This window comes from Gossypium hirsutum, chromosome A13, assembly GCF_007990345.1.
Source record: "Gossypium hirsutum isolate 1008001.06 chromosome A13, Gossypium_hirsutum_v2.1, whole genome shotgun sequence".
Classification (NCBI taxonomy): domain Eukaryota; kingdom Viridiplantae; phylum Streptophyta; class Magnoliopsida; order Malvales; family Malvaceae; genus Gossypium; species Gossypium hirsutum.
Genome location: NC_053436.1, coordinates 85,172,915 through 85,245,003, shown reverse-complemented (window position 1 = coordinate 85,245,003; position 72,089 = coordinate 85,172,915). Strand labels below are relative to the sequence as shown.

Sequence of the window (72,089 nt, the reverse complement as noted above, 5' to 3'; positions counted from 1 at the left end):
CTGTTAGTGTTCCTCCACAATCAGTTGTTGATAAAGACAGTAACCTTGTTCCCAATCCTGAATTCTTGTTTCATAAACAACAGGATAAGTTGTTAGCCTCTTGGCTGCTAACTACCATTGGTGATGAGATCTTGGTTCATCTCACTGCTGCTCGATCTAGTTTTGATGTTTGGAATACTGTTGTCTGTGTTTTGCCTCAAAATCTGCTTTGACAGTCTCCACCCGACGACACTCTTTGTATTCCCAGAAAAAAGGCCAATTAACTGTGAAAGAATACTTGGCAAAGATCAAAGGCTTGTGTGATAATCTGACCGCTGCAGGAAATACTGTTTCTGAACAAGAGCAGATTAGTGTTATTCTTGCTGGTCTGCCTGTGGAGTTTGAGTCGATTAGGATTGTGGCTTCTGCAATGCGGGTTCCTCTTGATCTTCTTACAGAAATGCTCGCTCATTGTGAAGCTCGCCAACAAGAATTAGTTTCCAACGTGACCTTTCAGGCTAACTTTGTTCAGCAACGTGGTAGCACTGATGACACCATCAGTAAAAGTGATAGAAGGTCTCGATCGCCTTACAGAGGTAATGGAAGATTTTCTCGAGGTAGAGGTCGAGGAAGAAATTGATTACTTACAAAATGCACTTTGAAAAACAAGTTCCAAATAATAGAGAAAGTGCTAAATTTTTCCACCCTTTTACATACACAAACCTTATAACCGAATAAGTGCTAAAATTCTCCACCCTTTTACATACACAAACCTTTCAATATATAAGAGTTCAATACTTGTTATCAATATATAAGAGTTCAATACTTGTTAAACTAAAAGTGAATTACTATCAACCTTTCCATCAAAATTGTAAGATAATCAACATATAAAATATCTTTAATAAATTAAGGATAAGATTTTAAATCTTCAAGATATGTTATTAATTAACAAACAAGATTTTAAATCTGTTGAAGAACAAAGAGAAATGTAAAAACCTATCATGTTAACAAAGCAAAGAAATGGTCCGAAAGTTGTGAAAAAGTATAGTGCAGCAGAAGACGAAAAGGAATCTATGAAGGAAAGAAAACAAAACAAAAAATCTGTACAATAATGGACTGCAAAAGAAGAGAGGCAACAAAATGGTAGCAAATAGAAAGATCAGTGGGGCAAAAAACTAAAGACAAAGTTAAAGCCGAAATTTTTTGTTTCCCTGTATATTGTGAACAAAAAGAAAAAGAAAACTAGACTATGAAGCCATTAGCCATTAGTCAACTTAATCAGAGAAAGAATAAGTACCAAAGAAAGAATAAATACCAGCAGAGAATAAATACCAGCATAAGGTAATAAACTAGTTTAAAACCAGGGAAATAATAAGTGAGAAGGCAATGAAGGTACCAGCCGGAGTTGCAGGTACTTTTTCTACTGATTGAGTTGGAGTTTCATTTACTGTGCTTTGACTATCAGTAGTAGCACTTCCCAAGTTGTTCGAACCTGTCAAAGAACCCCTCGAAGAGAATCATACACCTTTTAATGTTCTGCTTTTGCCAATCATTTTCCTAGAAAACAAAGTGATAATTGTTAACGATGAAGCAGTCAGCAGAGCACCAAAAAATTCATGGGTTTTGAGGAGCAGGAAAAATCAGGAAAATATGAATTTTCAGCTTCCAAAGAAATATACAACAAAACGAGAAAGGGGAAGCAAATATTTGAATATTTGCATAAATTTATATTCTACTCAATTTTCAAAATAACAACCTAAAAATTGATTTTTATAAATAAATTAAAATTAACAAATAACACATCAAACCTAAACAAATAATATATTACGAGCTTTTGTAAAACATGTGTATCCAAATATACTTGGATAATTAACTGCTTATCATTGATATCTAATCCAATGCTTGTATCATCAATATACTCAAAGATGCAGAGTATTTACAGGGCTCGGGAAGGTTTTGCTCCTGATCTTCAAATAATAACCCAATACTTGCTTCTATGGCTTTTTTTTACATAAAAACATCAGTCAGTGTTTTAGATAGACGAATGGTAGGCATCGTAGTTCATGCATCATTCATTATTAACATGGTAAAATGTAGCAAACATGATTGATACCAATGATATAGCAATAGCACGTAGTCTGTTAAATGAGCATGTACCAGGATTACTGTAATTGAACCTCATCCTATTTAAATGTGTGTTGATGGTTGAGTAATTCTATCTATTTGATCAACAATGGGATAAATTGCACTTTAACATAGATCTGGATGTGTTGTGTGTTTTCAAGCAACAATGATAGGTTTGGATCGAGTTTAAACTAAACTATGTTCAACCATCAAACTAGAGAACTGAAGTTACCTTAATAAACGGCTGGTCCTTACTAGGAAAAGAGTTAATAAAGCTATCTTTAAGTAGTAAAGAAACCTAGAAGTTAATCAAACACATAAAAAAGTTGATAAGAATGATTCAGAAAGAAACCGAGGAACAACATAAATTATATGAGCCAAACTGCCAACCCTATCATGGTTTGATTATACACTAGTAATTGTATGAGATCTCAGATTTGCACAAAGTGACTCGAGGTACTGTCGTATGACTGTCAAAAATTGTGTTGCAGCTTCAGCCTAGTAAAACAATTAGAACAATAACTATTAGAACAAAATTTAAAAATGAATCAACTTAACCATTAATTAATCTAAACTAAGTAGAAAGATCTTTTGTTAAAATCTTGACACCTTCCTAGTAAAACAATGGGTCATGGAAACAGATACATTAAGCATTTTTTATAGTGATCGGTAAACACCTACATTTCATTACACCTATATGTAGGATGTTTGTTAGCAATTGAATCTTCATATAACAGTCTGGAATCTATTGACCTTAGTTCCGTTACAAGCTCTTTATGTCGAGGAAGTGTAGTCAAGTAACACGATTTCACCTGAATAACATATGTAAATCTTAAAAATAACTCTTAAAAATAACTTGCATATTTACGGTCATTATCTGCAGATAAAAATAACTTCATTTTCATTTTCATTAAAATAAACTCAGTACTGAATGAAGCTTATATGTTGAATAAGACTCTATTCTTGGCTTCCAACAGTATATAATTTCACAATTGTTATAACCCAAAATGTCTTCAAATATAAAAATGAACATACATAGATGTTAATATAATATGAATGTCATCTTCATCTAAGTGCTCTGTTTCTTTTGGGCAATTCATCCTGCTCTACTACATTAAAAATATCAATTACACTAAATCTTTGCACTTCAAAACATCGTTCTTGTTCAAATTAAAACTAAAATTATTAAGTTACAATATGATGATCACACTGCGGATATTCATCATCTTCTATAGGGGTTTCAACGCTTAGATTGAACAAATCTCTTGGCTTTATTCCTATAACATAGAGCCATCCTTCACTCCTTCCATCCTCGACATAAAATACTTATTTCGCTTGAGAAGCCAGTATGTATGGATCGTCCGAATCATGATTCCCTGTATGGATAAGCTCAGAAAATTTCACCATAATAAAACCATTTGCATCATTCTTCAAACTCCTAGGAGATTTAATATTCACCCAATCACATCTAAGCATGATAACCCAAAACCTTTCATAATAGTTTAGCTCGATAATTTCAATGCAATTGCCATAATAGTTTCTCCCGTCAACAAAAACCATTACGCCACTATTTTTAGTTTTACGATGTTGCTCAAGTTTTTTAGTATAGACCCTAAAACCATTAATTATAAGCCCATCATATGTGGAAACCACCTTATGTGGTCCTCGAGCAAGAGCAATTACATCAGCATCAACTTGTTCAACTTCCATCTTTGGAATCTAACCATATACTAGGAAATCAATGAACACTTATTCTATGATCAAATTTCTAAAATGTTCCTTCATTACATAAATAATACGATAAATTATTTTAATAGTGACAATTTACCTGTTTCGCAAGCCATCTTGGGAACTTTTCAACCAACCATTTGTCCTCTGTGCATTTACTAATTTGAATGCCACCATAAACAGCTCGCTCAGACTCCGAAAATTCACTATAATATATTTAATATTTTGCGAAAAATGTTGTCAAAATGTATACAAATTATGTGATAACTTTATTTGTCTATTGGTTAAGAAAAAGAATCGAATGACAAGATGTTCCTTGGCAAACTCACTGACGGTATGGTGATAACTTATCGCTATGCAATAGAACATAGCGGTTTACTTGTGCAAGAGATCACATGTCCAATATCTTCGTGTTCATGGTGCCAATTGGACGTCCTCTAAAAGAGAAAATGTACCTTTTTTGAATATTCTCATCATTCCTTAGAGGATGAGAAAATATAGTCTCCACATCAGAAAAATAACGGGAGCAAAATGTAAGACATTCTGAAACTATGTACCCTTCAGCAATGGAACCTTCGGGATAAGCTCTATTTCGCACCGAAGCTTTCAAACCCATAAGATACCTACATCACATACATTTATTTTTACATACTTATTATATTCTATATTAAAATAATAAAAATAAAATATTGTGAAATATTATTCATATATTTCATATACCTTTCGATCAAGTACATCCACCTGTATTGAACAGGTCCACCAAGCTTAGCCTCTATTGGCAAATGAATAATCAAATGAATCATGATTGTGAAGAAACTTGGAGGGAATATTTTCTACATTTCACAAAGTGTTAATACGACTTGTATTTGAAGTTGATCAACTTCTTGTGGGTCAAGACTTTTTACACATAATCTCTTGAAGAAATCTAATAGATTTGTAATAACACTTAGCACCTTCTTTTCTACAACTCCTCTTAAGCTTATAGGAAGTAAATCTTGCATGAGAATGTGACCGTCATGACTTTTAAGGTTGCTCAACTTGTGCTCTTTCAAATTCACGCATCAAGATATGTTTGATGCATAACTATCGGGTACCTTCAAGTTTTTCACAATGGAAAGAAAAATATCTCTTTCCTTTGATGCAAGAGTGTAACGCGCTTGTGGTAGGTACTCTTTCCCGTTTCTCATTTTGGATGAAGATAACTTTGAATGCCCATATCTTGTAGGTCCTTGCGTGCATTGATATTATCTTTACCATCGCATGAGAGATTAAGAAGGGTGCCAATGACATTGTCACATACGTTCTTCTCGATGTGCATGACATCCAAGTTATGTCGAAGTAGATTGTAACGCAAATAAGGTAAGTTGAAAAATATGTTCATCTTCTTCCATAAAGTCTCGTCTTGATTTATGAGATTTGCTTCATCTCCCTCTACCACTAATGCTTCAAAGTTGTTAAACAAATCACACCCCTCGTCTACATCAAGTCCTACCGACCCTTCATCTAGTTCTACTCTATCCCTTTTTCGAGCTTTTCATAAATGAAATTGACACCTTCAACTTCCCTTAAGATATCTTCCTCAGATCGTGGTATAGGAGCTACCCCATACTCTATAGTGCCATCGAATTCACGACTCTATTTTCGAAATGGGTGTTCAGCTGATAACCATCAATGATGACCCATTTAACAGAACTTTTGACCATACCGTAGCCATCGAGATTCAATTTTTTCAGCACATACTGGGCAAGCAACCCGACCTTTTGTACTCCACCTTGAAAGATTAGCATAAGCTGGGAAATCATTGATTTTCAGAAGAAGACAAGCCTGTAAAGTGAAAGATTCGGAAGCTGATGAATCAAAAGCATCAACTCCTGTCTACAATTGCTTCAACTCTTTAATTAAAGGCTGCATGTAGACATCAATGTCGTTGACAGGTCTTTTTTCACCAGGGATAACCATTGAGAGTATCATTGATGATTGTTTCATGCATGCCCAAGGTTCCAAATTATAAGGAATAAAAAGCATGGGCCATGTTCTGTGACTTGTACTCATTGTTCGGAATGGATTGAATTCATCACTAGCCAAACCTAGCCTAACATTGCGAGGATCAGATGCAAAATCAAGAAACCTCTTATCAAACGCATCCCAGGCAGAACCATCGGCTGGATGTCTCAATATACCATCTTTGGTTCTTCTTTCTTTATGCCATCTTATGGATTGTGATGTCGTGGAGGATTGAAATAATATTTGAAGTTTAGGAATCAAAGGAAAGTACCGTAATACCTTGGCAGGCTTAGGACGGTGACAACTACCATCAACTTGTTCATCTGCATCGAACTCATTAGAAGATTGCCACTTTGAGCTTTTACAGACATCATAACTGATATTTTTACTAGCATCGACCCAATATAACATACAATCATTCGAGCATGCATCAATCTTCACATACCCTAGATTTAGTACAGAAATCTTTTTCTTCACTTCATAGTATGTAGTCAGAATTGTATTTCCATCTGGAAATGCCTCATTTAAAAACTCCAATAAGCATGTCAAAGATTTTTTTGACCATCCAAAAAGTGTTTTGAAGTGGTAAAGTTGAAGTATGAATGAGACGCATGAGAACTTGACACAATCGGGATAGAGCGGAATATCACAATCATCTAGAAGAGTAGTTGCTCTCTCTATAGTCCTTTCGGCCTCATTAACATCATACTCTCGACCATTACTCTGAAACTCGCTTGAAACTCCATCAAAACTGTCATTAAGAGTTGGGATGTTGATACCTAGAGTATCCGTTATGAGATCTCTTAAATCGGCTTCGTTGTCTTGTGACAACGTACAAACTGATAGAGAAGTTCTCACTGTTTGGTCGGTTTGCACCGATGTTCTTTCAATGGATTCTCCATGAAAAATCCAATACTTTTATTCTTTTATTATACCATGAATACGAAGATGCTCACCCACAATATGTGGTTCGTGCAATATCCTATTATTGCAATGATGGCACGGACAATATATTTTTCTGTTAAAAATTGATTTTTCAATTGCAAATGATAGAAATCTTTCTATTCCAGCTAGGTGATTGGTGCCAAATCTTGGAGCATCCATCCAACTTTTATCAACCATCTGTTAAAGTAATTAATATTAAAATAGAGTATCTATTAATACCTAATCCTAAGGTTCATGCGTAAAAAGAGATGAGCTTTCTAGTGAACTAACAACAACCAAAACTACCTAATCCAGAAATAAAATAACAAATTTAAATATTAAAATAAATAAAATTTATCTTTATGACAATTAAATAATATTAAAATTTATGATAGATAATATCTAAATTCCTAAATAAAATAGTCCAAACTACAAAGATAGAAAAATTTAGAAAACCAAAAAAAACAAAAGAAAAAGAAAAGGTTAACTAACCTTCTGGTTATATCAAACTGGTAAATCCAATATCACATATATCTCAATTATAGTAAAAAGGTATATGCCATTATTCATGCTTCGGGATCTTTAATTTAGCCTAAAAAGTTCACAAAAATGATACCATTAACAAAAATCAGCTCAAAAAAGCTTCATATGAGGCAAGCTCAATTCCAATTAAGAAGGGCAACTAGACGTTTTTTAAAAGAACAATTATTTTCAAAAAAAAAATTGACTTTTTTTTCCCTTGAGAAAATGAATCTTTCTTTTTTATTTTTCTTCAAAAAATGGTAGGATAGCAGAAACATGAAGCAGACATATTACAGTTTGAGGTATCCAATCTCCAAAGTAAATGTAGAACATTAAAAAAAATTGCTTTTGAAACCACATTGATTTAAAAACCTGCCTTCATGTACCTCCATGCTTGCCTCATAAGCCAAACTGGTAGTCTTTCAACATCTTGCCTTCGAACAGCATTGAGCAACAGGGGTTCTGCTAAAGCTTTTGGTTCTACTACAACCCTTAAATGCGAATTTCACAAATAAAACTATTAAATCAGCCATTTTCAGCAAAACATAGATAGGGCTCTATAATGGGGTCAGGCCAGATAAGAGAGATTAGTTAAAGAAAAGAATGGTGGAGAATCAATGGTGTGAATGATTCAGCTAACTGAAATATGCTATGCTTGCATATAAGGGGATGAAAATGTATGAAAACTATATATCATGCTAAAATCAGATAGAACAAAAGTAATTTCAATCAGATTGTTACTGTTTATAAATTTCAATCAATCATCAACACAAACATGCCACAATAGAACTAAACTTTTTTCGCTTAATCAAAGTGCATCAGTTAATAATGCTATAGAAAGCAAAACATACAACAAGAGCAAACAGTCCCAAGCAAGAACAAAACCGACCACAAACAGATTACAACAATCTAATCCACAAAAACCCAACTGAGCCCCATTTGAAAATAGACCTCAAAACAAAAGAAAAAAAACTTGCGCAAAAATGATGTTTATTGCAATCAATCAACACAAACATGCCAAAGTAGAACTAAATGATATTTATAATTTTTAATTTACATTTGTCTATTGCATTTTGATAATAGTTGTTATTAGCCACCACATTCAGAAAATACTATCAATGAAAACCAATGGGCAAAAAAAGTTAACAAAGGTGCAACGTAAAAAACAAATCTTGGTCAACAAAACAGCAGTTAATGCATTTATTTCGTAGTCGTAATGTTTTAGATATGAGCTAGTATCATGTAACCCCTGCAATTTAATTCAAATGATTGAAGACATAAACAATTAAACTAAAACAAGATTAATAGACAAAAAAAATGAAGCTTTAACTCAAATCATTACTAGTCCAAAATTAATGCTACCTTGTTATCTTTATCAGAGAAATTTTTCAAGCAATATTGGATTACACGATGACCATTCAAGTCCTTCGACAATGCAACAGCTCCAGTGCTTAGAGCTGACATAAACAACGAGATCTATTGTTGAGTAGTAAGTTTCTCCAACAATTTTTGTACAGCACGAGCCCTTTCACCGAATGAAAATATATTTGTATTTTATTTATTGAACACAGAACAACTTCTTAACCAGAAACAAAACAAAAAACAAAACCGAATCAACCATACATACCCATGAAGATTGAGAAAAATCTCAACAAGTCGAAACCGATTCACCAGGTTCTACCACTGTAGGGTCGCGAATTTCATGGAATCTGTAAGGCAGGCTTTCAAAGAAGGTACCGTGACAAACCAATAGCTGATGCAGGTGGTGGACGGCAAATGCAATTGGTTTTTCTTTGGTCAACAGAATTTGGAGTGAGAATAAGGGGTTTTTTGTGGGTAAGAATCAAGGTAAACTGACCACTAATCCCATGCCATGTCACTCAATATTTTCTACTAATTATTTATTATTCAAAAATATTTTACTTTCTTTAATTAAACTATTTATTATTTAATATTATCATAATAATAAATTTAGTATTCAAACTTTGAAAATTTTTAATAATTTAGCTTTCATTTTTTTAGTTAAATTTGATTCTTAATTTTTTAAAAAGAGTAAATTTATTTTTATAACCTAAAATGTTAACTAAAACAATAAATTGTTAATAATATTAGCCTGATAACCCACTAATACTTTATACTAACATGGTATCATTTATTATATATATCATATTAGTAAATAATTTAAAATTTTTATTTATTAAATAAAAAATTAAAATTCAACAAATTATACAAATAGTTCGTAAAAAGTAAAAACATGAATAACATGGATTAACATGCATATTACCATGTTTAAATTTTTACATTTTAATTAGTTTTTTATTAAAATAATAATGATTTAACTTTTTTTTAAAAGGATAATAATTAAATTTCACTCTTTTTAAAAGATTAAGAATTAGATTTAATTAAAATAAAAAAATAAAAGCCAAATCGATAAAAAAAATTAAACATTAAGAACTAAAATTTTCATTATGACTTTAATATTTAACTCTTAATATTCAAGTAAATACACAGAAATATGAGGATCCCATAAATATTATGAATTTTTTGTTAGAACTATCTATAATCCCTCCCTAACCTATAGATACAAGGATAATGCACTTCAGCGCATTTAAATCCACGTCCTCCTACATTGGCAACAATACTTATACCGATTAAGCTAATACTCAATTGGCAAATTCAATTTCTTAAAATAAAAGTAAAGTAATAAATTACAAATGTACGAAGGATATAATCCTTAGAGCATATTTGGTTTTATATATTTATCTCTATAATTATAAAAAGGAAATATTCCCCCAAGGAATTTGGGCATGTTCTTCATATCCAATGTTTTGAGAAAATGCAATGTGTCAAGCTTGGCATTATTGCTTCAAAGAGAAAGCATTTATCAAAAGCTCAGAATTTACCTAACAATTCGATCCTTTTTACAAAATTCCACTATTGCATTAACATTTCATCCAAAAAGAATAACAAAGATATTCTTTTCTTGCCCTAATTTTTTTTACCTTTTTAACCAAATAAACAGATCAATAATAACAATAATATATATATATTTCCTCAAAATAAATACTATACATTAGATGGCTAACATCTATCAACACGATTATTTTACAAAATAACAAATTCTTTGTAGCCTATAAACAAATTATAATAAGATTCACGAATTTAATATCTATAATCTTTAATATTTTTATTTAGATATTTCAATCAAAACATTTTTTTAGTGTCAATCATTTATGAATATATTTGTTACATAAATTAAATTGCCAATTTAAGTGATGCCTTAGACATATTATTGGACAAAGCTAATTCTTAAACCCTAAATCATAAACACTAAACCTTAAACCCTAAACCCTAAATAATAAACCATAAAACCATAAAATCCTAAACCCCTTAGGCATGCATATACCAACCCTTATACAAAGAGTTGGCCAAAGTGTATGTTCGCAAGTCTATCCCAACACTTAGGAAAGTGTCAGCCCAAAAGTGTAGGCATAGTGTTGGACAAAGCCGACTCTTATTTAAGCATTACCTTAAGCATGCATATCCCAACCCTTATACAAAAAGTTGACCAAAGCGTATGTCGGCAAGTCTGTCCCAACACTTAGGAAAATATTGTCTTAGGACTAGACAAAGCCAACTCTTATTTAAGCATTGCCTTAGATATGTATACCTCAACCTTTATACAAAGAGTTGGCTAGAGCGTATGTTGACAAGTCTATCCCAACACTTAGAAAAGTGTCACCCCAAAATTTTCGTCTTAGGAGTAGACAAAAGCCAACTCTTATTTAAGCGTTGTTTTAGGCATACATATCTCAAACCTTACGCAAAGAGTTGTCCAAAGTGTATGTTGGCAACTCTATCCCAATGTGTCGTCTTAGGACTACACAAAAGCCAACTCTTATACAAGCGTTGCCTTAGGAATACATATCCCAACTCTTATACAAAGAGTTGGCCAAAGCGTATGTTCGCAACTCTATCCCAACACTTAGGAAAGTGTCGCCCTAAAAGTGTCGTCTTAGGACTAGACAAAGCCAACTCTTATTTAAGTATTTCCTTAGTCATGCATATCCCTACCCTTATACAAAGAGTTGGCCAAAGCGTATGTTGGCCAGTCTATCCCAACACTTAGAAAAGTGTCGCCCCATAAGTGTCGTCTTAGGACTAGACAAAGCCAACTCTTATTTAAGTGTTGCCTTAGTCATGCATATCCCAACCTTTATACAAAGAGTTGGCCAAAGCGTATGTTGGCCAGTCTATCCCAACACTTAGGAAAGTGTCGCCCCATAAGTGTCGTCTTAGCACTGTTTTGTTGTAGTGCTAGTTCGAGCAGCTGTAAAATTCAATCTTCAGCAATCAATCCATGATTCACATGGGTGGCAGAGGCGATTCTAGGGTTGGGGGTGGCATGGGCCCCGACCCCACTAAAATGAAAAATTTTCATTTATGCCCTTTAATTTTTTTAAAAATTTTAAATTAGTAAAGGTAAAATTACACTTTCCCCCCCTAAAATTATAAAAATTTGATTTAATCCTTTAAAAATTATAAATATTCATTCGGCCCCCCTAAAAAATTATTTTGGCTTCGTCCTTGATGGGTGGTCGATTTAATTGATGTAGATTCAAACAGTGGGAGGGAGGACTTAGTTAATACCTTATTTTTGCATGATGGAGCCGAATTTTATCAATTCCCCTATCACGTACAAACCAAGCTAATTGTCTAGTCTGGAAAGGGGATAACACCATTTCTTATTCTATGAAGAGTGGCTATAGGCTCCTTTGTGGTGGGGATTTACATAATCATAGCCATGACTCAAACAACCAAGTTTCTCCTAATAAAAAGCTATTTTCAGTGTATTTGGCAAAGCTTAATGCCACCAAAGATCAAAATTAGAAGTTGGAGATGCTCAACATAACTTATACATTAAACACGTCTTAAATACCATGTTGTGCCCGAGATGTTCTTCTGCTGCAGAAACAACAATTCATGTTATTCATGATCGTGTGTTGAATAAATATGTATAGAGGAGCTTGGGTATTTCGTGGCCTGAATAGTGCAACGAGATGGATTTTAAAAATTGGTTAGCTTACCTTCTTGACTCTCGTAATGCAACTGGCTGCAATTTAATTCTTATCATAATTTGGGCATTGTGGCACAATAGAAACATATTCTACCATGCAGGTTTTATCCAAACAAATAATGATGTGGTTACTTTTATCATGGCTTTTTTCAAAGAGATGGTAGGCTAGAATGTATGAAAAATTCCTATAGTTATTGTTAAGTTATGGAAAGAATAAAAGAGAGCTGGAAAAGAAGGCAAAACCAAAAAAAATTTAAAACTAAATAGCCCACCTTTCATTAAGATTTCGGTGCATAATATACAAAAGACTATTGTTGTTGCAGTGGTTAATCATATCCTAAAACTTCAACAAGTATCACATTAAAAGATTGTATCACCTAACCAAATACAAACTGACACATTATGTGTGTCATGCTTGACTACTTATAACTGCTCTATCAAGCTAAAACATCAAAAAGATTGGCATACACTCTTAGAATATCTAAGAAAAATCTCAGTCATCTAACACTCCTCATTAAGATTTTTCTTGAAGACTCCAAGCTTTGTTCTTAGAAACTCAAATCTAGGCCTTGAGACAACCTTAGTCAGAACATCTGCAACTTGATGTTCAGACTAATTTCACCAAGTCTTTCAGCTTCTTTGATTGCATGAAATTTCTTATTAATATGCTTAGTTTTTCCATACTGGACTGGATTTTTGTGATAGCTATAGTAGATTTATTATCCACCCAAATTGCAATAGCTTCATTAGTATTTTGTTCCAAGTCAGCTAAGATCTTTCTAAGCCAAATAGCTTGATTAATTACTACTGCAGCAGAGACATACTCAACTTCAGCTGAGGATTGAGCCACCACATCTTGCTTCTTTGAATTCCATGCACAGGCACCACTTCCAAAAGAAAAAATATAACCCGAAGTGTTTTTGCAATCATCCACACTTCTAGCCCAACCACTGTTAGAATAACCTTCAAGCTTGCAACTATCATTCTTCGAATACCATATGCCATAGTTAAATGTAACTTTAATGTATCTCATAACCCTTTTAGCTGCACCATAATGAGTCTGACTGAGGGCTTGCATGAATCTAGACAATAAGCTTGCAACATACATTATATATGGCCTAGTAGTAGACAAATATAATAAATTGCCTATCAAACTTCTGTAATCGGAAGCATCAACCTTTTTGGAATTATTTGATTTAGACAACTTCTCATTCAAAACCAGTGAAGTAGCGACTGGTTTGCAATTTTCCATTTTGAACTTTTTCAAAACTTCCAGAGCGTACTTTCTTTAAGAAATAAAAATACCAGCATCAGATTGGTGAATTTCCATCCCAAGAAAATACTTCATATAACCCAAATTAGACATTTCAAACATATTTTTCATTCTTTGTTTGAACTGCTATATAGACACTTTATTATCTCCTATAACAAGCATGTCGTCAACATACAATGAAACAACGAGTTTTTTCTCATCACTAAGCTTTTTAACATACAATGTAGCTTTGCTTTCGCTCCTTATAAACCCTTACTGCAACAAATATGAGTCAATTTTGCTATACCAGGCTCTAGGAGCCTGGTTCAGTCCATAAAGAGCTTTGTGAAGCTTATACACCTTGCCTTCATTTTTTGAACCTTGAAAACCTTCTTAGAAAAAGAAATCAATTTTTAATTGAGATAGAACCTAATTAGAAAAAGGAAGAAATAGGAAGAGACCAAAAGAGAAAATTGCCCAAATTTTGAAATTAGTCTTCTACATGGAGTATACCACCGTCTTCTTCCTTCTCTTAAACCTCTAATAATTCAAAAGGTTTTCAAAACCCAAAATTGGAGAGTTCTTTGAAAAATATTCATTTCTTCATATTTTTTAACCTCCCAAACACCAAAATAACCCAAATTCAAACGAAAATCGTGTTTTCTTTCCCAAATTCGTCATTGTTTTTCTTGAGTTCAAATCCTGAATTAGAGCTGTAGATCATCATTTTCAATGAATTAAAGTAATATTATAACTTTTAGGGTTAAACAAAGGGTGTTGTTAATTCAATTTGAGTTTTAAACGATTGTATGTATATTTATTTAGATTTGAGGTTTTTAAAGTAAGCTTGAATCAAAAGTGGAAAATCTCGTAATATTGAGTAAACCTATTTTTTCAAAGTGATTTTTGATTCATTCTAGCCTAATTAAAAGGTATTTCACTTCAATTTGATAGTTCATAATCGAATTGTTAAGAATCAAACATTTTCCCCTTGTACCTGTTTTTGAAAGCTTGAATATTTTGAAAATTTTAAAACCAAGGATTTAGGCGAAATTAATGTTTTATATGAAATTATATGATATTTAGGATGTTTTAAATCGAAATTGAAGATTAGAAACAAGATTAGAATTTCGAAACTTCAATTTTGGCGAAACTAGCTAGTTTTTGGTAGTGAGAAAGGAGAGGTTTGAATTGTGTTTTCCATGTTGTTTGGTTGTGCTCAAGGTTGTTTTTGATGAGTTTAGATTGTGTTCTTTTATGCATGTCAAGTTTCAGATCAATCGAGCAAGTCTAAAGGTAAGGAAAAACTTGTTTGAGCTTTCGGCTAGTAAACAGAAGCGTGAACGATGAGTGTTTAGAGTCATTGCTAGTATGCGTGATTCATAGCATTAATCAGGAGCTTAGGAATAACCTAAACCTCTATATTAAGTTCTGATTGTAAGCCTTCTATATAGTTTTTTTCCTTATTGTGAAATTTTTCCTAATGTATGTTGAGTTGTGGAATGTGAGGCTGTTACGATAGGTAATGTATGTGAATATTTGGATGTGATAAACTGATTTTAATGCACACGTGTGTGGTCTAATATATGATGGCTCAATGAACATTATTATGAAAATTAAAGTGCAATTAAATGTGAATCTTATAAGCATGCATTGTGTATAAGTTTGTGATGTAAATTGATGAATATGAACAAAGATGATGTGCATTAAAATAGCAATTAAAAATGTACAATTATGGATATTTTAGCCTTATGATCTCTTGAAACCATTAGATATAGTTGGCATGCTATAGGATTGTGAGTACTCATCTTTTTGTTTGTGATTTGGGAATTGAAGCCCGAGACAGATTAGAGAGATAAGGGAATGTTGAGCTAAGTTTCATTCATCAAGACATGGTGGTGTGTTGGAGAGTGTTTAGCGTTATGCTACACTTATGGGACATGTTAGATTCTTTAAGTCATTGGTGTAATAGAGATCCATTTATCCAATGTGTGGTGATAGAGTTCACTTTTATGTTTCATAATCTCAAGTTTCCAAATTATCATCAATTGATTTATATATGAAATATGTTGTGTGTAAATGCATGTGAATAAAACATGCTAATTCAATACCAAAAACTAACATGCTCATAATATCATGTTTTGCCAATTCAAAGCATATAAGTTTCACAATTTCAAAACACTTAATTGGTCACTTTCAATTATGCACTAATTTATCTAAAACCACATATCTATCATAACTCTTAATGCATTCATATGGTACTCAATGTACCAATCCACAATAAGGCATACCCTAAAAAACTTGCTACTTTTTATGCTAAGTTTCAACAAGCCATTCAACAAGCTAGTATAAACCTTATCACCAAAGAGTATTAGTACATATACATACATCACCATATTTACCAAAATAAGCCAACTCACATGGCTATACAAAAACAAAATACTTAACTTTTACAAGCCAATACAAATGGCCAAATTCATAATAACATATACCAAAATGACCCAAAGTCCCTATACATGCCATATGACCAAAACTTAATTTCAAAAGTACCAAGTGATAGTTGGATAGTGTGTTGAAGTCTCCAACAATCCCTAAATTCGAGCTAGCTTTAAAATTACTATAAAACACGGCAAATAAACAAAGTAAGCTATATAGCTTAGTAAGCTCGTATGAATTAATAAGCAAACTCACCATTTATTCACAATCAAATAATATAAATATAATATGCTACAAAACATTCAAATCAAAATGTTAACTTATATGCAATCACAACTATAACCATGAACTTATAACTTTCATAAATTTGATGCTCACATAGTTTTCGTACATACCTGTACTGTTACGTATCTATTCTCACCGTTTCATATCTTCGATTTACCCATTGAACCATTTGGAATATAAGTCGGATACTTCGAAGTCTCACACCCTAAGTGCTAATATCATGGCCCGAAGAAAACTCAGTGAATCTCACACCCGAAGTGCCAATATCATGGCCCGAAGCCAACCCAATAAATCTTGCATCCTAAGTGCCAATATCATGGCCCGAAGCCAACTCAATGTAACCCCTAATGATATGTCATTTGTATCCTACTCTATTCCTAAGGTTCAACAGAGATTTTCAATGCCAAATATTTGTAGAATGTGTCTGCAAGGTCTTAATTCACAATTTAGTCAATATTAAGGTATTTAAAATACAATTAAAAAAATCTTATTACATACAAACTTACCTCGAATGCAAAAACGGCGAAACGAATCGATTAATCCAAACCTTATTCTTTCCCTGATCTAAGTCTATATTTCACTTTTCTTGATCTATATAATATCAAATTTAGCTTATTTAATAATCTCTCTATTCAATTTTGTCCAAAATACATTTTAAAGCCACTTTACACATTTGCCTCTAATATTTCACATTTTTACAATTTAGTCATTTCATAAAATTACAAATTCATGCAATTCAACCAAAACCCATGCTAGTCGAATTTCAATTAGGTCCCTAGTAACCCATATTTTTAAATTTATTTCACAATTTAACCATAAAAATTACACATTTCACAAATTAATCCCTAATTGGACTTTTCACTAAAAATCACTTAGCAAATGTATTTATCTAACAATAACCATGCATTTTCTAACATTTAACATCAAAATACACATAGATTCATTAATGGAAAAACCCTAAACCTTTAACAATTTTGCAAAATAGTCCCTGCGCTAGCTAGACTAAGCTACAACGATCTCAAAAACATAGAAATCATTAAAAACGGGACGAAATTCACTCACCAATTAAGCAATGTAATGGCTGAACCCTAAAACACTCCCATGGATTCTTCAACTTTCAATTTTTGGTGGAATATTTAGAGAAGAGAGATGATAGCTTTGGTTATTTTATTATTTTACTTATTATTTCACTAATTTACCTTTTTAACCTTGTTATTAAACCATTAAAATTACTTAAACCATGTACATAAATGTCCACTCATGATGTTAGTGGTTTAATTACATCATAAGGACATCCACTTTTTAATTTCATAGCCATTTAATACTTCTAGCTAGTAGAACACCACTTTTGCACTTTACGCAATTTAGTCATTTTTATCAAATTAAGCATTCAAACAATAAAATTTCTTAACGAAATTTTCACACAATCATACTATCATGCTGTAAACATTAAAATAATAATAAAATAATTTTGACTTCGGATTTATGGTCCAAAAACTACTATTCTGATTTGACTAAAAACGGGCTGTTACATTTGCATATCCATGGGATGGGATGTTGTGAAGAAGGAAGTAACCTACTCTGAATCAGTGGTTAAGCCACTATGTAAATAGTTCTGATTCTGCCGCTGTGACGCATTATGATCCAGCAGCTAAGCTGTGTTACTGTAAACGTGTCAAATAGACACTTCGCGATGTGTAAGGATGGATGGGCATTGAATGTCCTTAATGGTGTATTGGGATGATCGAAGATGGTGTGTAGCGAATAGGGTTTAGGAATATCTGCATCGAAATCTGATCAGCGGTATATATATATGAAATTGCATATATATAAATATTTGTATACAACTGATTTATTCTGAATCTGAATTGTAAATAGTCCTGTACCGTACAGATCTCTGAATATAACTACTTTATAAATGAATATTAACTGAATAATTTAACTTTGGTTACGCGCTGAGTTCACAACTCATTTTGTTTTGGTTGGATTTCAAGTGATCCCCAATCTTGAACAAGTCAACGCAGCGGATGCTCGATCAAACTTCTACCTTTCTTTAAGTAGTGTGTAGGATTTCGGTAACTAAATTAGGATGTATCTGGAAGAATATATATTTATTTCGTTTTATGATAAATGAGTTATAGAGTATGGTTTAACTTTATTATGTTGTTGTGTGATAATTGATAACTGATGATGTAACTCCCGAAATTTGGGCTGGACGTCCAAGCCGGGTTTAGGGTGTTACATTTGAACTCCAAACTAATCATTGCATATAATACACGTTTACAATCGATAAGAAGACATAAGAGCAATCATATATTTTAATCAAAATTAAAACTAAACTAATCAATTCTATAAAAAAATATATACCTCCACGTAGAAAGCCCAATAATTAAGTTCGAGAAGGAATTGATAAATTCATAGAGATGCAAATAGAGAATTATATAAATTTAACTTCTTAATAGAAATCGAATCAAATTTCCAAAAGAAAATTATTAGACTTACTTAGATAATTGTGGCTGAGAAATAGAGACTATGAGCATTCTTTGCAATGAAGAGAAAATGGTCGTCCCCAAACAAATCTCGAGTAGCCACACACGATTTTTGAACCAAACAGTTAAATTTCAATGCTTGGAGCCCAACAAAATTTTGACACAAACTAAGAACCTAGTACTCATTAATAAAATTATGTTGATAATGTATTATAAAACAAAGAGAAATATAGAATGAACAAAAGAGAAGAATACAAAAATAAAAAGATTTCACTTGGGACATCTAAAAAAACCTATACATGCCCTCTATTTATAGAGCTTCAACCACCATAAGTTACAAAATTCAAATAAATATAATTAAGCTACCTTATAAATTTTTAAGGGTTACAAGAATTTCAAGAAAATGAATTTTTGGGGTTATGGGAGTTCTATGAAGATCCAATTTAAAACCATTTTTATTTTTTTAGTTTTCCAAAGTATTTATTGGAGTGAGTCTAGTAACTAGTTTTTTCATGTTCTGTAGGCCTAAACACAAGTTTTAAACCTGCTCTATACTTAAAACGAGGATCAAACTCTTGACTAGTAATTAAGGTAAGAAATTCTCTTATAATAAATATATCCTTATATGAAAGAAAAAGTTCAAATTTGATTTTAAAACACTAATAGGATAAACTTGGGAAACATAATGAATACATCTTTATATGAGAAAAAAAAATCAAATTTTACTTCAAAAACCTAAAAGGGGTAAACTTGAGATTTCAAGTGTTTAAAGCCCAATCCTGAACTTTGGATAAAAAATCTAGACAAAAAAATAAAGATTAATACAGTAAGATTTAATCGATTCAATATATTGTTATAACAAAATTGACATTAGTTTGTAAATGAACTAAATAACTGTAGAGTTGATAACTACAAGCAGTCGAATCTTTTTATTGAGCTCCTCTTATGCACAATCTACACCATTTGTATTAAACCCTTCAACAAATGTGCTTCCTAAAATATTACCATATAATTCTGTGTTTCTTAAAATATTACTATATAATTCTAGTTGTTGATTAACCAAATTATAAAATTAAATTTGAATGACATTGTTAGATAAATATCTCAATTTTTAGAAAGGAGATAATTATAATTATACTCAAATCTAATTAAATTACAAATCTCCAATTTAAGATATTTTGTTTTTGAAATATAATTATATATTATTTTATTAATCTAATTAAATAAATTTAAATATTTTTCAATGAGAGAATTTCATCTACTAAATTATTAACTAAACCAAATAACATTTATTACAAAATGTCAACTAAATTACATAATATTTATTATTCATTATTTATACTTAAATCACTAATCCATAATGAAAATAAATAACCAAACAAATTAAAATATAAAAGTAATTAAATTCTGCATAAGGTTTTCTTTTTATTTAATAATAATTGTATTGTTAAATACCTTTTTTCACTAACATATTACAATAAATAATTTGATTTTATGTTATTTTTCCTACTTGTTTAGAGAATTTTTCCAAAGTAATATTAATAATTTTTATAATAATAAAATTTTAAAATTTAAAATTATATAATTATATAAGTAGAATTTATACTACCAAATATGACATAAGAATTACAATGTAATAACAAGCGACAAGACAAGCCAAACACGCTTAAGGAATTAGAATCTATAATCACAATAAAATGTAATTATTACCCAAGTAATTACATTTAATCCAATACTTTGCAGCTTGAACAGGACAAAACATGAGTATTAGATATCATTCGGAAAATCTTAGATACATAGACACAGGTTTGAATACAAATAACACAGTATTAAATATTAGAAAACTAGTGTCCAGCTAAAGATCATATGAAATTGAAGAGTCATTCTATCTAAATAGTAAGTTACAGAACTGAAGCCATGAATAAAATATCAGACATAAAGAGTGTTGATTACAACAGCTTACCAGAGACCTGATAATTGAAGTTCAAGACTTCCATAATTTCATGGTGCAATCTTCCGCATAGGTAGCTACCAGATTCCTGTGAGGATGATGTGTGATGCCTATTACATCCTTTTCATGGACCTGTCAATGTCATTCACCCCATTAACAACACACACAACCTTAACCAACATACACTTTAATCTTATGTTTCAACATGAACCAAAACTCTACAAACATATCCTATTTTATATGACCAATATATGAAATCCACATGAATTCTAGTTGTATTACTAGGAATTAGGGATGAGTGTCATATACAGGTATGTCTCCGATATGACTAAATTCAATTTTTAGAAAGTTCTTTCATGTATTTGGAGAACCACCCCCTCATACTCATGTTAAAACTATGTTTCGGATAAGAACAATTTAAGAAAAAAGTGAGTCGGAATAACAAAGAATTTTACACAAGGTTGTTTGAGACTACAAGATTAACATGATAGCTCAATTTTTTAAACAGTAGAATAGTAAGATGCATAAAATTTTACCCGGACTCGGGTTGAGAATTAGATAGAAGAAACCAACTGTGTTTAGAATTTTAAAAGAGGAAGAGAAGACTTAAAGAAGTGTAGAATAGGCGAACATTGCCTCAATCGGAGAGCTTACTGTCATTAGATGCTCTAGTTTTCCTGTTTGGTAGCTGAAGCAGTAAATATTCCTGCAGATATTAATACAAATAAAATCAAAAGAAAGTTAAAAAAACGATAAAGAAATTGAGAAAAGTACATAGCTTTTAGAGCCACCGTTAACCAAGTAATTTACATAACATCATCAGCAACAAGGGAGAAATCTTGTTAATCAAGGGGCAGCTAATTATAAATTTCTTATATAAGACACCAAAGCTGGTAACATTATAATCGCTCACAAACTTCACAACTGAGATATTGCTCTCATCAATAAAAAGGGTGCATATTTCATTCGGGAAATGGATAAATTATGTAAATGGATTATTTAAGCGCTATGTTGCTCCATCTTATCATTTTTCTTGAAGTACCCCATGTCCAATCTTTGAATCTAACACATATCGGACATGAGCATGGAGATTTGACCAAACCTACATATACTAGGAAAGACTTAAAAAATTGGACATACCCATGTTGAACACATTCCTGTCTATCATTGTAACAAAAGTTAGCTGCCACCAGAATTACAATACTGATAAACGCATCAAGTTCCTAAGCTAAAACTTTACAACCCTGTTCTCATCATGCAAAATAAGAGGTGCTTGAAGACATTCCCTTCTCTAGGAGGCTTTACAGGTTGATTAGACCCTTAATCTTACAATCTAAATTTATTGCATGGAAGAATATTTTAAAGCATTACCTGTCCTCGCCTACACAGTATATCCATTCACCTTTTGGTGAGACACAGGCAGCAACAAAATCTCCACCCTCCTTTTTACCGGATGAGAAACTTTTCACAACCTGCACCGCAATCATTATGGAAGTAAAGCATGATCATAAGTGTTCATTTCCATTCCACTGGCATAGAACAAAAAAGATGATGCGTTAAAAGAATTTTAGCCAAAGTACAAGCAAACCCAATATTGCCGTTGCTAATCAAGGAAATCACCAATCATTTACCCTCTTTCCATTCACTATCACAGTAAAAGATTTGATTAGTTTAGGCTTAGAAATCTATATTAGAAGGTTCAGAACTACAAATACAGTTTTGCCTTTACTCAAAATTTCCAAACCATAGCTTGACACATTATGACTTAGAACAGCTGATGCTTACTATGTTGTAGAGAAACCTAGAATTCGGTAAAATATTGTGTTGGAAAGGTTGAGTAGGCAAAACTAGTATCAGCAGCGGTGGTAAAGGAAATCATCATATAATAATTTAAAAAAAAAAAAAACTCAATGATTTTAAGTTATTTCCAATGGGGGCGCAATTAAAACTCCAAGAATTGAATTTGCTTTTATGAGAAGAAAGATGGAGCAATCATCAAAGTAATAAATGGAGAAAGAAAAGGCTTAAGTGAATCATATCAATGTAAAATCACATTGACAGGAGTAAATTTCCCTCAGAGCTTACCTGTCCTTGAAGTGTCATGATGTATATTGACGACGTCTTATTGCACACAATAATATGATCTGTATTTTTCGGGAAAAGATGAACTGAATTCACTGAAGCATCACCACCCTACCAATCAAAAAGTATAAAACAAGGGTTTAAAGGTATAAAACAAAGGTTTAAAGGCAAAAAGCAACATAAATTATGTAAAATATAAGCCAATTTTATTGAGAAATAGAATACCCTTAACGTAGGTGGTGGTTTAAATGTTTGTAGGCAGTCTGTTGTTTTTACATCCCACACCTACAAAAGGCAGCATGGCCAGTTAGACACCAAAGTGATGATTAAAAGATTGATATTTCAAAATACATGCATAGAGAATTTACCTTGACAGTGCAGTCACTGGATGCAGTAATAACACGACTTCCATCAGCTGTAAAAATGGCATCATTCACATAAGATGTATGCCCACGAAATTCTTTGAGCAACTTTCCAGATTTCAATCCGTGGATTCTGCACTCCAGAAAAAAGAAATAATGGGTGGAAAGAAGCAACCAGACAATATCATATTTGGCATATAATGTCAACATGTCACAACTATGGATATCAAAAAAAAAAAAATTCAGCAACCAAAACAGTCTGGGCATGAGAATTTCAGAATAAAAAAGAAAAAAAATAGAAACAAATGAAAAGAAACTAATCCCAAGGGAAAACAAAGCTAAATAGTTCTACACTTAACTGCTTGCTTCATATGCAAACATTTTAATTTGACACAAAAGAGTACACAAAAAGGAGAATTAGAACCTTGCAGTACTATCAAAAGATGTACTTAGTAACTGGCTTCCATCACGAGAGAAGACAAGACTTGTCACACCTTGAGAGTGTGCACGTTCAAGACGGCGCAAGCATTGACCTGTCCTTATGCGCCAAACCTGAAAAAAAGTTGCGAATCAGATCTTACCTGCATGACTTCTATAAAATTCCAATTGTAAATCAATGGCACTCAATTTTAGAAAGAATGCTGCAACATTGGCAAATCTGGAATGCCAACAAGAATTCCAACTAGCTTCAATCAAGGTATAGCGTCAAGCATCAATCAGGTTCATGAGATACGCTCACACGATTAAGTCCTACCATAAATATAGACCATATAAAAAGATCCACAAACCAACATTTGACCAGTAAAATAAAAGGGAAATGTTAACAATGCCTAGTGGCACTGGTTAAGATGATATTTAAGAAAAGAAATTAGTAATTAAAGCATTGTTCCCTCTTGAATTTGGTGAAATTTCAAGCAAAAAGTCTTTCTTAAAACAGTAATTTAACCATCTTTAATTAGTGCCTATAGGCATCTGTTAACTGGAACCAAAATGAAAACCACCTGCAAGAAGTTTCCAAATTTTCTTTTTTATATTAAAATGGAAGGTGGTTGGTTCAGTCGATTAAACAGAAAAAGAGAAAAATGTTCAGGTTGGGTTGGTTTATGTAATGGATAGGTAATTGGGTTGGGCTTAGGATTTGGGTTAACTATTTATATATTATATATTTATTACATTTATAAATATATCTAAAACATTTTAAAATAATATTGTGTTTAATATAAGTTGGTTAAGTAGGCTGGTTTGATTATGCATTTCATAATTGATAACACCATAGCCAGCCTTAAAACCAACTTTTTGCCAACCTAACTGACTTGACCAAATATCATCAGCTATGTTGGTTTCAACTTACTTTTGCTGAGCCCTAGTTTTGAGCAAAAAAACACTTTAAAACAAGGAAAACACGAAAAGCAAAGGAAGTAACAATTAAAGATCAGAAAATATTAAAACCATTGAAAGATAAGATTCCTTGGACCCAACGTTGAATGCAAAAACTCAAGCGACCATTAAAATACCAAGTAGAACTGATATTTATCATCTGATAAACTACTAGTTCTTTCAGGCTTCTCACAACATTTTTCATTAGACAACATGAAAAATAATTGACAGATGTAAAACACAGATCGCACAGGATTAGGAATAAACTGTTCATTGTCTAGAGCACAGAAACTAGATCATAAGTTCACACATATGCAACAAAATTACCTTTATCTTTCCATCTTGTGACCCAGACGCAATCATCTCTGAGTCTCTGCTAAAATCAACACAAAGTACAGGATCATCATGCATCATGAAAGTTTCCTGTGATGATATGTCAGTAATGGCACAAATGTTAAAAAAAAATGAATAAACATAAAAGTAACAGAAGGATAAGAAAAGGAGTACAATAATCCATCCTCTTGAACATTGGTGAGGGGCATGCATAACAGCAGTTATGGTTGCTCTTTGTATATTTGCATTCAACTCTGAATCAAAGCATGATTCTAAGAGTCATAGTTAACATCAACAAACACGAGGTTACAGAACCAATCAATTTACAGAACATGGCTTTGCTTAAGACAACCTCATCATGACTTTGCACTGGCTAATAGAGACATGGGGCAATTAGACCAGGACTACATGCGCTAACTGTCTCTCCCAAGACCAATCTAGACTAGGGCTTTCCATAAGAACTATCTGCATCTATAATTTGAACCCATCTTCATAATCTGTTCAGATAAAACTAACTAGTATCTAAACAGTTTTCCAATATGCTTTAACTGTAATAATGATTATGATCCTGGTTTAGCTCAATTAGCAGCTTACTCAAGCTATCCAACCCAAATGACGTGGAACAAAAAAATTCAAGCTAAAAGATGCCTACAGACAAGCGTCCTATAACTTAACTAAATTGTTTATTTTGTCAGCTTATCTTATGTTTGTTTTTTAATTGCCTATAGTTAGTACTGACATTCAATTACATTATTTATTATCATGTGATTAGAATGTCACCTTTTAATTTTTTTAATGTCTAGGTTAGATGATATTCTTTTTTAACCACGGGCTAGGATTAAATGCCCTAATGCACTTTTCCAGCCAAAGTAGTCATAAGAATGATGGTTCCTAATCAATGTGTAATAGTCAACCCAACAACAAAGGTACAACTCTCAGATATAATCCCTTTGTTTCGAAACTATGCTTGATAAATAAGAAATAATTTGCTCTCTAAACTTGATGTAAGTGGTTATCACCTTATAAACTAAGGAGTCTTGGTAAAAGAAAGACAACCTCCAAGACTATATATGAGCTCTATAAAGTGAAGTTAGGTTAAAAATGCACCAAGCACATTCATAAAAATTTCAATAGAGGCACTAAAGACATATCTGGAATCAATCTTTGGCACTTCCTTTTGGTGGTACTTGATCTTAAATCCAAAGACAGACACTTAAGGAAAATCAAGTTTTAGTGGCAATCATTTTGATAAACTTGTTACAAAATCAAAGAATCTTTTTTCTTGTGCAAGAAGGTCTTCTTTGGAGGATTTACAGTGTCAAGAAAAGGACTAAAAGCAAAGCAGGGAAGGGTTAAGCATTAAAGGGTGAAGATCACTAAAATAATCAAAGAAATCAAAGTTTTTATGGTTAGACTTTTCCTAGCAGAGGTGCATACGGAACATTGCTCCTAGAAGTCCCGTCAGTAAAAACTTGAGAAACAACAACTTTGAGTGGCCAAATTCAGCATAGAGACCATTTTGACCAGATTAAGGTGATGATAAAAGACTCATTAGTTTTTACAGAGTCGAAGAAGAAATTAATTTTGCAGCGCGATACATCAAATATTTGAACAAACTACTCTTAGTCAAGATGGGATGCTGGAAAAAATTTTAAATGAGAAGTTATCAAACAGACACTATAGCTATTCTACCAATGGTTTGAAGTTCCATTTAATGTTAAGGGCCATGCTTCATTAACTGCATAGTTTAGCTTACAAAGGGCTTGCCATTTATTGAAGTCAAATTTTGATTATGTACTTGATAAAAAGAAACTGCTCTTTAACCCTACTATAAAAAGTCTTCGGAACTCATTGTAACTCCTACAGCAGCCACAGCATATTTTTATATCATTGCTAGTGATTATACAATCATGAATTCTATTCTTGTTAGAACTTCAATTCTGAATCAATTTTAGCCCATGTTCTGTGTATGTATATATATATGATTTTCTACTTCCGTGATACATCACAATAATATCACGTTACCTACTAATATCAATAGTTCCAATTTCGTCGCTAGTTTATACAGAAAGAGAAGTCTAAAGGTCCAATGTATTTATAATCCAAATAATTTCACAATGCTGCCACAACAAACACAGTGTATTTCAAAATGAATTATCTTCTTTCATCTTTATTTTAGCAGGATAAAGATGAAAGAAAAATTGATTTTGGCAATAAACAGGGATGTGAGAACTGTATACATGCTCCAAACAAAAAATCTCATGTCCAAACAAATTGCATTGAAGTGAAGACAAAGAGATTGTTTGATTTCCAAGCAAGAAATGATACGCATGAGTAACAACAAACACATGAGGCTCCAGATCCGATGCAAATTAGATAACAATGTGAAACGATAGATACATCCAGTGACATACACATTATATACAGAAGAAATAGCATTGCATTTATAATCAATGAATTCAAGTGACTTGTATCATGTCCGGATTAAGCTCATCTGGGCACAAAAATAATCCCCATCAAAAAGCTAATCTCATTTCTTCATTTTACTCTCACACGACATAAAATTTCAGCCAAGAGGAAACAAAATAAGCACACTTTACATAAGCATATATAAGACGCTTTAATGCTAATAGTAGCGGTCAAAATTAATCTTTGTATACTTCTTTAGTTTACACTACAAATGAATAAAACCTATATGCATAATTTAAATTATTATTCAGCATATATCAAGATGCTGCAATACATGATAAAACAAATAGAAGTAATCACGCAATTAATCCTTCCATAAAGTAATAATGAGAAACACTCGGATGAATACCTTTTCTATTGACCAAGAAAAGAAAATGGTATAAACAAACCTCAAAACAATCATAGTATAAACATAAAAAACACAACTGGAAGCAACTCAAAAAAAGTAACCTTTCCAGTATGTACCAATCACAAACACAAACCTAGAAATGAATTTTCTAATGACCAGAAAAAAATACAAACAAAAATCTAACAATTAAAGTATTAACTATCATGAAATTGGAATTGGTTGTTTTCACTTTCAGTGGGTAGTCCTTCCATTTGGTAACACTAATCAAAGAAAACAATAATGATATAAAACAATTTAAAAGAAACAAAGTGCTCACATCTGCCTGGTACTGAAGATCCTTCTTGAGCTTCCCACTTATGTAATCCCAGACCTTTTAACAATAAAAAAGTAAACGCAATAAAGGTTCATTCATATAATTCACACTAACAGAAAAGTTTGCCCTTTTTGAAGATATCAAACCTCAATAAATCCATCAACAGAAGAAGAAACAAGAAACTGCCCATCTGGTGAGAACCGAGCACATTCTGCATGACATTTCTTTCCAAACTGTAGGAAAACAACCAAGGCCAAGAAAAAAAAGGATGATGAGTTAACTATATTAAATAAAGGCAGAAAACAATTAAGGAAAGAATAGTTATAAAATAAAGGCTAACTTTCACATTCCAAGAAGCCTATAGCAAAAAACAATTCACCTTCTTGAATTGAAATGAAGCTCATGTTTAATGGTAATTAAAAGCCATTTTGCAGGTTTCACAGTACAAAATATCAGCAACATATAAATAAACTCAAGTCAAGGCATAACCAAATTATCAACATATACTCTATCTCACTTATGCTCCAACCAAAGCAGTTCTTTTTTTTCTGAAATAACAGAGTAGGATAAAAGACTTTATGAAAGAAAATATATATATGGAAAAAAAAAGTATACAATTAAAATATTATAAAGATTTTAAGCCATTCTTTGACAAGAAGAATATCAAAATCTATATTAGGAAAAGAGAGAAGGAAATAAAGAAAGATTATTAGTTCTTATATTAATTTTTTTGGCACGTCAAAAATTTATATTAATTTAGTCTAACTAGGTAGACTTTACTTCAGACAGTTACCACATCATCTTATTAAGAGACAATTGTTTTCTTAATAGTAAAGTGCTCAAATTGTACACTAAGATTGAAGCTCAAGAAAAGTAGGGTGGTAAAATTGGAGGCTCCAATATACTAAGATGATTAATATGACCTTTATCCCAATAATTTCTACTCTTGCCGGCAGTTTTGAGCCCCAAAAATACTCAAAGATGTTTTGCTACAGTTGAACCCCTTTAAACTTAGAACTCACAAGTTAAATCATCTATTCCTATACCAAAACATAGATGACAAGCAAAATCTTCTCAGGGAGAACAATGATTAAAATTATAGGTGACATGCCTATGATGATTAATATGACATATCAAAATTTTAAAAAAATAGATATGACATTGCAAAAAACCACAAGAGAATACGAAAATCTTTTCCGAATGAAGATTGCCTGATGATCAGCATCACTATAAATTCAGCTGATTGTGAGGCTTTTGAATAAATAAAGAAAATACCAAAATTTTCAGTCTTGGAAACAAAGAAAATACATAAATCAAAGAAAATAAAATAATAAAAACTAAACACTAGAGCAAATTGGGATTCCCACCAAGTGTAAGAGAACATGAAGTTAGATCTACAGAAAACTAATAACCAAAAAAAAAAAAACTGACTTCAAGGAGAGAAACCAAGAAAAGCAAGTAGCATAAAATCTCAAAACACATGATCATTGAACTTACTTTGATTGTATGCGATAAGGTCGTAGGATGCATGTCATCAATGTCTTGTTTCATAGCAGCTGTTCCTCTAAATAAGTCAAACTGTGTTCCTGGAGGAAGCAAACCTGAAAAGGACATAATGAATGATTATCCAACAGTCAAAGTGAAACATAAACCCAAATCCAATACATTAGAAAGAATAACTAGGGTACTAAACTTGTTAGTAAAACCAAAAGATCAACCCCTTTCTTCATTTTACAATTTTCTCCTCTTCAAATTTATCTTTTATTTCTTCTTCTCTTTTCTCCCACAATTCCACTGGTTTTACATTCCATTACTTTCTGGATCTTCATGCCTTTAGGCATCTTCTCTTATTTGTTTTTTATTTCTCCGATCCTATTCCCTTCCACTACCACAAATCGTTCTTTTCCATTTCAAGCCAGCAAAATTTTGGACAAATAAGGTATTCAGTGGCCATGGTTACTTTCTGAATCTTCTGATGTTTGAATAATTTGTACACCTTGCTTTTAGGTGCAAGAATTGCATTCACACTCAAATTAAAAAGGCACACACCTCAAAGGTGTAGCATCCTTCTATCACCCCTCGCATCAATCCTTTAGCATTTCTTGTTGAGTCATACATAAAAGTGCACTTCGTACACGTTTAAAAATCTGGTCAAAAGCACTATATTTATGCTTCTACTAGCATTGCAACTCTTAACTTCATTAAGTTTGGAATGTGAACAAATTTGGCGTTTGGGCCTTTGGGGCATATTTGATTAAAGAAAAATGGCTATTTTGTGCTTGATTGAGTTGCCATTACTAACCCATTTTTCCTTCATGAAATTATGATTTCAAAACCCAAACCCTATGGATGTCCTAATAAAGAACTCAATAGATGTTAAAGTGAAATTATAAGTATCAAACCAACAAGAAACTAATAAATGAAGCATCTTCACATTTAAACAAAAATGTACCTTGATGTTGTTGCCACTTTAGAGCCTGACCAATCAAGGCCATTAAACGTGAAGGTGGCACGACACTCACTTCTGCAGCAATGGCTGAAATTAAAAAGGATAATCATTAATCCAACTTGTAAAGTTTGTTCAAGTATGAAATTTGCATATTAAAAATGAATTAAATTTACAATGTAAATCTGCAAATCTATTAACATTTACACAATACAAGTCCAATGATATGTCCTGTTCATTGACAATGATCCCCTTGCTATACTCAATCTTAACTGTAAAAGGCCTTGGTTTAGTATTGCCTAGACTGAACACGAATGTAGATCCTCAAATGTAATGAAAAGAACTAGAGAAATTTGACAAAAGAAACCCTGATAGAGTTTAAATACTACAGTACATTTTCTGCTTCTTTTATATTTTTACATTATTGAGGAAAATATTACAAAAATGGCATCAGACTAAAATTTCGCCTATAGGAGTACTTGTGTCTTGTATTTTGAAAGCTGAGAACTTCCAAGACTTAAAGTTGCAATGAAAGGAGTATGCTTGCCTCAATAAAACATTAATCATACCTAAAGATATATTCAACAACTAGGTTAATACACAGCAATTACACAATGGATTTATAATAGCAACGCTATCACTGTTGCAATTTGCATGATTTAAACTCCTCTTCCTTGGGTAGCAGAAGCTGTTACAAATTGCCATCTATAGCCTAAATTACTATAAGTTTCGGAGACATACACATATCATTTAAATCACTTTCGGCATTTATCAGAGAAATAATCAATTACTAAAGATGTAAAGAGAAAAAACAACCTTGAGCAATCTGTGCACGACGTTTCTCTTTTGTTGAATCCTGGTAAGCCTGTTACATAACACAGGAGACATAAACCTTACTGGAAACAGGAATGAAAATTGGCTCCACTATAAAACAAGGGAAAAAAAAAGAGAGACAAAGAACAATTTTACTATTTAAATAAAGATGGAAAGGAAATAGGGAAAGCAATACAAGCATGGCAATCCAACTTCCATTTCATGCTACAAGAACAATCAGCATGATGGCAATGATAAGTTCAGACATAAATGTTGAATGAAATTAAAACTGAATCAAGCTCATCACACACTTAAAGAAGCATGAATTCTGAGGAAAAAGGAAGTGAAAGGTGGAATAATTTTTCATTAGTCTGCTTGGACAGCTAGACATACTACAACTGTAGCTTTAAATTCACAAGATTTTAGCCCTATACATCCTGGCAAACATTGGGTTCCAAATAATTATCTTTCTAAAAAATGGCAATCATGGTAATCTTACGCTTTCAAAACTTATTTTGACAGAAAACAACACTGCATGTTTCAGAAATGAGTGGAACATATCATCACAAAAATAACAATGAAACAACACATAAGGACACAAAAGCTAGTTTTTTTACCTCATTTGGATCAAAATAAGTTCTGACAAGGAGATGTTCAAGCCTCAAGTATCTTTCAGGTTGCTCTTGCTTCATAACACCCATTGCCTGGGTTTGCCTCAAAATAGCACGTGCAGTGTCCAACTCTCTTAGTTCAATCATTTCTAATACAATCTGCAGAAGGCAATGCAAAAATGGGAAATATAATATGGAACATAAATATGAAGAAATTGAAAAAGGATGACCACAATGAGTGGTGACCTAATGATTTTAATGTACACCTCAATCATGACAAAGATTCATCTTAAGCTTATGTTCAAGCCACACGAAGAAAAAATATGGCATGTAAGAGGTTGCAATTCGTTTTGTAATTTGTTAAAAGTGCAGACAAGACACCAAGAACCTATTATTATTTTGACATCACATGACACCTATGTTATAGATCAAGTAGCAAAACTCATGAAGAAATAAGTTAAAATGATGGAATGGTGGTCGAATAAAGGAAAATAAGACCATTTTATCTATGGAGCTAGAGATCGGATGACCTTTATTGTTTAAGATATCAAGAGTCAAAATACATGTATGATATAAATTATGCACGTATATATTTGTGTATATATAATACTAATGCATAGATAGTTATGCATATGTATAACCTATATTTGACCTTCAATTCAGTAAACTAAAAGAGCCAATTCTTCGGTCAAACCTGTGTACTATTGCAAGAAACTCCACTATAAGGTAAGGAAATTCATTTGCAAAAATAGAGAAGAACCATAAAACATTAAATACATAGATAGAGTAACCACCTAACCAGTTAAGGACTAATAAGACAAGACATTACAAAATTTAAGGAAACTCCATAACTGATTAAACTATGAAAATCATCTAGACTATAGAAGAAAGTAAATTGCCATAGACCATTAACTTTCGACTTAGAGACCTGACAAGAGGATAGACTAAAACTACTTGAAACATCAAATTCAAACAAAAGAAAGAAGGGAGTGGTCATCATATCAGTTAAGATAATGTCACACTCACAAGGAATCCCCACAAAGCGCAACCGCAGCTCAAGATTCCTTTTTCCACTGAACTAAGGTACAAACTTCAATCGTAGGTAAAAGAAAAAGAATACACATATAACCATGATGAACATAAGCCTTCTTTGGAAGTTTGTACATCCTGAGATGAGTGCTTAGCCTTAGTAAGCAACGCCCTCTCTAATCAAAATGCATTGCAGGCTTGCAGCATCACAAACTCCTTCTAATCATTGATTATCAGTAACCATTCAAATACCTCAACCACACAACACTACAACTTCAACAACATAATTATAGTTGCATTAGACCATTGCTTTTTCCACTTTAGCAGTGTTTTCAAGGGTGCAAGGTGCACTCTAGGCACTTGAACCCTTATTTTGCTCCATGCACAAGGCATAAGAAAAGCACTAACCCAAATTAAGTGTGCAGCATGTATATGTTTCGTTTTTCTGTGACTATATATATTTATATATAGCATAAGGTGTGTAATAAACTCTGAAGTGTGATCTATATCTACAAAAAATGCAATTTTTAATGGTCAATAGACATGATTTTCTTATGTCCATGTCTGTTTTTGAATGCTCGAATACTTAGAAGTATAGAGTTCAATACCATCCCTTTCTTCCTAGTAAAGGTATATCTAATAAAAAAAGTGAAAAACAAAGGAAATTAAAGAGAACTTCAATGAGATGGGCTTTTTCTGTTGTATGCCTATTTCCTTACAAGAAAGCGCACCTAGGCTCACCAAGCATGTGCCCGATTAAATTGGCCTTGCCAAAAAAGGAATGAGATGTTTTCCTTGTCCAATGCTGAGCCATAAGGTGCAAGCACGCCTAGGTGCATGCCTAGACAACACTACACTTGAGTACTACTTATATTTTACATCCCAAGAAGCTACTTTATGAAGCAATAAAATTGATAGATGGCAGGTAGACTGTTACTTTACAACTTGCATTTGAGTTCTTAAAATGTTGTTGTAACTTATAGAGGAAAAAGGCAACTAAGTAGTAACTCAGATCCCACACATACAGCCGAAAGACTCTTGAAGGTTGTGAGCATAAGAGAGCTTAGGGGTGTAATATCTTCATTCAGTGAGTTAATTTAGATAGGGTTGGGTGCATTATGGGTAGACAAGAACTGAAAAAGAAAAAGAAAAAAACTTACAAAGAAAAACAACCAATCCAATTCTAACGTAATTGTTCTATAGAGAAAACAAAATCATGCAGTTATATTTTAAAAAAACACCGACATTTTTTTTCTCATTAATTGGAGGAAGTAAAAAGCATCTAGCGAAAGAATCATCAAAAATCACCCTAAATTTCATTCATATAAAGAATTAGAAAGCAATGTGTATGAAAAACTAGTTTCCAGAGTAATGGAAGATAAGAGTCCAAACCTGCTCATATAAGTCCTCCAGTTTATTCCTTGGGAGCTTAAGTTGAGCCACTTGGGGCAAAATGGCATCCCATCTTCCACTGTTAATATCAGCAACAAACGTCTCGATGCTATCTACAGTATTCAGAGAAACCTGACACTCGTTCTGTAGCGTTTGAAACGTTTGATGCAGGGAATTTTCTTTGCAAAATTGGAGCACAATCTTAATAACGCTGAACCAAAAGAAGAAGAAAAAAAATTGTAATAACCAAAACAAAACAGAAGTTAGAAATTGATGTCAGTATCTTGAGCATTACCCAAAACCAGAAAACAAGAAAACAGCAAAAGCATAGAAGGGAAACGTACTCTCGTGCTTCGATTTCTAGAGTCATGGTGGGAGCCCGAGTGAAAGGATTGAAACAATTTGATGAAATTTGAACTCCTTGTTTTGTTCACATATTTGTAATAATTTGGACCCGTGGCTTGCAGAGTTAGGGTTGTCTGAGGCTTTCGGGTTTAATACATTTAGGTCCAAGTTTATAGTTTTGAACTATCTAAACCCAAATAAAAAGCCCAACTCTTAGCTTATTGCCCTAATGGAGAATTAGAAAGATACCCTTTTCTCTGCTATTTCTACCTTCTTCTTCACCATTGTCGCAGCTATTTTGAGCTCTATCCCGTTTTTCTACTCTCTTTATCTTCTTTCACCATTGTAGTAGCAATTTTTAAGCCCGGAATAGAGTTGATTATTTGAAGAAGTACCATGAAGAAGAAGACCAGTAAAGACAAGGCTAATGCTGTTTGTGTTGCCGAAGCTGCTCAAATGAGTGAATATCAATGGAACTTTTTTTTCTACTGATTTGTCTTCAAATGATATGCAATTAACTCTGTTGCAATGGGTTTGCTTTGTGTGCCGTTGGTTTCAGCGGAGAATTTAGTTGCAACAAAACAAGGGAAGAAAAAGGATAAATTAAGCAAGAAGAAAAGAAAAAGCAAAGAGAAAATCAATCCTAGCGTTGGAATTGTTGATAAGCCTGTTGACGGGAATGAAGTTCATCTTCAAGGTGAGACTTTATTTTTAAAATATATATATTTAAATGGTGAGAGGAAGATCAAAGACTCCATGGCTGATACTTCTTAAAGCAAGATTAAAAGTTGCCACTTGTAAATAATTGATTTTTTTTTGTTTGTTTATAATTTCGTCCACTCACATTGCAGACTACATGGCCGATACATTCTGAAAGAAAGACTAAAAGTTGTGAATAAGTGATGGGTTTGCTTGGTTTATTTAAAATTTCGTGAACTATAATATTGTATTTGCTGATTCCATGGTTGATACTACTGGATGGAAGACTAATGTAGTAAATAAGTGGTTGGTTTTGTTGGGTTTATTTAAAATTTCATCAACTCTGACATTGCAATTGCAGACTCCATGGTTTGATATATTCTGAAAGCAAGACTAAAAAGTTGTAAATGAGTGATTGGTTTTGTTTGGTTTATTTAAAATTTCATAAACTCTATTGTTTGAATTGCGCTTTGATGTTATATAATCATTTTTGGGTTTTTTTTCTTGTAGAAAAATTTAGAAAAGACAGAAAAAAGAAATCAAAGGGGCAATTGTTGGAAACGAGTAAAGGAGCTAATCAGGATGAAGTTTATGAAATACCTTCGGGAGATGACGACTGCTCAAAAGGCATGAAAAGTATGAAACTGGTGACTTTCCCTTAAATATTTTAAGCTTTTGGTATTATAGTAGAGAGAAACTTCTGCAGCAATATTGTTTTCCGTCACATTGAGGCATATATTTTTTTTTTAATTTTGCTCTAAAACTTATTAGTTTAAGTCTTTATTTCCACTTTTGTTTAGGATTTGCGTCACCGTACTTGGTATAGAAATTGTCGAACTTGTAGCTAAAATCAGTTTCTTTTTTTTTTTTAATATGAATTAGCATGCCTTTTCTTTTCTGGGTTTTAGTTTTATTGTTTATGTTAAGGTTGTTGGTTGATAGACAAGTTTTTCATTCTATAGACAGTTGATGGACAAGTTTTCTTAAACTGCAGAATGGCTTACAGACTACCACCGAAGTAGGCCTGGCTTGAAGGTACTGCAACAAAGGATTGACGAGTTTATAATTGAGCACGAGGCAAAACTTGAACAGGTATTTTTCTTCTTGGAACCCGTATTGAATCATAAGACCACTGGTTTTGTTAAGGAGTTCACCTTAGTTTTAGACAACAAAAATGCACTTCAAACTCTTTATAAGGCATATTTGATCAGGTATGATCTTGGTGTGCCAAGGTGCCTCTTTATAAGGCAGTAGATGAAAGGTACATAAATAAAAGGCTGTATAATTGAGATTATCTTAATTTTAATTTTTTTTCCCATTAACTGTACCTGTAATAGTAATAATAGAACTATAGGGAGACAGCATCGAACTCTACCTCTTGATGTTTGAATAGCCAACAATAAACATGAGACTTTTAGAGAATCACGCATATAGGCTAACAAAAGAAAGGAAATTTTGCTTGTTTTATTGGATTGTTGTAAGTATACATCTTTAGCTTATTCTGTATGCACTGGTACGTGCATAGGTACCCAAGCATATTTTAGCGTCTTGCCTCATGAATAAGGGCTTTAATGCCTGTATTGCTCACCACACCCTTGACAAATAAATGCTCTTCTCTCCCCTGCCCCTTTTTCCTAAACGAAGTTGCAGTTGCTTGTTATTTATTATTTTGGTCCTTGTGGTAATATAGGAAAGAAAAGAAAAAGAAGCTCGTCTTACAGAAGGGGGATGGATACTTGTTGAACATCATAAAGGAAGGAAAAAGACCACAGACACTGAAAGTGGAACTACAGTAGGCTCTGTTTCCCAGGCTGCTGTGGAGGAGAAATTAGCTAAGAAGAAGAGCAAAGAGGTCTTTGATTTCTACCGCTTTCAAAAAAGAGAAGCCCAGAGGAGTGGTATGAATATATTTGATGTTATCTATCTTTTTTATTTTACCAAGATGTCACCATTGAGTTTATTGTGACTTTTTTTTTTTGGGGGGGGGAGAGGGGGTTCTTAAGCTGTGATTAATAATGTTGCAGGATATTGATGTTAGGATTACTGCTTCTTGTTGCACTTATTTTTACAGTTTTCTTTTCAGCTTAATGAATTCACAATATTATCGTTGGTCAAATATTATTTGTGCCAGGGAACCATATCTGTGTTGAACACATACTCGTATCTAACACTCATATCTGAATTAGAATAACATAGCTGGCAAGAGAACATTGATGGGTACTTGCAAGCAGCCAAGCACTAGTAGGGCTCTAATCAAGCGACAGTGAGAAAGGAGAATCACTAATCAAGTCGTTAACTTTGCTTTAGCAATCTCCCATCTATTAAACAAGTTAATGCAGCTCAGAATAGAGTTGAGATTGTCAGTTATTTTTTCCCATTATTCTTTGATATACTAATAATCATTGTTCACATGTGTAGGACCTATTTATTAATTTGAAAGTAATACTCTCTTGATAGTGATTAAATTTATATTTATATTGGATAGAACTGGGGAGGATCCGAAACCACAAATGACCTTTTCTTTATTGCTATGCTTCCAGCAATCTCTATGATGCAAGAATGTTCTTGTTACATATGCATGTTTGGTAGCATGTAGAAGTGATTTTTTTTTTTAAATATGAGGGTGACATGAATGATTTACATAAATTTTCCGTTGCAGAACTTATGATACTCCAGAGCAAATTTGAGCAGGATAAAAAGCGGATTCAACAGTTGAGAGCTGCTCGGAAGTTTCGACCTTATTAAGTGTAACCAAACCCTTTAAAAGAACCAAGAGGTGAACCTAATCTCTGTTAATGGTTTCATTATTGCTGTATTTGAGAAGATGAAATCCTGACTACATGTAATTCTTTACCAATTTTGTGCAATTTGTGGTTTTAGAGTACACTGGAAAACGGGCTAGGATTGTAATGGGAATATGAAGTTTATTAATGAATTCCAGGATGTCTTAAACAAATTTATTATATATCTCACTTTTTATGCATATGTTTGACCATAATAACAAGTGTATGTTTCAAAATTGCAATTTTACATCTTGCATTGAAAGTTTACAGTGGTTGAAAATGACCCGCATTAGATTTCAAAAAGAACCAACAGCAACAACTTTAAAAACTTATTTTAAAAAAAAAGGATATTTGTGAAATAGTAAGAAAAGTAATATTATATATAATTTTAAAATATTTTTCAACTTAATAATTTTCAAAAAGATTATGATCTTAAAAACAATGTCAAAATCAACCTAAACCAACAAATGGATATATTCATATTGAAATGAAATTGAGCATTAGTTTGATTAGGTTTATTTTGGACTTAATTTTTTAATAATTCATTATTTCTTTATTTATTTTCATTTATTTTTTGAATTTTTTTATGTGGTATTGTCATGTCAACAATCATTGTTAATAGGGTATTGTCATGTTAGCATCGTGATGATTAATTCTAATTGAATAAATGTTAACAATCATATCAGGTTAGGATTTAACTGTCAATTACTAAATATAACAGTGAAAAGGCTGAATTTTGTGAATTGAAGGACTCAAATTGATGTAAAAGATTCAGAGATATTTCAAGGGCTTGTTCTATTAAATATTGGTAAATTTACTTTTTTTTTACTCTTAAACTATAAAAAGTTCGTCTTAATCTCTTTTTTTTCCTGCTCCATCGAACTATTATGATGTCAATTTGGTCAAAATTAAATGGAAAGTTAACAATGTTGTTAATTTGTTGACGTGGATGTCACATTGACGTGATATTATTTTATTTTATATGTCACACCAATAATTAATTAAGAAGTTAAAAAATTTAAAAATAAAAATTATAAAGAATTTAAAAACTCATAAAATTATAAAAATATTTAAATAATTATAATAATTTATAAAAATATATTTTTTAATAAAATAGTTGAAAAAGTTCGATATATAATTCTAACTATTTCTTTTATAGAAAATATAAGGGGTAAGTGGCTTAGTTGATGGTATTAGTATCATGTTCTCTTTCTCGTATGATCTAACCATCCTGGACAACTTCGTCTATCTCTTTCCTTACATTTTTCATCAAATCTATCCTTCAATGCTTTCTTTCATTTCTCAATCTTTGATATTTTAATACTTATCAAGTTACTCTCGAGATAACCTCATTTATGTCCCGAAATAGAGTGGTCTCTGCTTTGAGACAAGAATACATCAAAACTAAATTAGTTTTACATTGTTTCAAGTCTCGAGACAATAACTCTTCGCCTCGAGACATCCAAACATCGAAGTTAAAATAAAAGAACAGGAAGGTTGGTCTCAAGACACTAATGTCTCGACACATATTGACATCGAAGTTAAAATTTTCAAAAATAAAATAAGACCTGTCTCGAGACACTACATTGAAATTTGACAATTGAGTTGGATTTGAATCTTAACTCTAAGTTTAACCCTGCATAACCCCGTAATATGATGAACTGAATCCTAAACATTACGAATGCATATGTGTGAGCATGATTGATGTTTAAATTGAATTGATTGATAATTATGAACTAAATTTTGTGTTTATGAAATAAGATAGCTTGAGTTGTTTTGGCAATGTAAGGCCCTAAAAATAGGTCTAGTAGTTTTGGGTAAGTTTACTTGGTTCCGAGTGAAATAAAAGTTAATCGGGTTTATTAGTAAATTTTTTTATTATAAGTTAGTTAGCTTAATTTCATTTAAAAATCAAAAAATAATTTTCCGAAAAATAAAAATATTTTAGAAAAATAAATAATCTTTGGGTAAACTAAATATTTTGGGTCAAATTAGAATTGAAAAATAAATTAAAATGGGGAGTTTAATTGAGAGAATTTAAAATATTAATTACATAGGACCATTTTTCAAAATAAGAGAAATATTTGAGTGGTTCTATGTCAAATTATTCATATTTTTGGAATTTTGGACGGAGAGGATTATTTAGTAAAACAAGGGAATTGTGGGAGTGGCTTGATGGCAATTTCCCCAAATTTTGGAAATCAGGTGGTGGTTCTTCGGTTCAAAAATGTTGCAACCTCCTCACTTCACACACAATTCTCACCCAATTTCTAAGCATTTTCTCTCATTTTTTTTTATTTACAAAGTCCACATATCAAATATTAGATCTCATCTTTATTCTTTCAAAATTCTCCAGAAAATATTTCTAAAGTTGGGAAAACAACTCATTCTAGTTCTTCAAAGATCTTGATCCAATCTTCAATATTGGTGATTCTAGATCGATTGAAGGTATTTTCTCAACTCTAAATTCATTCTAAGGTTATTTTTAATCATTATTTATTATTTAAATTGATTAAAATTGTTTTTCAAATCTTGATCTTTTAGCTTTTGAACATGAGATTCATTAATGGTGAATTCATGGTTTTGAGTTAAAATCCAAGTTTAAATGGATATTTAAGCTCAAATCATGTTTATTAAGAGATTTTTTATCATAAATAAAAGATCGAACTCGTTTGGTTGATCAATTTTGACAAATTTCTTTTTTTAACTAAGAAAATGAGTTGATTTTCTGGAAAATTATGAAACAGTTTGTTTGGTGAAATTGATATTTAAGTTTTGTATTGATAGATTAGGAATGATGTTTAGAAATGATTTTTGGTGCAGAGAAGGTCACTTGGAGGCTGAAATTTGTGTTTCGACTAGATCGTGAGTTTTCAGTAAGGTAGATTAGAGAGGCGTTTCAGATCTATGTAGTTTATGATTTTTCAATTTTCTTGTTGTTAATGATAAACTGTAACATGTATTTTACCTCTGTTTAAGATCCACATCAAGGAGGGGCCACTGTTAATCAGAATTAAGGTCCAAATAGCTACTTGATACACTTTGGCTTGAGAAGCAAAATGTGAATATGAGTGGTTTTTAAAGGCATTTTCTAAACATGCCTATTTACATTTTGAGTTGAGGTTTGAATTGTGTTTCTAGTGATTCAATTGTATCTCAAATGGTTTAGATTTCAAAATTGATTTTAATTTTATGGAAACATATTTGTAAATGATTTATGGAAAAAGTGAATAGAGTGTTTGATATGGTTGATTTAAATTGTATTGATTAATAATTGGAGCATGGATTACTGTATATTACAGCACTTGATGATGATTTTATAGTTGGTTTAGATCTATAGATAAAGACACTTATTGAGTTTATCTATGTTTATATTAAAATTGCTAAGTGACATGCTTTATATTAAATTTTTACATCCTGAATTAAGTGTTTAAATATCAGTGTTTATGCCCGGTGTGTTTGGTTATATTGGCAACATTGCATTGTGGATCCATTGGATATATATGGCATGCCATAGGATTTGTGAGCACTCACCACTACATGTGTTATTTGTAAGCATATGACTTTAGGAGTGTTGACTTTGCTGGAGTGAGTAAGGGAGTGTTGAGTTTTTTTTTTCTCTACTCAATTATTGGCAATTTCGAGGCGACATAAGGGATTGTTGGAAATTTTCAAATATTTATAGTATTCCAATAACTATAAATGCATGGGTGTAATTAATCACAAAGTTATATTATTTAATTTTTTGAAAAAGAATTATACTATTTAAATAATATTATTTGAATAGTTATAATTAAATGAATAGTTATGTGTTTATTTTAAAGACATTATTATTCAGAAAGACATCTATGATGAAAGATGTCTCTATGAAGAGACATGAAAATTCCTATAAACAGGAATGAGATTTCATTTGGAAATCATACCAACAAATTATAATATTCTTTCTTTCCTTCCTTCATTTTCTAATATTATTAGATTATTCTATAAAGTATTACTGCAAAAATCCTTTATAGAAATTGAGTTTCTTGTCATACATTACTCAGTGTGTAGTGGGCTATTCTCGTCAGTGCAAAACACAAATAGTCATTGGCTTCATTGTATCCTCGAGGTTAATTTTCTTGAAACTCGTTTGCACACCGAAGATAGGTGAGGGCGAATATAACCTTAAAGATAGTGGTTTAATACACACCTTGGAGCCTTGTCCTGTTTATTCTTCTGTTCGAGTTCCGTTCGTGTGTTCGAGATTTTCCTTATCGGAGATTTGTACTAACAATTTTAAGGTTAAAATTCATGATGACTACCACAACTCATGAAAGTGGAATATTAAGGGAGTTGGCTTCCAATTTTTGTCAAACTTGATTGGTTTGATGGAGGAAATTTTCGATGATGGCAGAAAAAGATGCACTTTTTATTATCAACTTTGAAGATTGTTTATGTTTTGGATACTCCAAGACCTGACGAGACTAAAAATGAATCTGTTGCTGCAACCCGAGAAAGACAAAAATGGGACAATGCTGATTACATGTGCATGGGCCACATATTGAATGGTTTTTCTGATAGTTTGTTCGACACCTACCAAAATGAGGTCACCGCTAAAGAATTATGGGACAAATTGGAGACAAGATACATGACTGAAGATGTTACAAGTAAGAAATTTCTTGTCAGTCATTTCAATCATTATCAAATGGTTGATGGTCGTTCTGTTATGGAACAATTCCATGATATTGAAAAGATGCTGAATCAATTCAAGAAATATGATATGAAAATGGATGAAATGATTGTTGTATCCTTCATAATAGACAAACTTCCTCCATATTGGAAAGACTTTAAAAGAAGTTTAAAACATAAGAAAGAGGAAATATCTCTTAAGGCTTTGAAAAATCATCTTTGTATTGAAGAAGAATATCGAAAGCAAGATCAGAATCTAAATTCTGAAAATGCCAAAGTGCATGTTACGGAGGAAGTATAGACTACTAAACCATTCAAGAGAAAGTTCAAATAGACTGATAGAGCACCTAAGTTCAAAAAGAAACAAAAGGGTCTATGCTATCATTGTGGTAAGCCGGGACATTTCAAGAATGAATATCGATTTTTAAAGAAGAAATCATCTTCTAAGGCTGATAATAATGAAAAGTTCGTTCAATGATATCTGAAATTAATATGGCACAAGATGATAATACATGGTGGATTGATACTGGAGCAACCAAACATGTGTGCAAAGACAAAAGCATGTTCACAAAGTTCACATAATGTGAAAATGACAATTTCTTGTACATGAGAAATTCTTCCACCGCAGCAATCAAAGGCAAAGGGTCTGTTGAACTACAATTCACTTCTGGAAAGGTTTTAACCTTAAATGATGTATATTATGTACCAGAAATTAGAAAGAATTTAGTGTCTAGAAGTCTGTTAAATAAGCTTGGTTTCAAACTTGTTTTTGAGACAGATAAGTTTATTTTGTCTAAGGGGGGAATTTTTGTAGGGAAAGGGTATATGTATGAGAGTAGGTTCAAACTAAATATTATTAATAAGAATAAAAATACTATTTCTACTTATATGGTTGAATCTTTTTGTTTATGGCATTATAGATTAGGTCATTTGAATTATAGGAAATTGAATGACATGTATAAGTTAGATTTAATTCTTGTTTTTAATAATAATATTGAAAAATGCAATACATGTATGTTGACTAAAATTACAAGAAACCCTTTCCCTAAGGTTAAAAGAAAAACAAAATTGCTTAATTTGATACATAGTGATTTATGTGACAGGCATAATACTCCTATATTAGGTGGAAAGAAATATTTTGTTACTTTTATTGATGATTGTTCTAGATATTTTTATGTATATTTATTGCATTCAAAAAATGAAGCGCTTAATAAATTTAAAGTTTATAAATCTGAAGTTGAACTTCAGTGTGAATCATTTATCAAGTGCTTAAGATTAGATAGAGGTGGAGAATACTATAATCCAAGTTATTTTGAATCCACTGAGATTGTCCATCAAGTTTCATCCCCTTACACACCACAACAAAATGGTGTAGCTAAAAGGAAAAATAGAGTCTTGATTGAAATGGTAAATTCAATATTATCATAGTCAGGTCTTGGATAAGGTTTTTGGGGAGAAGCTGTTCTAACATCTTGTCATATATTGAATAGAGTTCCTAATGAGGAAACTAAAATAACCCCTTATGAATAATGGAACAAAAGGAAACCAAACCTTAATTATTTAAAGGTTTGGGGTTGTAGAGCTATTGTCAAAGTTCCAACACCTAAACGTAAAAAGTTAGGTGAAAGAGGAATTGAATGCATATTTATAGGATATGCACATAATAGCAAGGCATATAGGTTCATGGTAATTGAACCAAATGATTCAATTTTAATTAATATTGTTATTGAATCAAGGGATGCTATTTTTGATGAAAATAGATTTAATTTTATATCAAGACAATTACAGCTACAACAATTGATTCATTCTTCAAATGAGAATGAGATTCCATTGGAACAAATTGATAATAAGGATAAATCTTGTCAAGAATTAAGAAGAAGTAAGAAGATTAAAAAGGTCAAAGATTTTGGATCAGATTTCATTATGTTTCTTGTAGAAGGAAAAGGTGAAAGTATATGCAATAAGATACCTTATTGTTATAATACAGAATCTGATCCTATTACATTTGAAGAGGCAATGAAATCTCAAGACTTTGCTTTTTGGAAAGAAGTAATAAAAGATGAGATGGATTCAATAATGGAAAATCAAACTTGGATCTTAGTTGATCTTTCACTGGGTTCCAAACCAATAGGTTGTAAATGGATCTTCAAAAAAGAAAATGAAGGTCGATGGAACCATTGATAAGTTTAAAGCAAGGTTGGTAGCCAAAGGTTTTACACAAAAATAAGGTATTGATTACTTTGATACCTATGCTTCAGTAGCACGAATTTCTACAATTAGACTCTTAATATCACTTACCTCTATATATAATTTAGTTGTTCACCAAATGGATGTTAAAACTGTATTTTGGTGAATTGGAAGAGGAAGTGTACATGGAACAACCGGAAGGATTTGTTGTTCCAGGATAAGAGCATAAGATATGTAAGCTTGTTAAATATTTATATGGACTTAAACAAGCACCAAAACAATGGCACCAAAAGTGTGACAATGTTGTTTTAGCTAATAGCTATAAAATAAATGAATCCGATAAGTGTATATATAGCAAATTTGAAAATGGAAAATGTGTCATAATTTGCTTATATGTAGATGACATGCTCATTTTTGGCACGGATTTGGAACAAATAGAAAACACAAAAAAAAATTTGTCAAACAACTTTGCTATGAAGGATATGGGTGTAGCAGATGTTATTTTTTGGATTAAAATAACCTGAGATGAAAGCACTATAGCTTTATCATAATCACATTACATAGAAAATGTGCTTAAAAAGTTTGATCTTTTCAACTGTATACCAGCATCTACACCCATGGATCCTCAAATAAAATTAGTATCTAATGCTGGTAGGAAAATTGATCAATTGAAATATGCAAGTCAATTGGTTGTCTTATGTACATAATGACTTGTACAAGACCAGATATTGCATATGCTGTTGGGAAATTGAGTAGGTACACAAGTAATACAAGTAGTTTGCATTGGCAAGTTTTGAATAAAGTACTTAGGTACTTAAAGAAAACTATTAACTATGGTTTGTGTTATAATAGATATCCTCCAGTTTTAGAAAGGTATTTGGATGCTAGTTGGATTACAAGTTTCGAAGATCATGTATCTACTAATGGATGGATTTTCATTCTTGGTGGAGGAGTCATTTCTTGGGGTTCCAAGAAACAAACATGTATTACTGATTCCAACATGGTAGCAGAATTTATTGCATTAGTCGCTACATCTAAAGAAGCAGAATGGTTAAGAAATTTGCTTTATGATGTACCTTTATGGCCTAAGCCAATTTCACCTATTTCTATCCATTGTGACAGTAAGGCTACTCTTGCAAAGGCATATAGCCAAGTATATAATGGAAAGTCTAGGCACATTGGATTAAGACATAGTTATGTATTGACAGATGTTGAAATCATTGTGTGAGATGTGTTCAGTTAATCAAATGAAATAGTTGGTTCAAAGGTTAGTCTACCATACAATTTCGATTAACTTTAACATGTTTTCACTAAGTGAAGGTTCAATCGTAAGATACCTTCATTTATGCAAATTGATTTCCAAGAATATCAAAATCTAAAATATTTTGAAAATGGGGGGAGATTGTTGGAATATTTTCAAATATTTATAGTGTTCCAATAATTAGAAATGAATGAGTGTAATTAATCAAAAAGTTATATTATTTGATTTTTTTGAAAAAAAATTATAACTATTTAAATAATATTATTTGAATAGTTATAATTAAATGAATAATTATGTGTTTATTTTAAAGACATTATTATTCAGAAAGACACATTGATGAAAGATATCTTTATGAAGAGACATGAAAATTCCTATAAATAGGAATGAGATTTCATTTGGAAATCATACCAACAAATTTTAATATTCTTTCTTTCATTCCTTCATTTTCTAAAATTATTAAATATTCTATAAAGTATTACTGCAAAAATCCTTTATAGAAATTGAGTTTCTTGTCATACATTACTCAGTGTGTAGTGGGTTATTCTCGTTAGTGCAAAACGCAAATAGTCATTGGCTTCATTGTATCCTCAAGATTAATTTGCTTGAAACTCGTTTGCACACCGAAGATGGGTGGGGGGAAATATAACATTAAAGATAGTGGTTTGATACACGCCTTGGAGCCTTGTCCTATTAATTCGTCTGTTCGAGTTCCGTTCGTGTGTTTGAGATTTCCTTATCGGAGATTTCTACTAACAGGGGCTGTGTGGCTACACCCCACTCAACTGGATCCAGATAAACATTATATATTCGAATCCAGAGACGGGGTCGGGTGTGGGGTGTTATAGTATATGCATGGGTTTATGTTGTAATTAACTTGCTTACTAATATTCAGTCTAGTGCCTTAAGGCATAAGGTATTATCTCAAGACATAGGGGACATTGTCTCAAGACATGATACCCTTGTCTTGAGACATGAAACTTTAAAGCAAAAATTGGATGCAAGAGAGGCATGTCTACATACATTGCGAGGCATGGTCTCATTGGCTCAACATATTTCCCTACATATTGATAATTTGACTCAAGGTTCGTAACATAGTCCCTCTTTTACCAACCCTAACCCCAAACTTTTGCATATGGGTCCCATTAACATCTCTTACTTGGTTTTTACATTTCGATTGCTCATTAATTGTATGTCAAGCTTGCTTGATTTTAGCTTAATTTGATGTAATGCTTCACTATTGTCTGAGTTACTTCGGCAACAAAATGCAGTGTCATGCACCTAGATTCATTAACTGGGTTGGATGTAGGGTGTTATAGGTCGGAGAAAAGTTTCGGATGAGGACAATGTTATGTTGACGACACCATTGGATGTTGATGAATTTAAGGTAAAAATTTGTTTGATGCATTCATACAAGTTGCCAAGTCTTTATAGACTCAATTTGGCTTTTGGAATATTAGTGGAGGAGATGTGATAGCAATTTGTCAAAGCTGGTTGAGTAGGGGTGCTTTCCCAAGTACTCTCACATACTCTTATAATGCTAAATCCAAAAGTAAGCCTTCCTATGTCTCTTAAAGATTTGCGCCCAATTTCTTTATACAATGTTATTTATAAGATAACGTCAAAAGCCTTGGTGAATAGGCACATGTTTCTAAGAATCAGTCTGCATTTGGTTCAGGTAGGTTTATTATGAGTACTGTGGTAGTGACTTTTGAATTAATTTATAAAATGAAAGGATTTTCGAGTGAAATTTCTATGAAAATTAATATTAGCTGATGCTTTTTAAAGGCGATTATGCTTGCTTTGGGTTTTAATCCTACTTGGACGAATTTTATTATGCTTTGCGTTACAAATATTACCTACTTGTGGGATGAAATGGAACTGATTTCTTTGACAAAGTGATACATTGTTACCATATGTATTTCTTTTATGCGCGGAAGGACTTGTATTGTTACTGCAGGTAAGGTTTATGGTGGTTGTCCAACAATATCTATTTTTCGTACGCAGATGATTCCAAAGAGGTAGAATTTAGAAGCACAAACAGTATTCTCACGACTAATGAGTTGGTGGTTAATTTTAATAAGTTCAGCATTTTCTTTAGCCCAAGTGCTGGTCCAAAAAGTCTGACGAATGTTCTTGGGGTCTATAATGCGCTTAATCACTCGTCATATTTGGGGCTGCCTTCTTTAATTCACTGTAGTAAGAAAATGATCGTTTTTTTTTTGTGAGAGAAATTGTGGCGATGAATTTTTTCCACGTTAATAATTAGTGTTTATATATTTATACCCTATCCGTTTTAATTTGATGTGCTTTAGTTAATTTCTCATGTACTTTTTATATATATACATTTTTTTCTTCTACTGTAGATGACTTTTTTTATAATAATTTGATTTTAACTCTATTTACTAAAATATAAAAAACATTTAAATAGACCAATTTAGGAAAAAAAGATTAAATTACGTATTTACATTAGACTTGTCCATGGGCATGTTTGGCTTGAGTTCAGTTTAAATAATAAAAAATATTTTTAAATTTAAATTTAATCATAAATATATATTAATATAAATATTTAATATTTTTGTTAATTTTTAAACAATAAAACTAATCAACAGGCATAATTGACCTTGAAACGAGTTTGAACTTGTTTTTTAGAATCGGACAATAGTTGGATCATACTCATGAACAACTCTAATCCACACTCCACATGTTAACATAGATCAATTTAATATTTGTATTCAAGTAGCTCGAAAGAAAAAGTTAAAAGTAAATTTATTTTATTAAAATTTAATTTATATTTAAATGATTTATGTTAATACACTTGTATATTAGAAAATTGTTTTTTTTTTTCAAAACCAATAAATTTTATTAATTAATTATATCATAAAGTGGTGAAGATTTTGGATAAGAATGTAGGGCCATCGTTAATAAATTTTAAACTAGATGTGTATTTGAATTACGATTGAGTGATAACAACATATTTTTATCTATCTCATGATTGTTTTTTAGTTGTTTTTTTTTGTCTATCAGTATATATTTTGTTATTAGCCTGATTTAAATAATTAAAACATGATAGAACCTATTTAATTTGATTTAGTAATCCTCAGTTATTTCCAATCATATTCGTTGATGCAACTGTAAATGGTTGTTGATGTTTTGAAAATGAAGGGATGAAGGTGTCATTGCCTCTACCATAAAACCAAATATCATAACTGAGATAAATTATATTAAAATCATCTTAAAATATATAACACTCTTCAAGCTCATGTTTGTCAATTGTGGGCTCGCTTCGAATCAAAAAATTTCTCGCAAAAATTATCAATGGAGTAATTTTGTAATTTTTTTAAACGTTTGGGCCAAGTTGTAAATTAGAAAATATGTCTAGAAATTTTTTGAAGTAATATTTTCAGGGAATTTTGTCTCTACAACTTTCTCTTAAATTTAAGTGTGTGAAAAATAATCACTCAAGACTCTATTTATATATGGAGAGTTAAAGAGTTCAACTATAATTAAACTTCATCACTTTAATATTAAATTTAATCTAATATTTATCTTGATAAATATTAAATCTAATTAAATTAATAGAATATTTATCTACAAGATAAACATTAAATTAAATTAAATATTAAGATAATCACTTTAATATTAATTTAATAAAATACTATTAAGATAAGTATTTATTTTAATTTAATATTAAATCTATTAAAATAATATTATTTTTGAATAATTAATCTGAAATTATATTATCTGATAGAGTCTCACTTTCCGATCATCGGAATGCCGCCGTCGCAATCACTGACGCCCCGAGCTGATTCGGTTTCTGTCGGCTCACTCCGGGCTAGTATGTAATATTTGTATATATATAACTGCATACACATTTATAGATAGCATTTTGTGAATTTTCTTTTTCCTTTTTTTTGTTTTTGTTTAGTATTATATCCCAGTAATTAAAATAATAATCATAACAAATAATAAATCAGACCAGCAAACATTATGGAATAATTTACACTAAAAATTATAATATTTAAATTTAAATAGAGGTTAATCCAAAATTATAATATTTATATTTAAATAGAGATTAATCAGACTGTGCATTAAAGCATGAATATATGAATGCATACAGTAAACCATTGAAGAAATTAAAAAAAAAAAATTGAATGCTAAGGAGATGAACTTGAGGATCAATGCACTGCTTACATACTAATATCATCAATCGTAATGCTAAAACTTGGTGGATTGAATTGTTTAAAATAAAAATTACTGATTAGTAGTGTAATTTTAAAATTGATAAAATCCTATTTAATTGAATGGAAAATATCAAATAAATTCAATGCTGATGAATGTATTTATTTTTCATGATAATAGTAAATTGTAGTTCCAAAGTTGGCCAAAATCACCAAATTATCAATAAATGATGCTACATTAATCTATGCAAACAGCATGCTTAATTAATACAAGAAGATAATAACTAAGGTGAATTAAATTGGAGTTTGACTACTCCACTACTACTGGTATAAATATTGAAACGATTCACACTTTCTTGGATCATCATATTGCAGTTTTTGAGATTTCATTCATTGTTATAACTTGTGCATTCAAATGGGTGGTGGCAAAGGTGGAAGTGGCGGTGGCAGCAAAGGTGGTGGCGTAGGCAACGGTGGTGTACTACAGCAAAACTGACTTTTAGCATCATTTTTTTTAGGCCTTTAGCGGCTTTTAAGTGCCGCTAAAACTATTTGCGTCATTTTTATAAGCGTCGTAAAAAACGCCACTATTGCTAACGCCGCTAAAGATCATGACCTTTAGCGGCGCTTTTCTCACAAACGCCACTAAATGTCATGAAATTCAAAAAAAAATATTATAAAATATTATAAAGGTCATGAAAAATATAAAAAATTTAAAATTCATTATCAAAATATTGAGAAGAATAATATCCATGATATAAATATAAAAATTTTCTATTAAAATTCATTATCAAATTAAATTTTCTATTAAAATTTTAACTTTAAAACTAAATACAAAAATTAATGAATTTAAATTTAGAATTTAAAATAATAAATTAATAACACAATTAAAATTCAAAAGTTAAAACTCAAGTTATCTTAAATATTAAAATAAAAATAAAAATTTAGAATCAAAATTAAAATAAATAATAAAAACTAGATTAAATATAAAAATATCAATAAAATAAGATATTATAATGAAGTTACTTAAATGAAATAAGGACTTAAATCATAACCATGTAAAATATAAGATTTGAATATCCATTCCCATGTGAAATATCAATATTGATTATTTAAGCTGGTAATGAATATTCTCTTTTCTAAGTCAAAATTACAATTCATGTTTTTCTTCTTTCAACTCAAATAAAAAAAATGTTGAAAACAAAACAATTAAATAAAAAATAGAATAATTAGTTGACACAAGATTATTATTACATATATGCAAATATGCAAGTAGGCTATTACAAAACTGGGCATAGTTTTTGATCAACTAATTAATTGATCCTACTGCAGGTTCTAACTATAATCTGCTTAACTAACATACAAACATAAGGCACTCTAATACTTTTTTGCACATAAAATATCTAAAACTCACACCTGAATTCGAATTCAGAGCACATACGGTGTCAACTGCATGTTGATCAATATCATTCTTATTCGCTGTTGCAATGCCTCCCATATGCATTTGTAGAGGTAGGAGCCAGCCATTATGTGCCTTCTGCAAATTGTTCTTGGACTGCAATCTAGTGTAGTTGGTTTTTCCTGTTCCATTTGCCACCAGTCAAAACATAAAAGAGCTATATTATGGTAACTCCATCAGCTTACACAGTAAATTATAGCTTGCATGTTTCAAAGGTATGATTCAATCAGTGGGGATTCTGGTAAAATAACAGTCGTTGAGAAGGCAAATTGATGATAAATTAGATAGGAGCAGAGAATATATACTATATTTTATCTGAACAAATGTTCCTTTCTTCAAATATATTGGAATGAATAATGATTAATTTGCATCATCATCGCTAGTGAAAATCCATAAAGAAAAAAAATGATAGTTAGAATGAAGCATGAGTTATTGATGAGAAATTACAATAAAGAGTAGTTTTGGAGTGAATTAGTTTATGTTAGAAATAAATCATATTTTGCTAGATATGGTAATCAGTATATCCCTTTGACACATTTAGATGTTCATATCATGTTGTATTTTAATCGTTTTTCTTATATATCGTATCCAAAATTATCAAATATAATGTTTACTACAATGTTGCAGAGCACTGAACAGTGGAAAAGAAAGAATGAAAGAAATACGTTTTCTACTAATTTTCTTCCTATCAGGCCATGGTGGATGGTTTAGACAAACTGGAGGTTACCTTGTGTCTGTGCATTAGATTTGGCGACCTTGTCTCTCCACCCTTTCTGACGAGCTCTTATTTCCCACATTGCTGTTAATTTCATTTGAGCCGACAGTGCTTCTTCAGCTTTCTCCCTTCTTCGCACGTCTCCATATCCGAATTGCATTTGTCCGCTTCCTTTTGATATTGTGATGCTAACTTCTTAGCCTCGAGTAAAAAAAAAATTATGTAAAAAATTATAACAATTAAGCATTAGTGACATACAATTAAAGATTAAAATAAAATAAAACATATATGTAACAAATAAATTGTTGGTCAGAAAAAGTTGTAAAAAATGAAAAAAGAAATGCAGTCAACTGGCTCACTGTAAACTTAACTGCAGACTTTGAATATGCCATAAAACATAAATAAAACCCAAAATCACCAATATCACCTTGAAATGAAATCATTTTCTAGATGAAGGTAGTGGTTTTTGTTAATGCAAAGGGTTATTACATTTAATGTTACACTCACATCCAAATTACTCTCGGATAAAAAAATTCCACAACATTAATTATCAAGCAATTCCAACCAAAGCAGTTCATCCTGCATACCAAAGCCAGAGTTACTACTTTATCTTATGTAAGTGTTATTTCACAATAATATTAGTCATTTGCAATCAATCTTAAAATTAGAGGTGATCTAAAAGGCATAGAAAATCAAATGTAAAATTTCTTTGTATTAAGTTACTTTGTCCCATATTTCAATAAATACATCCATCCATGACAAAGAAACAGGAAACTGACCTGTAAAGGAAGCATTGCTCAGTCCTGCATTAATTAAAGATAGAACCATAAAATTAGCTTAATTCTGCTGGGCAAATACCCGATTGCCATCTTTAATAAAAATGGAAACTTGGAACTTTGCAGGGCAACTAGCATAGAGAATGCTAATACAAAGCAACAAACATAATAGAAAGAAAGGCTAACAACAGCTTGCCATGCATGTAAGCATTCATAAAATAGGCATGAGTTTCAACTTTCAATAAATAGCTGCATAGCTACCAAGCAAAACCCTATAGCCAAGGATATGGTGTTCTATTAATTAACAACAGAAACAATATTGATAAAAATGCTAAGTGAAAATAGTATGCCTTTGGGGGAAAATTCACACGAAGAATAAATGCTTCCTAGAATTTACAAAGGAGTAATGGGTTATCATAGCATTGCAAAGCTCATCTATTGTAAATTAAAATTAGGCAGTAACTAATTGAAAATTCAATGAATAAAAAAAGAGGGGAAATCATTTGATCGCCATTCTCCAAGTGTAAATAAATTAGGCAGGAAGCGCATAAAGCACTCATTTCAGATTATAGTTTACTACTACAACATGATTTTGAGGTTTGTGAAACTGATCAAATCCAATATATATGAAACGGAAACAAGTAAGGATTGCAATGTCAATAATGGCTCTTATAAACTTACATGCACTTCCACATGTTGCATGGAAGCATAACTGCATGTCCCCTAAATTAACCTTAATAAATCAGCAACCGATCTAACATTAAATGTTGTTTCACTGAATCTATAGACAAATTTAAAAGTCGATCAAGTAAAAACATACACAAAAATGATAACCATGTGACCTTTACCTTTACAAAGCCTCGTGTAAGCCTCAATGATAAATTAAGCAGCACTTGAGAATGTAAGCCACAGAGACATGATAGGGTCAAAAGCAGGGAAAAGAAAAGTGAAAATGCAATGCAAAAGGAAGAAACTCTAAGGACTACCTTTGCTGAGCTGGAGGTAGAAGTAGAAGTAGAGGGTCCAGCACCAGGCATCTGTTAACCTAAACCTTGCTTAATGATTTCCTGGTGTAACTCTGGAGCCTGAGGTAACAGTAAGAATTAAGAAATCAAAGGTAAGAAGGATTGCAAAGAACAAAAAAAGCCGAACAACATAACTGCACAGGCTCTGGAGCAAGAGGGAATTAAAGGAACTAAACTCCATATCTAAGAATATCCTTTTGCAGAAAAGAATCTCAATTATCTGCAATAAATGCATCACCAAATACATATATATGAGAAAATGAAAATAATATTCCATAGTTAACTCATATCAAGAAAAACTATTAATTTGCACTACTAGTTTGCTAAACAGAAACATGTTGCACTACTAATTTGCTTAAACTTAATGAATCATGACTATTAATTCGAGTCTAGAAGAGAAGCATTATGTTTCAACCTTTCATGGGCAAGGCCCAATATCCAATCCAACACTCACTTTTGGGACATTGCCTAGTTGGACAATGCAAATACTAGGATTCCACCGTTGTGGAAATGTCAAGGAATCATGAGTGTATAAAGAGCTTTGAGGTTTGGTACTAAAAGTTAGCAAATGAATTGCCAAAAACTCATGAAAAGAAAAAATTAAGGAAATACATAAAAAAAACATGACATCTGGGACAAGTGGCTTTGGCAAAAAAAGAAAAAAAGAAAAAAAGAAAATGCAAAACAAAGGAACTAATAGCATAACAAGGGACAAAGAATTGATTGACACTACTATCATCTAAAAATTCAAAATGAAAAACAAAAATGTAGAAGTTCGACATTAAAGGACATAAATTCCAATGTTAAAGAAACTGGACCACAGGTTAAACCAGTTGGTTTGATTGTTTCTTATTTTATTTTTTTATGTTTAAACATTAATTTAATGTAAAATAAATAGTTAATATAATTAATAGTCAACAATAATATGCATTTACCTTAATGGCATGGCCTTTAATTTAAGAAAAAGGGAAAAAAATAATTGGCTTTTTACCTGTTCAATAAATAACTAGTTTTTGATCGGTTTGAATATTACCCAATTTTTAGATAATGTAAGGACTGGACAGGCCAACCTTAATTGGTTTTAGTAATACATTACATGTGGTTTAGCTAGTAATATTTTCTCTGCATAATATTTTTACAAGCTGCAATTGTAACATCAAAGACTAAAGCCAAAAGGAGAAATTGAATGTCACTTACCCATTGCAATTCCTTGGTTCAATGTATTTCCTAAATAGAGAATTTTCTTCATGAGATCCTTCAATTTAAGGGAATTTCGTACCTATATAACCAATACAAAAGTTGTATGATAAGAACGAATAAACACTGCCATCATCAACAACATTAATGATATACCTCATTACATGCAAAATTTACAGTATTTAAGCTCCTTTTAAATTCAGAAACCTGCAGGTGGTAAAAAAATGTAAGAACAGAGGATAAACAAGTGATTCAATAAAAGAGAAAGGAGAAACAAGAAGGAGATTAATTATTGAATAATTTTCATCAGCTCCAAAAAGTAATAAACATGAAAAATCAAAAACTTGTTCAGGTTTAGAAGTTTTTACAAAGATGGATCAAATGAAAGATGTTATTGGAGAAGCATCCAGGAGCTAAATGTTTTAGTCAGAGCTTCTTCATAAAAGTGAATGCCAGAAATTGTTATCTTGTATTTGCTACAATGCTATATGATAAATCATTGTTCTCCAGCACTTCAACTATCTTCTTAATGTTGAGTAAGAATAATACAGAGAGAAGATGCTATAGCCCTCCACTGGTTCTTTCCCTGCACGCCACCTTGCCTTCATCATGCACTACTTTCAAACATTTATATGACATACTACCATAAAACCTAACTTTATTAATTACCAACCTCCACTTAAAATCACAATTGGAGGCATTTCCATCCATTAAAAGTGGAGAATGTCTTAGCTCAACTTCAAGGTAGTGAGCTTAGCAATTATTGTTATAAATAGATTCTTCAAAACCTTCCTTTTTTTTTGTATAGCAGGTCAATGACTGCTTAAAAAAGTTGGATCTATTAATAAAATAATGCTATAAGGGAAACTATCAAGAATATATTCCTCACCACTCCTTTAATGAAGATGACGATATAATTGGAAAATATGGAAACCAGAAGTTTGCTCAATATCTAATCCAAACAACATTTTTCCGAGCAGTGCTCGTTGCGAGGAAAGCGTCTTCCAGTAATTTTTCCCATCTTCCAACAAGTCTTTATTGCCTAGTCTTTTATTGAACATTTCAAAAGAATAATTAACGGTGGCTACAAGCACTAAAATGTTAGAAGGATCAAATTATAATTGCAAACATGGCATGTTTGTAGCACACAAAAGTAAAAGATGATAGAACATGCGAAGCCAGTCAATATCTAGGTTTGGCAAAACCCGGCAAGTCCAATGTTTCAAATATATCATTATCTCTACCGTGGCAAGTGTTTAAAGTCTTACTTGAACTTGCAAACTAAAACTCTATTCAATTTGGGGAATTTGAGATGCCGGATGAGAAACACTTCACATCTGTACAGCGGTGTGAAAACTTCCAGATCTTAAAATAATAACAAAATGTTATGCAACAACTTAAAAAAGCCTCGACTTATTGCTCTTTAATCTTTCTTTATTGGGACCCTAATGCACCTTGGCATCGGAAACTAGTTCACAAGGCAAATATGACTGGTCATAGCTCATGCCTAAAGCTTCCCAACTTCTAACCAGCAAGGGGAAAAAAGGAACTTTCAAGTGCAGAAAACTTTAGCTAACATTGGAAATCTAGCACTATCACACTTTGTTGCTCTGACTATTCATTTTTTCTAGAAGTATCCGTGTTTGATGCATATCCAGACATGAGCATGAGGATATAATCCTCCAAGAATCCTCAAAATACATAGAAAAAACTTTAAAAAAATAAAAAAATTCTAAAACATAAAACATAAAACCTAACTTACTGTGCATAGAATACTGGATGAAGTTCTGCAAGAAGTTCCTTCTTCCCACAAGGAATTACTCCGCAACTGCAGACAAAGTTTTCAACTTCCTTTTCCCTTTATCTTCCTCACCCGTGTAATACCTATTGCCCCATTCAAGTACAACGGAGCCAGAGTAATCGTGGGCACCTTTGATAAGAGCTTGGAGACGTTGCTGTTAGAGAGTTTCTTTATTGAAAAAGGCAACAGAGGGGTGAGATTGGGGGTGTTTTTTGGATACTGATTTTAGGGGAGAAAATTAGGGGTTTTAGCAGTGTCGGGCATGAGAAAAAGAAAATACTTCAGAAAGGAAAACGAAGTTAAAAGAATTATGTTTTTTTGCGGCGTTTTTTAATTCCCTAAATCTCCAATTAAAACGATACCGTTTACATTAAATTATTTTGTTTTTTGCGGCGTTTTTTTTTTAAATCTCTAATTAAATTTTACTTAAAACACATCATATTTATAAATACTTAACATAAATTTACTTAAACCTAATGATATTGTTTTAATTTTTTTTATAAATATATACATGTTATTTTCATTTGATATTTATTAATTTTTTAAATATAAACAAGTTAAATATTTTTAATTATTATTATTTTTCTATTAGTCATTGAATTATATGTAAGTTGTGAATTTAGTCATTTTACTTTAATTTTGTTATTTTTAGTCATTGTAATTTTGAAATTTTGAAATTGTAGTATTAATTAAATGGTAGCTATTAAATTCATTAAGTTTTGCTATTTCTAAAATCTAATGTAACAAACATATTACTCACAAAAAGCCAGTTACGGATTTAACAGTTGTCATTTGTGTCAAAATTAAAATTTCAAAATTTGAAAAGTATAAGAACCAAGAATGATCTAATTGGATAACATGAACTCAACATACAACTTTACGCACAATACCAAGACTAATAGCAGAATTTAACCAAACATATATAATTGCTATCATTTGAGTGATCATGACTAAAATTTTAAATTTTGAAAAGTACAAAAGATAAAATTGATCGATTTGAAAAATACAGGGACTAAAACTAATCAAATTAAAATATAAGGAATGAATTTTAAGTTTAAATTTCACTTAAATAAATTAAGTGTAGAGGAATTAATTTGAATTTAATTATTTTTAATATATCAAAAAAAATTTAGATTAAATCTTAAACCATTTAATATATATAAAGTTTATCTATTATCTCTTAAATAATTTAAACTATAATCACAAGTTTAATATATTCAAATTAATATTATCTCTTTTACAATTATATAAGAAATCGTTTAATATTTAATTTAAACCCTGAACCTCTTAACCCCTATCCCATAAATACCAAACCCTGAACCCTTAACCCCAAACCCTTACACCTTAAACTCCAACCTAACCCCTAAACCCTAAATCATAATCCCTAAACTCATAATTCATCATAAACCTTCAAATACTAGTTAACTCCTAAACCTGAAACCCTAAATCATATATCTTAAACCATAGTTAACTCATAAACCTTAAACCCTAAACTATATATCTTAAACCATAAACCTTAAACTATAATGATAATTAATTCAATATTTTAAATTCAATACTATCTCTAGAAAATATCTATAGAAATTTTCTGAAGTAATTTTTTAGGGAATTTTGTCTCTACAACTTTCTCTAGAATTTAAGTGTGTGAAAAATAATGACCCAAGACTCTCTTTATATATGGAGAGTTTAGGGGGTTCAACTATGATTAAACTTCATCACTTTAATATTAAATTTAATCTAATATTTATCTTAATAAATATTAAATCTTTTTAAATTAATAGAATATTTATCTACAAGATAAACATAAATATTAAGATAATCACTTTAATATTAATTTAATAAAATACTATTAAGATAAGTATTTAATTTAATTTAATATTAAATCTATTAAAATAATATTATTTTTGAATAATTAATCTAAAATCAAATTATCTGATAAAGTCTCACTTTCCAATCATCGGAATGCCACCGTCGTAATCGATAACACCCCGAGTTGATTCGGTTTCTGTCGGCTCACTCCAGGCCAGTATGTAATATTTGTATATATATAACTGTATACATATATATAGATAGCATTTTGTGAATTTTCTTTTTCCTTCTTTTTTGTTTTTGTTTAGTACTATATCCCAGTAATTAAAATAATAATCATAACAAATAATAAATCAGACTAGCAAACATTATGGAATAATTTACACTAAAAATTATAATATTTAAATTTAAATAGAGGTTAATCCAAAATTATAATATTTATATTTAAATAGAGATTAATCAGACTGTGCATTAAAGCATGAATATATGAATGCATACAGTAAACCATTGAAGAAATTAAAAAAAAAAATTTGAATGCTAAGGAGATGAACTTGAGGATCAATGCTCTGCTTACATACTAATATCATCAATCGTAATGCTAAAACTTGGTGGATTGAATTGTTTAAAATAAAAATTACTGATTAGTAGTGTAATTTTAAAATTGATAAAATCCTATTTAATTGAATGGAAAATATCAAATAAATTCAATGCTGATGAATGTATTTATTTTTCATGATAATAGTAAATTGTAGTTCCAAAGTTGGCCAAAATCACCAAATTATCAATAAATGATGCTACATTAATCTATGCAAACAGCATGCTTAATTAATACAAGAAGATAATAACTAAGGTGAATTAAATTGGAGTTTGACTACTCCACTACTACTGGTATAAATATTGAAACGATTCACACTTTCTTGGCTCATCATATTGCAGTTTTTGAGATTTCATTCATTGTTATAACTTGTGCATTCAAATGGGTGGTGGCAAAGGTGGAAGTGGCGGTGGCAGTAAAGGTGGTGGCGGAGGCAACGGTGGTGGCTCTGGAAATGTTGGAGGAGGAAGCACATCCAAAGGCGGAGGGGGGGCTTCTGGAACGATGGTAGCTCCGGGGAGTGGAGGTGCGGCCACTATATCGAGGGGCGCATTCGAGAGCAACCCTCAGGGATACTTTGCTGGTCTGCATTCAAGTGAAAAGGGCAATAAATAAATAAGGGATGGTATTGCTGGAAAAGCCTAAGTTCATGTATTATTTACAGTAAAGTAATGCATGACTAATTAAATAAAATTTATGGCAATATCTCTATTATCTCATGACTGTCTTTTGCCCGAAGAAATTCTTTTAAATAGTTAAAACATGGAAATGCAAACAACTAACAAATCCAAACCATGATTACAAGTCTTGCATTCCAAACTTTGCAAAAATCTGAAATATTAAAGCGCTCAGTAGAGTAATATTAGTGTATACAAACAAAAGACTTTAGAAACCAAAACCATTTGTTCAACAGGCATTCGTATGCTACCTTCTTGTTTTTTTTTTTTGGCAAATGCTTGATGATAATGCATTTATAATTTTAAAATGTCCAAAGAATATATATACATTAACCGTTTAAGATCTAATAATTTTGAAAGATTACTTTTATAGAAAAGAAAAAGTAAAAACAATTCCATTAAACAATGAATAATCATATTATAAGTTTTACTAAAAAAAATACGAGAGCACATAGTCATTAGAACAACATGTAAAAGTAAAATCAAATAGCCCTTAAAAAAATTATATAATCGTCACTAAAATCATAAAAAAAATCTGTATAGACCAGAAAAACCTATACCAATGATTAAATGGGATACCCTCACAAATGAAGTCATTGCTATAGATTTATCTCTGTATAATCTTTTAGTAATAGTAGTTATTAGTCAATATATACTTACCTATCTATAGTGACAGCAAATCCAAAAGCCAAAATCAAACGCACACAATTAACAAATCCCAAAGGGCATTCACAAAGAAATTTCATTTAAACTACCATAGAATTTTCCATTAAAAAGGAAATTTATCCATTTTAATGCAACTTTTAGAATGTATTAATTAATAAAGTTGTGTTCTTAATAATATGAAATAAGATTCCAACAATAAACTGAAAATAATTAGTTGACTTACTTGTAATAGTAATTGAAGGCCATTACAGCCTATTATTCTTCTCTTGTTCGTCATTACAATCTTAGATTGAAATTTCATATGAAATCATATAAAAGCTTTAAGATTGTTAGAAAAATAAATAAAAAACATTAAAATAAAAAAATAAAATAAGGTTAGTAAAATTTGATGGCTTTGAGTCGTGCAAAGTATTTTCTTAAATGCCTTCAAAATACAACAAAATCCTTAACATTCCAATCACAATAGTAAAAATGATTAATAGAATAATTCTTTCTATAGATACTAAATAAATGTATCTTTCCATAAGATACCCTTTCATAAGGATGCATCTTTTTATGAGATACCTTTTTATAGGGTTGTGTTGTTAAAAAATATGGAATGACTGAGATGTGCTTAAAGAAGTGCCCACTTCTTGAAGCACTCTCACAGACTAAACAATTTTCATATTTAGGTGATTGACAATTTACCAAATTAAATTTTTGGGTTGTGTTGATATTGTAGATTGTATCTAGACCATCAATTAAGATTGTATCATTTAGGGAAACATATTTGGAGAATCAGATCAGATTGATTTGAGCATATCTAATCCCTTTGTAACAGCTCGGTTTTAGCTAAATTGGAACAGTGATTTTAGAACCACCAATCTGATTTTGAAAAATTATTTTAATATTATTTTTTTGTATTTATAGCATGTTATTTGATGTGTGAAAATTTCATGAGCTAATTTTATCAATTAGTTGGTTAATTTGATAAAAAAATTAAATCGCGTAAAATGCAAAAGTTACATTCTACTTGTTAAAGGTGTTTAATTGCTGTGATTTAATAAATCAAATGTCCTTATAATGTTATTAGTCCATGATTATGTAAGTGGACAATTATGGCCATCCATTATATGTTTTTATATGTTTATAACAAAGGTTATTATGGTAAATTAGTAATTAAGTTATAATTTAATAAAACAAAGCCAAAATTCATTTTCATTCATCTTTTTAGCAATCGAAAATAGAAAAGAAAGAAAAGGTTTGAAGCTTTCTAAGGTTCGGCACACTCCTAGCTTGATTAAGGTACGATTTAGCTCAGTTTTTGATAATTTCTATGTTTTTGTAATTGTTGCAGCTCAAGCTAGCTAGCCTGTACCTTTAAGTTCGAAACTGTTAAAGATTTTGAGAGTTGCCATTGTTGAATCTATATGTTCATTTGTAACACCCCTTACCCGTATCTGATGTCGGGACAGAGTTTGAGGCGTTACCGGACTTGAACGTATCCTATTTCATAAATCCGGACCATAAAATTCATTTAAATTAAAAGCATTCAATCACATGCACGTTTTTAACAATCCACCTTAACATATTACCTAATAATTAATCTCTACTTGTTCAACAAATGTCCGTGCTCAATCATTGTCAACTTAATGCCAATTTACACGTTTATTCCTTACCGATGACCACCACGAATGGTCCTAAGGCATTCTCATGCACATATGTTATACTATTCATTCATAATAAACAATTATAATCACATTATAAGGCATTAACAAATAGTAAGGATAATTAGGCTTATAAGCCAAAACATTATAAGCCACATCCCATGGCTATATATAATGAATCAACATGAGCCAATACATTTGGCCACTCGTGATAATATCTAACATAATAACTAAGTCTTTATACATGCCACTCACTTGTAAAAGCTTAACATATATATATATAAGTCGACACTTCCAAAATGATGACTTGATAGTGTGATGCTGCCTCCGACGATCTCCAACCCCGAGCTAACCAACAACACTAAAGAAATGAAAAGGAGGGACTAAGCTTTACGCTTAGTAAGTTCGCATGAAAATTAATAAGCAGTGTGATAACGTGCTATTTTTAAATTCTTTCTATTTATTCAAAGTCCAGTCAAGCTACTTTCCTGAGTCACGGTTACTAAATTATTCGTATCCGGAGCTAAGGAACTATTTGAGAAACGTTAATTTTTTCTGAAACTAGACTTACATATCTTCTTACCATAAAAATTTTAGAATTTTTGGTCTAGCCAATAAGTACAGTTTATTCCTTAAAGTTACCCCTGTTTCGCTGTTTGACAATTTCGACCCCTCTTCACTATGAATTAATTATCTCATAGTACGAGACTGGGGTGATGCTTCCATCTATTTCCCTTAGGATTACGGGGCATTACCAGTCAGTACAATTCATTTAAGGTTATTAATTAAAATAATTATTTACACTTATCACAAATTTAACAAATTATCAAATAATTCAAATTTATACCAATTAAGCCAAATCCTATTATATACCATTACCAAACCTAATTCTAAATATTTCATCAATACATTGACAATTCAAAATGCACACACATAAAATATCCTAGGTACATGCCATTACCAATAATTAACATAAATCTCCACTTACAGTTTGGGATCGGCCTGGGATGCTGATCCAACGATCTGACGTTCACTTATCCTGCGCACAGAACAAACTGTACGTTGAGTATGAACTCAGTGGTATTTCTATAATCTGAATACTTATTAACATAACATACACTTAAAATCATATAATGATAATAAATATTCAATTATTCATTTTATGGATAAATTCTTTATAACTCATTCAATCTTTATCATCTATTAACCCGATTAGCTTTTCAAAATAAATTCACAAATCATTTAAAACAATAATATTTTCTATTCATATGTCTCACTTACACTTTTGTTCACTATTCAATTTTAGTAAATAATATTCAACTATTACATTTCATTCAGTAACCCGTATAATCCAAGCTCAATATCAGTCAATATTTTTCAATGTCACTCAATTTATCAGTTTCATTTAGTAACATTCAATTCAATTTGGTTCAATTTAAATCACTTTTAGTTTCCAATCAATATACTTTCAAATATTCACATAATTCATAAATCAATTACTTAATTCAAATCACTTTTAATTTCCAATTTGTTCACATTCAATTTCAATAGCCATAAACATTTTTGTATTACTATAATTCAAATCTATTTATTATTAATTGTTATATTTTAATTAGAATACATGGAAAGTAAAATTAGGCAAGCAATTGAAATGATGATATTATAGACTCATTAAGGATTTTAAGCATATAAATTATAACCCATAATAAATTTTTTACAATTTTTAATGATTTTCCAAAGTTAAGACAGAGGAGTCCAAGATCACTCTGATATTGTTTCACAAAAATTCGAATATCTCATCATATGAGATTCTTTTGCTTACACTGTTTCCTTTATCTGAAACTAGACTCAATAAGCTTTAATTTTATTTTTTACTCAACCTCTAACTCAATTTCCACTATTTTTGAAGGACTTTCAAAGCCGGACCGCTGCTATTGTACTAATCTGCTTTAGTGCAACATAATGATAACCATCACAAATTTGTCATAGAAATTATTCTCATAAATATCAGTAATTCATTTGCACTCTTATCACAAGTCCATTTCATTTCACATGGCAAACACATGCTCATGGGTTTCGAGTACATACATGTGCTATCTCTTAGCACAACCACTCATCCAAACATGACAATCATATACATTATACTAGCATCAGCTAAGCATAGATGAGTTTATCATTTCAAGTATTTTCATTCCATTTCTCATATTAATTCCCATTGAATTCCTCGAAATCTCAATGGATATCACATTTATCGTCAAGTCAAGCAAGTGATCATTTCAAGTACGCACTCCGGTGAACCTCACTCATTACGACGGATTACCAGTCCAGGGTAAATCCCACGTATCATAACTCACAGAATGTTGTCAGGATTACCAGTCCAGGCTAAATCCCTTACAATGACACACACTCTCGTAAGCTCAAATCTGAATCACCAGTCCAGGCTAAATTCAGTCCTTAATCGGATTACCCGTCCGGGCTAAATCCTTAATGCACCCATATTCTTCGAGAGGCTCGATCACTTAAGGAACACCCGTCTGAGCTAGATCCTTTTTATATTGAGATCAACGGATTACCTGTCTAGGCTAAATCCTTTTCTGCAACACATGTAGGATCTTATGTCATGTAAACAATGATTTATCCATCGGATATCCCTTTTCATTCAACTGAGAATTTTCTCTTTTCATCAAGTATATCAATATGCATAGATGATCATGCAATGTACATTCAATTCAACACATTTTCATGTTTATTTGGGCATTTTTCCATACAAAAAAAAAATAACATCACCTAGTTTTCATACAAACTTATTCATTTCATTTAAAATGTCAATTTCCATCAAAAGTCCATTAACGTCAAATTCAATACAATTATAGCAATATATATTTCATATATAACAATAATAACATGAATAATATGCTTATTAAATCACTAACAATAATAACATGAATAATATGCTTATTAAATCACGCGAACTTACCTCGAATACGGAAAGGACAAAATTAACATTTTAGTCTAAAACTTGTATTTTCCCGATTTAAGCCCGAATCTTGATTTCTTTGATCTATCATTTTAAATATAGCCTATTTAGGACTCACATTATTCAAATTGACCCAAATTCATTTTTTGGCAAAATTACATTTTTGCCCTTAATCTTTGTCAAAATCACACTTTTGCCCTTAGGCTTGTAAAGTGATTTTTATTCAATTTTCCCATTCTATAGGCCTAGCTGAACCATTTTCATAACTATAGAAAACTACAATTCTCATCATAACAACCTTTTATACCATTTTTACAATTTTTACAAAACGGTCCTTTCGTCGAAAATCGCTTAGTAAAAGTCGTTTATCTAATGCCCAACACTCATTTTCTACCATTAGACATCAAAATACAAGCATGTCACTTATGGTTAAATTTTTAAACATAAACCCTAGCTCAAAATAATGGTAGAAATGAGTAGATCATGTTACCGGGACTTTAAAAATGTAAAGAACATTAAAAACGGGGCTAGGATGCACTTACTATGGAGCTTGGAAGCTTGAAAACCATAACCTGGCTTCCTCCTTGCTACATTCAGCCAAACAAGAAGATGGACAAGGGTTTTTGGCTTTTATTTTTTCTTTTAGTCCATGTAATTACCAATCTACCAAAATGCCCTTTTTTACTATCTTTAAAATTTTACCTTTCCATGTCCATTTTTGTCCAACAAATTATCCAATGGTCTAATTACCATTTAAGGACCTCCAATTTAAAATTTCATAACAATTAGACACTTCTAACATGTAGAACTCAACTTTTGTACTTTTTACAATTTAATCCTTTTGACTAAATTGAATGCCCAAACGTCAAAATTTTTGAACGAAATTTTCACGAAATCATTCCGTGAAATTATAGACCATAAAAATATAATAAAAATAATTTTCTTTTGTCGGATTTGTGGTCCCGAAACCACTGTTTTGACTAGGCCCTAATTCGTGATGTTACAATTCTCCCCCTTTAGGAATTTTCGTCCTCGAAAATCTTACCAGAAGAGTGGTTTGGTTTTCACAAAAACTCCACTATCACATAATCATTGCTAAAGAAATTTTACTCAGGCTATGCTTAACACTTCGCTCTTTAATTTCTCGTACTAGAGTCATGAGCAATTCTTCGTCATTACAACACATCAACTGGATCTTGATCTCAATTGCTTAAAGAGAAATAACATTCTAGGAAATTTGAAAATCTTGAAGATACATGATTCCATTGATCCGTTAAGCAAAAATTCAATACATACTGAAATGATTTGCAGATTTCATCAAACATTCAACAACAAGCCACAAAACACCTTTCTCTTTCAAAGATAAGAATAATCCTAATAACATTTCATGTATCCAAACACAAGGATTAGTAATGTCGAGTTCCAAACTCGAGCACCAACACATCACTCCTGTGAATTTTCTTGTGACAGATTGAACAATTTTCATATTTAGGTGATTGACAATTTACCAAATTAAATTTTTGGGTTGTGTTTATATTGTAGATTGTATCTAAACCATCAATTAAGATTGTATCATTTAGGGAAACATATTTGGAGAATCAGATCAGATTGATTTGAGCATATCTAATCCCTTTGTAACAGCTCGATTTTAACTAAATCAGAACAGTGAGTTTGGAACCACAAATCTGATGTCAGAAAATTATTTTAATATTATTTCTTGTATTTATAGCATGTTATTTGATATGTGTGAAAATTTCGTGAGCTAATTTTATCAATTGGTTGGTTAATTTGATAAAAAGGATTAAATCGCGTAAAATGCAAAAGTTGCATTCTACTTCTTAAAGGTGTTTAATTGCTATGATTTAATAAATCAAAGGTCCTTATAATGTTATTAGTCCATGATTAGTGTAAGTGGACAATTATGGCGATCCATTATATGTTTTTATATGTTTATAACAAAGGTTATTATGGTAAATTAGTAATTAAGTTATAATTTAATAGAACAAAGCCAAAATTCATTTTCATTCATCTTTTAAGCAACCAAAAATAGAATAGAAAGAAAGGGTTTGAAGCTTTCCAAGGTTCGGTGTAACACCCCTAACCTATATCCGTCGCCGGATAAGGGTTTTGAGACATTGCGGATCATAATACATATCTTACAGGTTTGCAAAACATATTACAATTTGAAATTTTTAATTACATTAATATACAATCTAAATCAGAGATTCAATATTATTATGTTTTTTTATTTATTTAACTTTACATAATATAATGACATAATATATGTCCATTAAACTATTTAGCTATTGTAACACGCCTTACCCGTATCCAAGGCCAGAACAGGGTACGAGGCATTACCAGACTTAACCATACACATAGACGAAAACCGATCCATAAAATTTCATTTAATTCAAAACTTTTCGAACACATGCATAGACTCATATTTAAATACATATAACATGGCATAAATGAGCACTTACATATCCATAATCATTCAATAACAAATAAAGCTAACTATATCATTACATCAAAACATAGGACATGGCATGATTAATTAAACTTACAAACCATAATGGATAAGGACCACATCTGATGATCATATACGATAACTCAATGCAGACCGATACGTATGGTCAAAGTCATAATAATAATACATATCACAAACCAACTTCCTATACATGCCACTCACTTGATATTTCTAATATTTGAATTAATTCTCCCAAAAATGATAGCTTGATAGTGTGATTTTGCCTCCAACGATCTCCAACCCCGAGCCGACCTGCCAAAACTGAAGAAGTAGAGAGGAGTGGTAAGCTTTACGCTTAGTAAGTCCATACAAAGTTAATAAGCAATTACCCACATGTTTTTTTTAAGGTAAAACATCATAATTGTACCTTTTACTCTTGTTCAGGTTAAGCTGTTTTACCGAGTTATAGTTACTAATTCATTTATATCTTGAGCTACGAGACTTCAAATTAAGTTTTGTTAATTTTTCTTGTAAATAGACTCATATACCTTTCTCCCATAAAATTTCTAGAATTTTTTATTTAGCCAATTAGTACAGTTTATTCATTAAAGTTTTCCCTATTTTGCTGTCCAACAGTTCTGACCTCTCTTCACTAAAAATTATTTTTCTCATAGTACAGAATTTTGATAATTCTCTCATTTGTCTTTATAGATAATAGACTAATTAAGGATTTTAATAATATAAATTAAAACCCATAATTATTTTTATAAAATTTTTAATGATTTTCTAAAATTGAAACAGGGGATCACGAAGTCATTCAGACTCTGTCTCACAACAATTTAACTATCTCATAATCTAAAATTTTGATTTCATATACCATTTCTTCTATTTGAAACTAGACTCATTGGGATTTAACCTCATATTTTATTCAGCCCCTAATTCAATTTCTACAATTTATGGTGAATTTCCAAAGTTGCACCACTGCAGTAACCCAAAACTGCCGAGGCTAAATTTACTCATTCATTACTATTATTCACCAAATCCATACAATATCATTTCATTCATAATGGTAAGAACACATAATTATGCTTCATAAGCATAAATCCATAATCACAAGGTCATCAAGTATCAAGGATTTATTCCAAATCATGTCATTTTCATAATATTCACCAAATACTATATACATCATAGATCATCACATGTCAAGGCATCACACATAAGTTTAGTGTACATACCTATACAACTTGTAACATTACTCAAAGACATACTCACCAATGGCTTATCTCATTGGGATCACCAACGAATACTTTGCCAAATTACCCGTTGAACACTCGGAATATAATCAGATACATGGAATGCATGAACATAAGTGCCATGCCCACAACTAGACAAACTCAATAGCCTACGGAATATATGTGTAGCCAAGCTACATGTAACCCACCCATAAGTGAACTCGGACTCAACTCAATGAGTTTGGATGCCTAGTTACATCTCACGAACTCGGACTCAACTCAACGAGCTCAAAACTCAAATATCCTAGTAACATGTCACTTGTATCCTAATCTATTCCCAAGGTTCAAACAGGATTTTCCTCGATCACACATCTTTTTCCTCTTCCACGGAATGTTGGAACCAATACTTGGTAGCATTGCATATTTATCAAGTAGCTCACATAATTTTCATATTACTCAATAATAACCACAAAGCATAATATTTCATGATAATAATCATCATATCAAGTAAATATCATTAAATTACTTAAAATGAAAATTATGTTACCACATTTACACATGAACTTACATCTCATTTAATATCAAGGCAATAACATTAAATTACACATTTCATTATTCAAATCATATGAACTTATCGTATGCGAAAATGACCATTTTTACCATTTTGTCCACAACCTGATATTTTCCGATTTTAGCCCGAATTTTGATTTTTCCTTGATCTATCATTTCAAATATAGCCTAATTAGGACTCGCGTTATTCAAATTAACCCAAAATCATATTTTTGAAAAATTACAATTTTGCCCCTAAACTTTGTCAAAATTATAATTTTTCCCTTAAGCTCGTAAATTTAACTTCATCCTATTTCCTTATTTTTTATGACATGCTTATCATTTTTCCCTTCTATAGCAACCTCAAATTCGCACTCTAACATGTACTTATGAACATTATGTATTTTTACCGATTATGTCGTTTTACTCGTTTTCACGTAAAATCGCTTAGTAAAAGTTGTTTAACACAATTTCAAGCTTCATATTCTACCATAAAACATCAAAATAAACACATTCCACCTACGGGTATTTTTCCAAATATAAATCCTACGTTAAATTATTGCTAGAACAAGCTTAACCAAGTTACCTGGATTGCAAAAATGTAAAGAACTTTAAAAACGGGGCTAGGGAGTACTTACAATCGAGCTTGGGAGTTTGAGCAAACCTTAACCATGTCTGCTGCTGGTATAAACAGTTGAATGAAGAAGATGATAGCTAATTTGGCTTATTTCCCTTTTTTAATTCTTTTAATTATTAGTTTACCAAAATACCCCTAACTTAAAAATATTTTATTACACCCATTTCATGTCTATTTTTGTCCAGAAATTAACCAATGGTATAATTACCATTTAAGAACCCACCATTTAAAATTTCATAACAATTGGACACCTCTAGTATGTAGAACTCAACTTTTGCACTTCTTACAATTTAGTCCTTTTGGACTAAATTAAGTGCTCGAACGTCAAAATTTTCTAACGAAATTTTCACAAAATTATTTGGGGAAATTATAGACCATAAAAATATAATAAAAAATTTTTCATCTTTAGATTTGTGGTTCCGAAACCACTGTTCCGACTAGGCCCAAAATCTAGGTGTTACAACTATATACTGAACATGCATCAAATTAATAGCTTGATTAATAAAATGTAAAACCAACATACATAATTCATGAGTACGTACATCATCAAACATTATTAGAAACTATTTCCAATACTTTTATTATATTTATTTACATGGCATTACTTTGTTAATACAAATATATAATTCATAAGTCAAATATTAAGGTTATCTATTACACCCATTTAATAAATATAAACTCATAAGTGGAAATAACTAGGCATAATCGAATGAAGCTTTTAATATAACCGATTAAAACATATACCTAATTTAATGGTCAAACACGTATGTGAGATGACACAACATGGTCGAACATGCTTTTTCTTTTACTCATATACATACTATACTTTTTTACCTTAAATTGAGCCCTACACTTCACATTTTGTTCCATACAAACAAATAATTAAAATATTCATGGGACATTTTATTTATTATTATTTGCCTTACATGACAGAATTCCACTACTAAAAGCCATGAACACATCCATAAATTCCATCACCGAAATTACTAAAATTAAGTTCACTAAACATTACAACTAGAACATATAAGACTAAGACTAAACATAGTGATCAAATGGACTTATTCACTAAATAAATTACTATAAAGGACATCCAAAGCAACCAAACATGCTTAAGGCAGATTTCTCAATACCTCATGCAAAGTCATTAACTAAATTCAACATTCATACAAATAACTCATACTATATCCATTCATGGCACACAACATATTAATCAAAATGGACTTATACCTTTATCAAACCAGAACAGAACACAAGTATAGAAATATGCCATATTCACATGGCCTTAATACAAAATCAAAGCTCAATATTTCCTATACCACATTCTGGCTTATACATGCCATAATTTGAGTTTAACTTATAAAGGTACCAAAGTAGCTGATAGTGTGATGAACTT

General features: G+C 31.3%; 5 protein-coding genes and 2 long non-coding RNA genes across 53 annotated transcripts; 3 read left to right on the top strand and 4 right to left on the bottom strand.

Annotated features, from left to right (window-relative positions):
- Nucleotides 1-7,357: 7,357 nt before the first annotated feature.
- LOC121212723 (uncharacterized) lies at nucleotides 7,358-9,104 on the bottom strand. Its single transcript, XR_005908076.1, has 3 exons — nucleotides 8,909-9,104; nucleotides 8,644-8,806; nucleotides 7,358-7,772 (listed from the first exon to the last, which is right to left on the bottom strand). It is a non-coding gene; the product is annotated as an uncharacterized lncRNA (long non-coding RNA).
- Nucleotides 9,105-12,965: 3,861 nt separating this feature from the next.
- LOC121212320 (secreted RxLR effector protein 161-like) lies at nucleotides 12,966-13,610 on the bottom strand. Its single transcript, XM_041084784.1, has one exon. The coding sequence runs from the start codon at nucleotides 13,608-13,610 to the stop codon at nucleotides 12,966-12,968; it is 645 nt and encodes a 214-aa protein (XP_040940718.1).
- Nucleotides 13,611-20,571: 6,961 nt separating this feature from the next.
- On the bottom strand, nucleotides 20,572-34,831 carry LOC107895089 (suppressor of mec-8 and unc-52 protein homolog 1). 2 transcript variants are annotated; one of them, XM_016820305.2, is made up of 16 exons: nucleotides 34,692-34,831; nucleotides 34,348-34,558; nucleotides 31,933-32,085; nucleotides 31,319-31,367; nucleotides 30,509-30,592; nucleotides 29,554-29,657; nucleotides 28,203-28,289; nucleotides 28,060-28,113; nucleotides 24,920-25,015; nucleotides 23,640-23,767; nucleotides 23,222-23,348; nucleotides 23,079-23,138; nucleotides 22,857-22,964; nucleotides 22,143-22,243; nucleotides 21,408-21,477; nucleotides 20,572-20,903 (listed from the first exon to the last, which is right to left on the bottom strand). In XM_016820305.2, the coding sequence occupies exons 1-16, from the start codon at nucleotides 34,715-34,717 to the stop codon at nucleotides 20,805-20,807; spliced, it is 1,557 nt and encodes a 518-aa protein (XP_016675794.1). In that variant the 5' UTR covers nucleotides 34,718-34,831; the 3' UTR covers nucleotides 20,572-20,804. The 2 variants fall into 2 exon arrangements, with proteins under 2 accessions (XP_016675794.1, XP_016675795.1); XM_016820306.2 differs by having other exon boundaries at nucleotides 21,426-21,477.
- Nucleotides 34,832-34,948: 117 nt separating this feature from the next.
- On the top strand, nucleotides 34,949-38,347 carry LOC107895090 (ribosomal RNA-processing protein 7 homolog A). Its single transcript, XM_016820307.2, has 6 exons — nucleotides 34,949-35,152; nucleotides 35,252-35,389; nucleotides 35,902-36,027; nucleotides 36,386-36,483; nucleotides 37,082-37,289; nucleotides 38,051-38,347. The coding sequence occupies exons 1-6, from the start codon at nucleotides 35,089-35,091 to the stop codon at nucleotides 38,134-38,136; spliced, it is 720 nt and encodes a 239-aa protein (XP_016675796.1). The 5' UTR covers nucleotides 34,949-35,088; the 3' UTR covers nucleotides 38,137-38,347.
- A 2,105-nt stretch (nucleotides 38,348-40,452) lies between these two features.
- LOC121212722 (uncharacterized) lies at nucleotides 40,453-41,536 on the top strand. The gene is made up of 2 exons (XR_005908075.1): nucleotides 40,453-40,622; nucleotides 40,998-41,536. It is a non-coding gene; the product is annotated as an uncharacterized lncRNA (long non-coding RNA).
- Nucleotides 41,537-51,701: 10,165 nt separating this feature from the next.
- Nucleotides 51,702-57,766, bottom strand: LOC107895092 (uncharacterized). Of its 46 annotated transcripts, XR_005908074.1 has the most exons (9): nucleotides 57,403-57,760; nucleotides 55,797-55,847; nucleotides 55,641-55,722; nucleotides 54,405-54,503; nucleotides 54,267-54,310; nucleotides 54,100-54,151; nucleotides 53,422-53,445; nucleotides 52,655-52,843; nucleotides 51,702-52,049 (listed from the first exon to the last, which is right to left on the bottom strand). XR_005908074.1 is itself a non-coding variant. In XM_016820308.2 (5 exons), exons 3-5 carry the CDS (start codon nucleotides 53,468-53,470, stop codon nucleotides 51,823-51,825), a joined length of 459 nt encoding a protein of 152 aa, XP_016675797.1. In that variant the 5' UTR covers nucleotides 53,471-54,503; nucleotides 55,641-55,722; nucleotides 57,403-57,760; the 3' UTR covers nucleotides 51,702-51,822. The 46 variants fall into 46 exon arrangements, 6 of the variants coding, with proteins under 6 accessions (XP_016675797.1, XP_040941996.1, XP_016675798.1 ...); XR_005908062.1 differs by adding exons at nucleotides 56,009-56,226; nucleotides 56,530-56,687 and having other exon boundaries at nucleotides 52,655-52,837; nucleotides 53,422-54,503; XR_005908054.1 differs by lacking the exons at nucleotides 54,100-54,151; nucleotides 54,267-54,310 and adding exons at nucleotides 56,009-56,226; nucleotides 56,530-56,687 and having other exon boundaries at nucleotides 52,655-53,445.
- A 2,432-nt stretch (nucleotides 57,767-60,198) lies between these two features.
- LOC121212721 (glycine-rich protein 23) lies at nucleotides 60,199-60,564 on the top strand. The gene has a single exon (XM_041086061.1). The coding sequence runs from the start codon at nucleotides 60,227-60,229 to the stop codon at nucleotides 60,458-60,460; it is 234 nt and encodes a 77-aa protein (XP_040941995.1). The 5' UTR covers nucleotides 60,199-60,226; the 3' UTR covers nucleotides 60,461-60,564.
- Nucleotides 60,565-72,089: the final 11,525 nt, after the last annotated feature.

Excerpts from the sequence above, each read along its gene's own strand:
- LOC107895090 (XM_016820307.2), top strand. The coding sequence starts at position 35,089 with ATGAAGAAGAAGACCAGTAAAGACAAGGCTAATGCTGTTTGTGTTGCC. Across the intron at positions 35,390-35,901 it reads GAATGAAGTTCATCTTCAAG|AAAAATTTAGAAAAGACAGA; the intron begins GTGAGACTTTAT and ends TTTTTCTTGTAG. Across the intron at positions 36,484-37,081 it reads ACGAGGCAAAACTTGAACAG|GAAAGAAAAGAAAAAGAAGC; the intron begins GTATTTTTCTTC and ends GTGGTAATATAG.
- LOC121212721 (XM_041086061.1), top strand. The coding sequence starts at position 60,227 with ATGGGTGGTGGCAAAGGTGGAAGTGGCGGTGGCAGTAAAGGTGGTGGC.
- LOC107895089 (XM_016820305.2), bottom strand. The coding sequence starts at position 34,717 with ATGACTCTAGAAATCGAAGCACGAGA. Across the intron at positions 28,290-29,553 it reads CCTTATCGCATACAATCAAA|TTTGGAAAGAAATGTCATGC; the intron begins GTAAGTTCAATG and ends GTTTTCCTACAG. Across the intron at positions 28,114-28,202 it reads CTGTTGATGGATTTATTGAG|GTCTGGGATTACATAAGTGG; the intron begins GTTTGATATCTT and ends TATTGTTAAAAG.
- LOC107895092 (XM_016820308.2), bottom strand. The coding sequence starts at position 53,470 with ATGGTTCTATCTTTAATTAATGCAGGACTGAGCAATGCTTCCTTTACA. Across the intron at positions 52,838-53,421 it reads GAGCAATGCTTCCTTTACAG|AAGTTAGCATCACAATATCA; the intron begins GTCAGTTTCCTG and ends CTCGAGGCTAAG. Across the intron at positions 52,050-52,654 it reads ATCTAATGCACAGACACAAG|GAAAAACCAACTACACTAGA; the intron begins GTAACCTCCAGT and ends CAAATGGAACAG.
- LOC121212320 (XM_041084784.1), bottom strand. The coding sequence starts at position 13,610 with ATGGAAAATTGCAAACCAGTCGCTACTTCACTGGTTTTGAATGAGAAG.